Raw genomic sequence first — 72089 nt, forward strand, 5'->3', positions numbered from 1 at the left:
AGACAACGATGGACAGCTGCCTCTGATTGGAAACCACACTCAGCCAAAACAAAGAAATAGAAAAACTAGATTGCCCACCCCACATCACACCCTGACCTAACCAAACTAGTGGAAAATAAACATCTCTAAGGTCAGGGCGTGACAGTAAAAGCCGAAGTGTTTATTAGTTTACTCCAATTGCGGGATCGGTGGTAGGGTTTGCGGGGAATAATAATAAAGGTATATTCTTTTAAAAAGTATGTATGTCTATATAGGTATGTGTATGTATATATGTGTATATGTACGCATGCGTGTATGGATATATATATTTACCCAAAAAATATAAGGGGGATTGGAAATGATGCAGACAATTACATTGATGGAAGCAATATTCTATCCGCAATATTAAGCTGATCCACCCCTAAAAAAAACATTCAAAATTGAAAAAATTAAATTAAATAACATTTTAAAAAAGTACTCACTCAGGGGTGTGACTTACGTAAATTATTGGATATTTCTATATTTCATTTTCAATAATTTGCTAACATTTCTGAAAACGTTTTCATTTTGTCATTATGGGGTATTGTGTGTAGATGTTTGAGGATTTTAATTTTTTATCCATTTAGATTTTAGGCTGTAACACAACTAAATGTGGCATAAATCAAGAGGTATGAAAAGGAATGTTTTCAATGCTTCTAAAGTTTGTAATTTCGATTTACAACTAAAATTTGATCAACACATACAAAATGTCCATTAATTATAATCAACATAGTATTTCACATTTCCTGTTGCTGCAGAATAATTTTCCTGCTGTGAGAAACTGGTCAAATTAAGATTCTATACCTGGGTAGGCTCTCAGATTGCATCTCCATGAATGTTAGAACAACGTTCCAGTAATGTTTTTTCAGAACCAATTTCATTTAATCCAGACATGATTGCTGAAGAATGTTTGGGGAATGTTATAGGAACAATCACGTCATAACATCACACTCAATTTATTGGAGTATTGAGGGAATGTTCCCTTTTTGTTGTTATAGGTGTCTCGGATGACATATTCGTTAGCAGAATGTTCCAGTAATGTTTTCTAAGAACCAATTAATTGAATCCAGACATGATTGCTGAAGAATGTTTGGGGAACATTATAGGAATAATTGTTATAACTTCACACTATAACTTTGAGAGAATTGTGAGAATTGTGCATTGTGAAAATATTCCATGCTTGATATTATGGTTGTTAGCATAACAACATTAACAGAAAGTTCCCATAATGTTCTCAGAACCATTTCTAGTGATACTACATTTTGTTTTAAAAACATTACTGGTACATTGTGTTATTACGTTACCTGGAAACCTATTGAGAATATTTAATCGAAGACATATTCATTCGATTTTTTTAAATTAACATTCTTTGAATGTTTTTGGGATGTTATCATCCTAATGTTGGATAAAAGCATAACTAGAACTTAATGGGAATATTAGCTAATGTTCTGGGAATGTTCCCTGTTTGCTGGGTACAGTCTTAAGTATCTCCCCTGAGACTCCACTCCATGTGTTTGATAACCATCTCTTATGTTTCTCCTTCCGAATTTGAAAGGTAGGCAGGTGATATGCACATCCTACATTTCTCCACCAGTGCTAGGTTGGGTTAGGGTCTGTATAAAGAGAGATAATATATAAAGAAAAGTCTGCACACAGTTTCCTGCTACTGTGTTTTATTCGTGCACCTACGTATGTGGGTTCAGGAATGTGTGAGATGTAAAATTTGTCAACCAAATGAACCAATGGGAAGCATTTCAGCATTTACCCTGTACAGGCTATTATTTTTATTCCCATACCTCATTTTACAACAGTGTACTGTAGCCTATTGGAAGATTTCCAAAGCTCTTCCTCTGTGGTACTTTGAGAGAGACCCCCCCCCCCAAACATTTGTGCAAGGATTGCTCTTCATCCACGGTCGGTCAGGCTAAGTCATCTCCTGAATCAAATGTACACATATTTTCCTCTGACAGGGTAAAAAAAGTGCCCCTAGAAACCCTTGCTTAACTTTCCCGTATGTTAATTTAATTACCTGAACCACATAATGTCTTCAGCAGCACTTCCTTCACAGAGGATATGTTGGAAGGGCAACCCCCCAGGTTTCCAAAGCAACTAGTAAACAGAGGCATTGCGATGAAGGTCAGAATGCCTCTGCAGAGGATTCACACGTGAGTCTGGGCTTGCATGGTTGGACATTGCCTGTTATTTCTGCTCAAATAGTTTACTTCGATTTTGAGACCGCTCTACCAGTCTCACTGTACAACTGAGGAAATGAGGGCAGTGAAGAAACTAGTAGGAAATATTGAGCATGAATATGTTTGGGGATTTCTTTTCCTGGAGAGGAATGCCAGTCCAAAAACGAGATCCTCTTGATTTAACTGTGCACCAGGCACATCCACAAAAAGTGCTCTACCTGTGCAGAGAACATGCCCCTATGGCCTTCCAGTGTCCTTTTCCGTGGCAGTATAATTTCCCCAAAAACATTTTTGTTGTTGTTCTGAACCCACTTCCCATAAGTCGTCGTAAAGTTCATATCTATGCTTCAGAACCAAAACATTGTGCATCTTGATTGTTGACCAATGATCAGTCATCAGCTTTGGCGCACAAAGGCAGGTATGCAAATCCAGATTAGTGACCAAAAATAACTAGTTTTCTTCCAGTTTTGCTTGGCAAAGTAGGCCTATGTTTATTCAAAATATATACAGTGAGGGAAAAAAGTATTTGATCCCCTGCTGATTTTGTATGTTTGCCCACTGACAAAGAAATTATCAGTCTATAATTTAAATGGTAGGTTTATTTGAACAGTGAGAGACAGAATAACAACAAAAATATCCAGAAGAACGCTTGTCAAAAATGTTATAAATTGATTTGCATTTTAATGAGGGAAATAAGTATTTGACCCCCTCTCAATCAGAAAGATTTCTGGCTCCCAGGTGTCTTTTATACAGGTAACGAGCTGAGATTAGGAGAACACTCTTAAAGGGAGTGCTCCTAATCTCAGCTTGTTACCTGTATAAAAGACACCTGTCCACAGAAGCAATCAATCAATCAGATTCCGAACTCTCCACCATGGCCAAGACCAAAGAGCTCTCCAAGGATGTCAGGGACAAGATTGTAGACCTACACAAGGCAGGAATGGGCTACAAGACCATCGCCAAGCAGCTTGGTGAGAAGGTGACAACAGTTGGTGCGATTATTCGCAAATGGAAGAAACACAAAATACCTGTCAATCTCCCTCGGCTCTGGGCTCCATGCAAGATCTCACCTCGTGGAGTTGCAATGATCATGAGAACGGTGAGGAATCAGTCCAGAACTACACGGGAGGATCTTGTCAATGATCTCAAGGCAGCTGGGACCATAGTCACCAAGAAAACAATTGGTAACACACTATGCCGTGAAGGACTGAAATCCTGCAGCGCCCGCAAGGTCCCCCTGCTCAAGAACGCACATATACATGCCCGTCTGAAGTTTGCCAATGAACATCTGTCAGATGAGACCAAAATGGAGGTCTTTGGCATAAACTCAACTCGCCGTTTTTGGAGGAGGAGGAATGCTGCCGATGACCCCAAGAACACCATCCCCACAATCAAACATGGAGGTGGAAACATTATGCTTTGGGGTTGTTTTTCTGCTAAGGGGACAGGACAACTTCACCGCATCAAAGGGACCATGTACCGTCAAATCTTGTGTGAGAACCTCCTTCCCTCAGCCAGGGCATTGAAAATGGGTCATGGATGGGTATTCCAGCATGACAATGACCCAAAACACACGGCCAAGGCAACAAAGGAGTGGCTCAAGAAGAAACACATTAAGGTCCTGGAGTGGCCTAGCCAGTCTCCATAACTTAATCCCATAGAATATCTGTGGAGAGAGCTGAAGGTTCGAGTTTCCAAACGTCAGCCTCAAAACCTTAATGACTTGGAGAAAATCTGCAAAGAGGAGTGGGACAAAATCCCTCCTGAGATGTGTGCAAACCTGGTGGCCAACTACAAGAAACTTCTGACATCTGTGATTGCCAACAAGGGTTTTGCCACCAAGTACTAAGTCATGTTTTGCAGAGGGGTCAAATACTTATTTCCTTCATTAAAATGCAAATCCTTTTATTACATTTTTGACATGTGTTTTTCTGGATTTCTTTGTTGTTATTCTGTCTCTCACTGTTCAAATAAACCTACCATTAAAATTATAGACTTATCATTTCTTTGTCAGTGGGCAAACGTACAAAATCAGCAGGGGATCAAATACATTTTTCCCTCACTGTGTATGTGTGTGTATATATATATACATAAACACTACCGATCAAAAGTTTTAGAACACCTACTCATTAAAGGGTTTTTCTTTAATTTGACTAATTTCTACATTGTAGAATAATAGTGAAGACATCAAAACTACGAAATAACAAACATGGAATCATGTAGTAACCAAAAAACTGTTAAACAAATCAAAATATATGTTATGTTTAAGATTCTTCAAAGTAGCCACCCTTTGCGTTCATGACAGCTTTGCACACTCCTGGTATTATCTCTACTAGCTGCATGAGGTAGTCACCAGAATGCATTTCAATTAATCTGTTTGGGATAGGGGGCAGTATTTTCACGGCCAGATGAAAAAACGTACCCGATTTAAACTGGTTACTACTCTTGCCCAGAAACGAGAATATGCATATTATTAGTAAATTTGGATAGAAAACACAGAAGTTTCTAAAACTGTTTGAATGGTGTCTGTGACTATAACAGAACACATATGGCAGGCAAAAACCTGAGAAAATTCCAAGCAGGAAGCGGCCTATCGAAACTACAGTATCTGTGGGGTTACGTAGCACTTTCTAAGGCTTCCCTTGGCTCTCTAAAGCCTTCAGAAAGCAGATTGAGGCGTCTTCTGTCTCTGGGCAGAGTATAGTAGCTCAGTTTGTCAGTGGTCTGCCTGGTGACAAAGAGATTGGATATGCGCCTTCACGTCAGCAAGCTGTTTTTTCTTTTCCTCTTTGAATGAATACACTATTGTCCGGTTGGTATATTATCGAGAAAAATACCATGAAAATTGATTTTAAACAGCGTTAGACATGCTTCTAAGTACGGTAATGGAACATTTTGCATTTTTTTGTCTCGAAATGCGCTCGTGCGTTACCCTTTGGATAGGGACCTGAATGCACGAACAAAACGGAGGTATTTGGACATAACTATGGATTATTTGGAACAAAAACAACATTTCTTGTGTGAAGTAGCAGTCCTGGGAGTGCATTCTGACGAAGATCAGCAAAGGTAATACCATTTTTCTAATAGTAATTCTGAGTCTAGTGTGCCCCGAACTTGGTGGGTGTCAAAATAGCTAGCCGTGATGGCTGAGCTATGTACTCAGAATATTGCAAAATGTGCTTTCGCCGAAAAGCTATTTTAAAATCTGACATAGCGATTGCATAAAGGAGTTCTGTATCTATAATTCTTTAAAAAATTGTTATGTATTTTGTCAACGTTTATGATGAGGAATTTAGTAAATTCACCGGAAGTTTTGGGTGGGAATGCATGTTCTGAACATCACATGTCAATGTAAAAAGCTGTTTTTGGATATAAATATGAACTTGATTGAACAAAACATGCATGTATTGTATAACATAATGTCCTAGGAGTGTCATCTGATGAAGATCATCAGAGGTTAGTGCTTCATTTAGCTGTGTTTTGGGTTTTTGTGACATATATGCTTGCTTGGAAAATGGCTGTGTGATTATTTTTGTCTATGTACTCTCCTAACATAATCTAATGTTTTTCTTTCGCTGTAAAGCCTTTTTGAAATCGGACAATGTGGTTACATCAAGGAGAGTCTTGTCTTTAAAATGGTGTCTTTAAAATGGTGTAAAATAGTCATATGTTTGAAAAATTGAAGTTTTTGCATTTTTGAGGTATTTGTAATTCGCCCCACGCTATACCATTGGATATTGGTGAGGCGTTCCGCTAGCGGAACATCTAGATGTAAGAGGTTAAAGAATTAAAGATGCACTACCCCTTGATGCAACCGCTGTGTCAGATTTCAAAATAACTTTACGGAGAAAGCATATTGTTCAATATTCTCAGTACATAGCTCAACCATCAAAGCAAGCTATACAGCTACCCGCCAAGTTCTGGCATCAACAATACTCTGAATTAGTGTTATAAATCATTCCTTACCTTTGCTGATCTTTGGCGGAATGCACTCCAAGGACTCCTACTTCCACAAGAAATGTTCTTTTTGTACGAAATACTCCATATTTATGTCCAAATACCTCCGTTTTGTTTGTGCGTTCACTAGATCACTATCCAAAGGCATAATGCGTGAGCGTAAATCGAGACACGAAAAGTCAAAATGTTCCATTACCATTCGTAGAAATATGTCAAACGTTGTTTACAATCAATCTTTTGGGTATTTTTAATGTAAAAATGCGATAATATTCCAACCGGACAATAGAGCATTCATTCCAGAAGAAAAAGAAGGAACGGCGTGCTTGCGGGGTGACGCTTATAACCAAGCCCTTTGTCCATAGGCAGTCCACTCATTGACTGAGCTACTATTTTCTGCCCAGTAACAGGAGAAGGATGAAAAAAGTTTGTAAAGGCTGTTGACAGCCAATGGAAGCCTTAGGAAGTGCAACGTGACCTCACAGACACTGTAGTTTCGATAGGGATTCAAAAGAAGAACTACAATTCTCAGATTTCCCACTTCCTGGTTGGATTTTCCTCAGGGATTTGTCTGCCATATGAGTTCTGTTATACTCACAGACAACATTCAAACAGTTTTAGAAACTTCAGAGTGTTTTCTATCCAAATCTATTAATAATATGCATATTCTAGTTTCTGGGCCCGGAGTGGCAGTAGGGCGCCCGGCCGTGAAAATACTGCCCCCTATCCTCAATAGGTTTTAACTGATTTGTGCTTTAAAGGGGCTACATACATTTATGTACTTTTAACCTGTTATGGATAGGGGGCAGTATTTTCACGGCCGGATAAAAAAACGTACCCGATATAATCTGATTATTACTCCTGCCCAGAAACTAGAATATGCATATAATTATGAGCTTTGGATAGAAAACACTCCAAAGTTTCTAAAACTGTTTGAATGGTGTCTGGGCTATCTACTCAGAATATTGCAAAATGTGCTTTCACCGAAAAGCTATTTTAAAATCGGACACCTCGATTGCACAAAGGAGTTCTATATCTATAATTCTTAAAATAATTGTTATGTATTTTGTCAACGTTTATCATGAGTAATTTAGTAAATTCACCGGAAGTTTGCGGGGGGTATGCTAGTTCTGAACGTCACATGCTAATGTAAAAAGCTGGTTTTTGGATATAAATATGAACTTGATTGAACAAAACATGCATGTATTGTATAACATAATGTCCTAAGATTGTCATCTGATGAAGATCATCAAAGGTTAGTGCTGCATTTAGCTGTGTTTTGGGTTTATGTGACATTCTATGCTAGCTTGAAAAATGGGTGTCTGATTATTTCTGGCTGGGTACTCTGCTGACATAATCTAATGTTTTGCTTTCGCTGTAAAGCCTTTTTGAAATCGGACAGTGTGGTTAGATAAAGGAGAATCTTGTCTTTAAAATGGTGTAAAATAGTCATATGTTTGAAAAATGGATGTTTTGGGTTTTTTGAGGAATTTGTAATTCTCACCACGCCTATCATTGGATATTGGAGCAGGTGTTCCAGCCAGAGCCTGCAAAGCCACGATTCAGCTTTTTGCCGCCTTCTGAGAGCCCATGGGAGCCGTAGGAAGTGTCACGTAACAGCAGAGATCCCCTGTAATGGATAGAGATAATCAAGAAGGCCAAGAAATTGTCAGACAGGGCACTTCCTGCATGGAATCTTCTCAGGTTTTGGCCTGCCAAATGAGTTCTGTTATACTCACAGACACCATTCAAACAGTTTTAGAAACTTTGGAGTGTTTTCTATCCAAAGCTAATAATTATATGCATATTCTAGTTTCTGGGCAGGAGTAATAATCAGATTAAATCGGGTACGTTTTTTTATCCGGCCGTGAAAATACTGCCCCCTAGCCATAACAGGTTAAGTCCAGGCATCACACACTTATAGGGTTATTCTTTACCCTTAATCATATAATAATCAACTTTCAAAAGTTGAATCTTACAATTGTTCTGAAATATTGTATTAAAATATGCATTTAGGCTATATCTCATTAAATATTTGCATATCATACAAATCAATTTTTTCATGACACTGGATGAACTCAAGACTCAATATTTTGGTTTCATTTTGGTAAGACACTCCAGGACCAGACTTGTACAGAACAAATTGTGGATAAATACTTTTTTCATCCCTATATCTGTAAAATACAAAATATTTTTTGGGGGGCACATTTACTGTATCAGAAGAAAAGTCTAGAATACATATCAACAATTCCCTCCATACAAGTCTGGAGAATATATCTTATTATCACCAGACACAAGTTGGTGAATGTAGATGCTTGAACCTGAGAAAAATGAGTTGGCGTGTGGGAAGAGTCAGACTTTCGAGACATGGTAGTTAACGACAAGTACACTGAATTTAGACTACGAAACGCCTATTTTGGCCCAATTACCAAATCTTCAAAGCATGCTAGTGCATTGTAGAGGCACCTCAAATGTTATGCAATAGAATAGAATATTCTCTCTAAAATATGAACACAGGTACTGTACAATAAACATTTGTACTGACGCCTAAAATGAGTACAGGCACCATTTTTCATTCCACTTCAAGCACTGATAATTGGGACTGTGCATGAGACAAAGCAAATGAGTGCATATATCACTGAATACTTAAACAACACCTGTGACGCACAGCGCTGCAAAGCCAAGTGGGCCCTTCATGTGATGACATAGGATTTGACTCATCTTCAGCCCCAGAGGGATTTGAAGAGGCATGACAAAATGGTTACATGATGAGATATGGATAAGAGCAAAATCCTTTATGTTTGATAACTGCCAGCCTAGCACCAATTATGACATCACCAGCATACAAATACTACCCTTGATATGTGTTGGAAATTTGCATCAAGCTCATCACCGTGCACTTAACCACCATGTGAAGTTCCTCATAAGTTATTTAATCTGCTTAAAAAAACTCTTCATGCTTTTCCATGTCATGGGCGGAGGACAACACAACATATCATTGCGTGTTTACCTTGACATGATGGTTATTATATCAATCACTACAACTGTCTTATACTCTTCACTGTCACCATGGATACAGGAAATGTCTTACCGTCTCCATGCGGGCCCGTTTCACTAGGTACAATTGTAGGTCAGCGGTGTCTGGGCTACTTACCTTAACAGGGTCTGCTAGGGCGTAACTCATCTTATGTGCCCAACAAAGGAGCATATAAATTCTTTATCATAACAGATCCATCTGTTATTGTTAGTCATTATGAATGAACGTTTGGTCAATTTATGACAGTGTTATTCTCTCTTCTTGGGGTCGGCCGTTCCAATGTGGTCGGATCCCCTCAGAAACAGTAACAGTTGCAATCGCAGCCTTGCAATGAATATAATGAATTCTGAAAAATGGACTGGGCTGCGATCAAACAGTGGGAACATACAGCTCTTCCTCCGTCTTTTAGTCTCCCCAAACAGGTTCAACATTTTGAATTGGCATCTTATGAAACTTCAAATCTAAATAAGTTGAAACATCTGTTATAGGCCTATATCTGGATGTGAGTCTCCACATTTGACCTGTGATTGTAATATAAGGCTCTGGGGCACTCAAATGTCAAGGTTATGGTTGAATGTGTAACTATGTCCAAAAGATTTTTGGAAATTCTGGCAAAATCTGTCCCGAAGCCTACCGCTTTGCCATCTGGCTGCTTAGGGCCCTGAGAAAGCCCTTATTCGCTGTGGCAGCTGTCTGTGGCAGGAAGGAAGCTGTCTGTGGCAGCTTCCTTCCAATAAAGCCATCCACCTTCTCCCAGACCAGGAGCACTACTCCAGATGCATGGGTCTTCCAGGCTCCATAAAAAATTCCCAGGATATTCCCAGTACAGCAAAAAAGCATGTTGTATAGAGAATAAGAGATAACGGGGAGTGAATGTGTATAAATCCAGCCAATAAATCAACAGTTTTAATTTCAGTCGAATGTCTGTAATTCTCTTTGCAACTGACTGCCCAATCAAATCAAATTGTATTTGTCACAACAGCTGAGTACAACAGTTGTAGACCTTACAGTGAAATGCTTATTTACAAGCCCTTATTTAACCAAAAATGTTGTTTCAAGAAAATAAGAGTTAAAAAAATATTTACTAAATAAACTAGAGTAAAAAAACGAACACAAATCACAATAGCGAGGCTATATGCTAACAGCGAGTAGCAGCAGTGTAAATAGTCTGGGTAGCCATTTGATTAATTGTTCAGCAGTGTTATGGCTTGGGGGTAGAAGCTTATTCTGCCCTCGCAAAAGAGTCCCCTTCTTAAGCTTAGCAGATAGATAAACTCGGTGCAGCTACTGTAGTGTTGAAGGATGATTTATTTCCACCGCTTCATAGGTACAGTAATAGTGACTGAAATGAGTAAAACTGAAATATAGAAAGAAAAGAACAATGAGTATGACTTATTGTATGCTAGCTGATTACTAGACTAGCTGATTCTATATAATAACACAGCATGTATTTGTATACATGTTCATGAACATAGAAATATGCAGCATTATGCATTATATCGGATGTAAATGATTCCCCAAACCATGACAGATCAAATGCACTAAACAGATATCCATGTGGCTATCAAGAAGATTCATACATGTCATTAAAACGATCATCCGTACAAAATATCATCATGAATTGAATGCCAAATGTTTTATGGTTATTTTTACTTACAGACAATGTTTCTACAAAATGATAGCAAGAAGGATGGAGTTTGATAACATCTGCAGCTACATCACTGTGACTTTCACCATTTTGGAACATAAACAATTCTTCTTCTACAGGGTTTAGCATATTAAACAAACAACACACATCAACACAGGACAGGGGCCCCAAGTGGTCAACAATGGAATTTACACAATAGCCAAAAGGAACTCAAACCCAACTACAGGGGCCAGAACAAGCTGTTAGGGAGCCTTTTGGACCTAGACTTGGCAGTCCGGTACCGTTTGCCATGTGGTAGCAGAGAGAACAGTCATAATGACAAAGCAAAAACAGGTTTTTAGAAATGTTAGCAAATTTATATAAAATAAAAAACCGAAAACTCTTATTTATATAAGTATTCAGACCCTTCGCTATGAGACTCAGGTGCATCCTGTTTCCATTGAACATTATTGTGATGTTTCTAGAACTTCGTTGGAGTCCACCTGTGGTAAATTCAATTGATTGGACATGATGGAAAGGCACACACCTGTCTATATAAGGCCCCACAGTTGACAGTGCATGTCAGAGGAAAAACCACGCCATGAGGTCGAAGTAATTGTCCGTAGAGCTAAGAGACAGGATTGTGTAAAGGCACAGATCTAGGGAAGGGGTCAAAAACATTTGTGCATCATTGAAGATCCCCAAGAACACAGTGGCCTCCATTATTCTTAAATGGAATAAGTTTGTAACCACCAACACTCTTCCTAGAACTGGTCTCCCGGCCAAACTGAGCAATCAGGGGAGACGGGCCTTGGTCAGGGAGGTGACCAAGAACCTCTGACAGATCTCCAGAGTTCTTTAGTGAAGATGGGTGAACCTTCCAGAAGGACAACCATCTTTGCAGCACTCCACCAATCATGCATTTATGGTAGAGTGGTAGACGGAAGCCACTCCTCCTCACATGACAGCCCACTTAGAGTTTGCCAAAAGGCACCTAAAGGACTCTCAGACCATGAGAAACAAGATTCTCTGGTCTGATGATTTCCAAGACTGAACTATTTGGCCTGAATGCCAAGGTTCACATCTGGAATAAACCAGGCACCGCTCATCACCTGGCCAATTCCATCACTACGGTGAAGCACGGTGGTGGCAGCATCATGCTGAGGGGATGTTTTTCAGTACAGGGTCTGTGAGACTAGTCAGGATCAAGGGAAAGATGAACGGAGCAAAGTACAGAGAGATCCTTAATGAAAACCTGCTCAAGGGCACTCAGGACTTCACACTGGGGGCGACGGTTCACCTTTCAACATGACAATGATCATAACCACACAGCCAAGACAACGTAGGAGTGGCTTCGGGACAAGTCTCTGAATGTCCTTGAGTGGCCCAGCCAGAGCCCGGCCTTGAACCCGATCAAATACCTCTGGAGAGACCTGAAAATAGCTGTGCAGCGACACTCCCCATCCAACCTGACAGAGCATGAGATGATCTGCAGAGAAGAATGGAAGAAACTCCCCAAATACAGGTGGGACTAGCTTGTAACATCATACCTTAGAATAATTGAGGCTGTAATTGCTTCCAAAGGTGCTTCAACAAAGTACTGAGTAAAGGGTCTGAATACTTACGTAAATGTAATTTTTCAGTTTTTTTTATTTTATACATTTGCTAAAATTTATAAGAACCTGTTTTTGATTTGTCAATATGAGTTATTCTGTTAAGATTGTTGAGAGGTTAAATCTATTTAATCCAAGGTTGTAACTTAACAAAATGTGGAAAAAGTCAAGGGATCTGAATACTTTCCAAATGCACTGTACCATTAATGAAAAGTATAGATTTGCAAATCCATAATGGCTCTTATAATGATAAATCTTGCTTCTACTGTATAAAGTTCAGGTACTGGAAAACCTGCTGTTGAGTATACACACATTAATAAACGAGCAACAGGCCTTTAATAGTCGCGTCAGAGGGTCCCCAAATTAGATTGTGCACTCTTTTACCTCAGAAAGAACACTGCTAAGACGTCAAAAACTGGACTATTCTTTTAATATCAGACAAATATGTCACAGGTTGTTCTTTGCACAAGACATTTATAGAATCAATTGAATATAACAATGAATTTCAATGACGCACACAACCCTAACAAGTAGCTGTTTGGTGACAGTGACCTGTTGTTTGGCACATAAAGGCCAGGGTCATGGCCCATCACTCTTCTCGGATGATGTGCTTTTCTATTTTCACCCACGTCATTCAGTGCAGAACAAATGAATGAGAAGGGCAAAGGCTTTTAGCACCTCTGCTATATACAAGTGATGATGCAGGCTTTTGCAGAATGTAGTGGGTTTTGTAAAATTCCGTAGCGTACTGTTTGTAATTATTGTATCCCTGAATGTATCATCCTTACTGACTCAAATTGGCATGGCTATCCCTTATGGAAAAACCACATTAATTTCACCACGTGGACACATGAGAGCTCATGTGATCACATGTAATTATATATGAAGTTAATGTGATAATATGTGAAAACGCGTGAGGCAACATGTGATAATATGAATCTTCACATGACAACATTTGAACACGCAAAATCAATGTGAAATAAATGTGACAACATGGGGACAGTAAAATTTCAACGTGAGATATCATGAAACTACACGTGACGAAATTTGAGCACAAGTGTACAATTTAATTAAGAATATTTTACTTTAAAAGACATAATTGATGTTAATTCAATTTAAACAGTCATGGTCCACTGCATCTTTTGTCTAGTCCCCGGTTTGTGTCATGGTTCCCTGGAGGTTGTGTCATGGTCCCCTGGAGGTTTTTGTCTGGTAGCATAAAAAAAATGTTAAATCTACAACAAGTTACTTTATTTTTACAACTAAATTAAGGTGTTAATGCACAATATGATGCTGTATGCTCGGGTCTCAACCTCACTTGGGATTTGAACATACAAACTGTTGGTTTGTATCTGAAGTTTCTTCTGCACCACCAGGTCTGTGAACATCTTTGAGATTGGCTTTACATTTATTGCCAAGAATACGTTTCTGCACTTAGCCTAAAGTTGCAGTAAAATAAAAGTAAATACAGCATATACAACAACTTGAAGCTGCTACTTCTATAATATGACAGTATGCTGCTCTTTTCTGATTTCAATTGCTATGGTGGTGTAGCAGGCAGATTGGCACACTGTGAAAATGGAGGTTGTGAGTTCAAATCACAGTTGAGGAAATGTTGAAAAATTATTATTGTATAAATCAACATACAAAATGTAGTTTTGTATGTCAATGTTCAAAATGTATAACTAGAAAACACTGTTGGTAGTAAGGCATCAAATGTTAAGATTTTCTTATCCACATGTGAAAGTTATGTGATCGTATGTGAAAATCCAAATGTAAAACTTGTGAAGTCTTCAAAAAACACATGGGCTCTATTTTTGGCTGGTGTTAAGGTGGCGCTAGTGTCAAACGCACATTAGTTTGCAATTTTGTCATGTAAAAACTGGCGCACTGGCATTTTCCAGCCCTAACACCAGGTTCGGCAATTTACCTGTCTTATATCAGCAGATGGGAGTGGTGTAAATATTTGAGGTGTGTCCTTAAAAACATGTGCTAATTTCAGGAAGCACCACCTCCTGAGTGGCACAGCAATCTAAGGCACTGCATCGCAGTGCTAGAAGCATCACTACAGACCCGGGTTCGATCCCGGGCTGTGTCGCAGCCGGGCCGTGACCGGGAGACCCATGAGGCAGCCCAGCGTCATCCAGGTTAGGGGAGGGTTTGGCCAGCCGGGATGTCCTTGTCCCATCGTGCTCTAGCGACTCCTTGTGGCGGGCTCGGCGCATGAACGCTGACTTTGGTTGCCAGCTGTACAGTGACACATTGATGCAGCTGGCTTCTGGGTTAAGCAGGCATTGGGTCAAGAAGCAGTGCATCTTGGCAGGATGTGTTTTGCAGGACGCATGGCTCTTGACCTTCGCCTCTCCAAGGTCAGTACGGGAGTTGCAGCGATGGGACAGGACTGTAACTACCAATTGGATATCACGAAAAAGGGGTAAAAAATATAATACAAATAATAATTTCATGCAGCATTGATAGGGATAGTTTTAGCGGTAATGCAGTTACTGTAGTTATGGCATGAATTTTGACAGTGGAAACACAGCCTATCCAACTGTGACACACACTGCTCAAATGTGCATGGAAGGAGAGTAGCTTAACAAACTATAAAGGACTATCATTAGAATTGGAGTAGATTCCAAGGCAATACATAAAAGACCGTAAATACACAACTTGAAGCAACCACAAAATAGTATACTGTAGGCGTACCGTAGGCGACATTAGTATAACTAGTGTTGAGTAATGTGCTGTTAAAAGTGGTGTAGGTCTTATTTATTTAAAGAGCATTTTGAAGTTAGAAGCAATAGGATTTGAAGCAATAGCCTACCCACTGTGGTCAACTATTTTAGCACCATTTCACGCTGCTCTGAGACAAGCATGGGGACTGGTCTTGATAAATCAATGAGATTTTAATTTTCACTGAATCTCCGTTTGGGTATTAGTGGACTGTAATTATACAATCAGGGTGTGGAATAGTTATGCTTTTAGTACTGTAGCCTACTCTCGACCATCACGTTGTACAGCTCCATATTTTCTGTTCCATCCTAACGGAAACCCTGAGGGTTTTTTGTTTTTCTTAGAATAGAAACACCATAATATTAATCAAATTAATTACATTTCTTAAAATCAGCCCCATATACTATGTTCTTACAAAAAGGTTTTAAATTCTCTAGTACAGCCACTATTGAAGGCTATCAAATGCTTCTCAAAGATGCACTCTGGTGGTCAAAGTAGCACTAACTAGTATTAATGGTAATAATGGCTGACACTTAAATAACGTGCCATAGAATTCTGCGGCACCCTGCAAGCTGTGCTGCAGTACGCTGCAACTTTTAAAGGACGAACCACTGTATTTAGCCATGGAGCACATTCTGATTGGCCAGTTAGGGGCCATGCCTCGACACACCCACAACTTGTTTATTCATCAAATCCAAGCCCGTTTGCACCAATGTCAGCATCTGCGCTGATAATGATTTCACATGATTTCACATGTGAAAATTCACATCACATGTGAAGTGTTCCAAAAACTCATGGTTTCACGTGATTTCACATGTGCAAAACATTGTGGTATTTCCATAAGAATAATGGTTTTGCTGTTGGGAGACTCCAAAAATGCTAGCAAGCTTCCCAGTAATTTGCTCTGAAATTGTTTTCACTGTTTAACGGGCATTACTTGTCGAGATTGTTCTCAAAAACAATGTGTCTTACTTTAAATTCAAGGACTTTCTTTAACAGTGCACACTTTTCCAAGTTAAATCATAGACAATGATCGGAACTCCTTGTTGAATAGAGATGTGCTTCTGCTTCAGTGTTTTGTTAACAGTCCACTGGAGTTTTCATAACACAGCATCATTGATACTAGCAGACCATCACTGGCTCACTATCATACGTTCTTTGTGTACTCCCATGCATATGTGTATGTGCGATAGTTCAAACTCATTTATCATTTTAATGTGTTTAGACTTAAGCACATCAAAACAGATTCTCATTTCCATGTAAGGGCTGCCAAATGATGTAATCGACTATGGATAATAATTTCTCTAGAAATGAATATGTCTGGAATTGTGTAATGGAACATTAGATGCTGTGACTTAGAAGTATGATGACAAAGAAAGAAAATATAAATGTTACATACTATTGATCCAATTGATTTCATTTTCTATCTGCCCAAAGTTCTATGTACATTTGTGTTTGTTTTCCCTCTATAGATACTGTATGGAAAACAGCAGTCCATTTACTACATGGACAGATTTTATCTTTGGGACAAATGCTATGAAAAATTGGAAGATTAGTATTAAATGGATACTTCAGGATTTTGGCAATAAGTCCCTTTATCTACTTCCCCAGAGTCAGATAAACTTGGGAATAAATGTGTATGTCTCTGTGTCCAGTATGAAGTTAGATGTAGTTTCGCAAGCCAATACTAACTAGTGCAATGACTGGAATGCTATGGGTATCTGCTACCATGCTAACACCTCTAACATCCTTCATACTGGACACAGAGACATAAAAAGTGTATCCACGAGCTCGTTGGACCCTGTGGAAGTAGATAACGGCCTTCAATGCCAAAATCCCAAAGTATGAAAAATGAAAAACAACACTTTAAACTCACCTCCTAATAAGAGATAGATGTGGCTGCGCAAAGAAAGAGGAATCCTAACTGAATGAGATATCATTTATTTTGGCCCCAGTCTTGTGGTTTTCTCACTCTGCCTATCAGAGGATTAGTGATATAGGTCTCAGACACTGAAGTAACGTGCTAGCTGTATCCGTCTCATGGGAATGAAATCCTCAACTTTGAAGTCATGCTTTATTAAGAACATAATCCTATTTTGACGGCTCTCTTGGACAAAAGTTTAAAATGATAGCGAATCAGGAAATTAAAAAGTCTGCACATAGGTCCTGGTCTCGGGAAGGGGGCTAGAGTTGGGAGAACCAACACCTGCTTTTAAGTGGCAGGAAATGGACACTTGAATATAGTCTAATTAATCCATAAGAAAACCTGTAACGTTATTTTAAGGCCAATATTATATTAAGTAAGAAACTATGTGGTAACAATGGATAGTTTCTTGGTACAAATTCCACATAGTGACACTGGCATTAAGGAATCTCAAAGTGTAATTGCCATGTCATCAATAGGTCCTTATAATATGTCATGTCCTTCATTTAAAATGGTTGAACCAGAATTCAAAATAATGTCATGGGTCCAGATTTGATATGATTGTCATGGGTCTCAGGTATGTGTAATTTTAACTGACTTGACCAGAAGTTCCCATACACAGAGAGAGAGAAACATTTGACATTTGAGTCATTTAGCAGAGCAACTTACAGTAGTGAATGCATACATTTCATAAATTTTTCTCTGTACTGGTCCCCCATGGGAATCGAACCCACAACCCTGGCGTTGCAAACACCATGCTCTACCAACTGAGCTACGAGAGAGAGAGAGAGAGAGAGAGAGAGAGAGAGAGAGAGAGAGAGGGGAGAGAGAGAGAGAGAGAGAGAGAGAGAGAGAGAGAGAGAGAGAGAGAGAGAGAGAGAGAGAGAGAGAGAGAGAGAGAGAGAGAGAGAGAGAGGAGAGAGAGAGAGGAGAGAGAGAGAGAGAGAGAGAGAGAGAGAGAGAGGAGAGAGAGAGAGAGAGAGAGAGAGAGCGAGAGAGAAGAGAGAGAGGAGAGAGAGAGAGAGGAGAGAGAGAGAGAGAGAGAGAGAGAGCGAGCGAGGGAGAGAGAGAATGAATGATGGAATTAAAAGTTACAGATAGGCTACAACGACAAAGACCCAACAGGTTTGACTGCTTATATTCTGAATAGAGTGTGTTGTTGTTTGTAACTGTATAGGACGAGAAAGCTCATGCAGCCTCAATTAGCCTAGCTAGCCGGTTAGCTTAACTAGCTTCTGCCTGTTTGATGCTGTCAAGACCACTGGTGTAAAGTACTACTTAAGTAGTTTTTGTGGGTATTTGTACTTTACTATTTTTTACAAATTTTACTTTTACTTCACTACATTCCTAAAAATAAATATGTACTTTTAAGCCAAGTACTCGTAACATTTTAAATGCTTAGAGGGACAGGAAAATGGTTATAATAATCATCCCTACTGATGATCTGGTGGACTCACTAAACACATATGCTTCGTTTGTATGCCTGAGTGTTGGAGTGTGCCCCTAGCTATTAAAAAAACAAGAAAATGGTGCCGTCTTGTTTGCTTAATTAATATAAGGAATTTTTTATTATTTATACTTTTACTTTTGATAATTAAGTATATTTCAGCATTTATATTTTAGACTTTTACTTAAGTAGTATTTTACTGGGTTATTTTCAATTTTACTTGAGTACATTTTCTATGAAAATGTTGAAAAGTATGACAGTTGGGTACTTTTTCCACCACTATTCAAGACAGGTACTACGTAATCATATTGGATGATAAATAACCTAGCTATGGCAGCTATTACTCAACTATACCGCAAGTCGGCTTGGTTGGTTGCTGTCGCTCGTCTCTCCCCCCTCCTACCGGTTTTGCGTCACTCTCTCACTCTCAATAGCCTACACACACAGCACAGACCCTGCTAAAGCATCATCTCTCTATACCTCCTCTCCCTCCTGCTTTATCAGCTCTGGTTAATAAAGTAGCTTAAAAATATTTTTAAGCTTTTCTGCAACATACCTCACTCGGATCGGATCTATACGGAATGGGTCTAGTTGTCATCGGGTCCGTTCAGAATGGATCTCTATATTTCAAAATGGATGAGAACGCCCCAGGTCCATTCACGGGTCCAACTTTTAGAGAGAACCATTTCAAGGAATCTTCTATTGTTTTAAAATAACGCTTTGAATAGTACACAGTTTAAAATAATAATTTCTTTGCTGTGCAAGAGCACATCAAAGTACAAGATCAACAAATAGACAGTGCGTGATGGTGAATTACATTTTTACCCATACAATGTTGCTTTGCCAGGATTATCATTAAATGGTGACAAATGGCAAACGCCTGTGGCTTTTGTGCCAATGTGTGCTCTGGATCCATTTGGGGAAAAATATGTTGGAGCCTTCGGGCTTTCATCGCGCTGGGACTGCGTGATTGATGGTCCTTGGCTGGTTCACTGTCGAACCTGAGAGCACCACATGAGTGTTTGTGTTTATATTTCCGAAACCTGCCGCTCTTATCCCTCACACAGCTTCTTATGTCAGCTATCAGTGCCACAATCGCAAGTAACAAACGGAACACTCTGAACCTGCAGCCTGAAACTATGTGTGAAAGTGTGTGTGTATGTGTGTGGAAAGAAAGGAAGAGAGAGAGCATGTGTGGGGAGGTTATTGTAAAGATAACGAAGGAGCCGTAAAGTCTGAGGGATGTCACTCTAATTTTACTAAATAAACAAAGAAGTAAGTGTTGGTTTTCTAAGCCGCTCTCACTCCTATATTGTTCAATTTGCACACAAAAAAGAATCAGCCCACAGCGACAGTTTTGGCAATATACCCTTCTCAGCCTTGAAACCAACATTATGCTGGATCATGAGTTTGCTGCCTCCAAACCATCTTTTTTTCCAAGGAACAAAAATCATAGCAGTATCACTTTTCTTTTTTCCTCTTTCAAATCAGCACTTCTAAATGAGGCTCTCTCGCCCTGGGTGCTTGGCAGTAGATTAAGCTCGCACCAGCCTTGACATAGCTCTCTCTCCTGCCTCGCCATTCCCTGGAGACGCTCCGCACAAAGTTACTGTTGGGCCAGGGTCAGTCGCTGACGTCGCCCCGTTGTTGAGTCTCTCGGCACAGGGTGAGGACAGGGCCACTGGCAACTATATCAGCTTCACCTGATAGCACGGGGGGCAACTCAGATGCCAGTCTGTGTGTGTGATGGGGTATCTGCTCACATGTCCAGCTCTGCAGAGCAGAATCAGGGTAGCAAACTCTGGCGAAGTCATTACCCCTATTGCTCCTTGAAGCTCATTAAGCTCATTTGATTTGATTTGATTTGATTAAGAGCCCACTGCAAGTGTTCAAAAACTCTTGGAGTGAACAGGTTTCTTCCCAGCAACTTCAGAGTTGAAGTTGGAAAGATACATATGATTTGTTGATTATCCAACAAACCCTGACTCATAATACTTATCCTATATGTTAAGCATGATGGCGTATAATTGTCCAATTTGTGTTTTTAAATTGACCTTTCTGTAAATCCAATGCACATCTGTAATAATAACCAATGGAGGATGAGATGTTGGAGCCTGACACGTGTCCAAGTTGGGTCCAGTGAGTCTAAATAAGACAACGCAACCTCTAAGGCAAACGAAGAGAGTTGTCCTAACTGCAGGCAAGAGGGCCATTTTCATTAGTGTAGGCAACAGAGGGCTGTTTGGAAAAGAAAGTAAATTCATTTTGTTACATTTTTTGTTTGCCCGAAATTCCTTATTGAACATGTGAACTTTCATGTGCCTTAATTACAAACTTGTATGGGATCCGCAAATATGAATCATATTTTGATATTATGAGTCTAGTTTAGCCATGGAGAAAGCACTGCTATATAGGGAGAAAGATAGGATTCTTTCTGGCTAGCCATGTTTGACTGGGATAATGGTGTGGTTGGACATACCGAAAGATGAGTCCTGATTGGTCTGTCATGTCACAGGCTTCTGTCTATAACAGAATGGGGGTTTCCCTAGACAGTATAATTTTTGTAACCACAGATTTCTGGAAAGATATAGCTATGGACAACTGCAAAAGTGTTGCCTTCAGCTCTCAAAAACATTGCTGCCCTGAATTGCTGCACTCAGTGTTGCACTGGTGCTTTCGAAAAAGCTCACTGGGAGAAAGTTTAAGTAGAAAAATGACTTTCTGGAGGACAATGCCATGCTGATTCACGTGTTTACATGTGTGGGTGGGGTGGGGCTAAGGCTTAAGAGGTTGTGAATAATGCCGAATGGGCGTAAACAAAGAATAACTATTTTCAAGTGTGAAAGTTTAAGCAAAACATTTGTGTTTTTCCCCTACTTGTCTCCTTAGTGGGATAAATGTTCCATGTTTCCATCAACTACAGTGTTTTATATACCATTTCTAAGCTCTGAATGTACTTTTATGAAGTGTAAAGTTTTTTATAAGGTTTGTTTGAGCAGGGGACCCTGGGTAAGAAAAGTTTGAAGACCCCTGTACTAGATGGTAACAGGCATCTGCGTTGGCCTAGTGCAGTAGTTCCCAACCAGAGGTACAAGGATCCCTGGGTGTACTTGGACTATCCACAGGGGGTACTTGAGTTGACCCATGAGGCCATAAGTTCACTGGTAAAACGCACATGAGGGGTCCTACAGGGGTACTCCGGGCAGAGCAAAATTCAGATGGTGGTACAGTAAGCAAAAAAGGTTGGGAACCACTGGCCTAGCGGACTGTTGGAAGTTGCCATGGATATAAAACAACAAACCATCCAGTATATCCACCATTCTAATAAAGACTGGACAGTGCGTAATTCACTAGAGTTTAAATGCAATTGTGAGCTCACAGAAAATCATGGTGGCGTATATAGTGAGGAAGGTGTCATGTGACGGGAAAATGGCAGTATACCTGGCCTGTTCATCATGGAATGATGCCTGAGTGGTAGAGAAAATCTCTGTTTATATTTTTGAGTGCTCCAACATTGTTTATTATGAATATATACAGTACCAGTCAAAAGTTTGGACACCCCGACTCATTTCAGGGTTTTTCTATATTTGTACTATTTTCTACATTGTAGAATAACAGTGAAGACATCAACACTATGAAATAACACATATGGAATCATATAGTAACCAAAAAAGTGTTAAACAAATCAAAATATATATTTATATATATATATATATTATATATTTCAGATTCTTCAAAGTAGCCACCCTTTGCCTTGATGACAACTTGGCATTTTTGAATTTTTGGCACACTCTTGGCATTTTCTCAAACAGCTTCATGAGGAATGCTTTTCCAACAGTCTTGAAGGAGTTCCCACATATGCTGAGCACTTGTTGGCTGCTTTTCCTTCACTCTGCGGTCCAACTCATCCCAAACCATCTCAATTGGGTTGAGGTCGGGTGATTGTGGAGACCAGGTCATCTGATGCAGCACTCCATCACTCTCCTTGGTCAATAGCCCTTACACAGCTTGGAGGTGTGTTGGGTCATTGTCCTGTTAAAAAAGAAACGAGAGTCTCACTAAGCGCAAACAAGATGGGATGGTGTATTGCTGCAGAATGCTGTTGTAGCCATGCTGGTTAAGTGTGCCTTGAATTCTAAAACAAATCACTGACAGTGTCACTAGCAAAGCACCCCCCCTCCATCACACCTCCTCCTCCATACTTCACAGTGGGACCTACACATGCAGAGACCATCCATTCACCTACTCTGCGTCTCACAAAGACACGGCGGATGGAACCAAAAATCTCAAATTTGGACTAAACAGACCAAATGACAGATTTCCACCGGTCTAATGTCCATTGCTCGTGGTTCTTGGCCCAAGCAAGTCTCTTCTTCTCATTGGTGACATTTAGTAGTTGTTTCTATGCAGCAATTCGACCATGAAGGCCTGAAGGCCTCTGAACAGTTGATATTGAGATGTGTCTGTAACTTGAACTTTGTGAAGCATTTATTTGGGCTGCAATCTGAGGTGCACTTAACTCTAATGAACTTATCATCCTCAGAAGAGGTAATGCTGCACTTGACGAAACTTAAAAAATTCTTGAAATGTTCCATATTGACTGATCTTCATGTCTTAAAGTAATGATGGACTGTCATTTCTCTTTGTTTATTTGAGCTGTGCATGCCATAATATGGACTTGCTCTTTTACCAAATAGGGCTACCTTCTTTATACCAACCCTACCTTGTCACAACACAACAGATTGGCTCAAACGCATTAAGAAGGAAAGAAATTCCACAAATGTACTTTTAACAAGGCACACCTGTTAATTGAAATACATTCCAGGTGACTACCTCATGAAGCTGGTTGAGAGATTGCCAAGAGTGTGCAAAGCTGTAATCAAGGCAAAGGGTGGCTACTTTGAAGAATCTCAAATATAAAATATATTTGGATTTGTTTAACACTTTTTTGGTTACTACATGATTCTATATGTGTTATTTCTTAGTTTTAATGTCTTCACTAATACTCTACAATGTATAAAATAGCATGAAGAAAGAAAAACCCTTGAATGAGTAGGTGTGTCCAAACATTTGACTGGTACTGTATATAAACAAGTCCATTTGTGGAAATTTTTGGCATGCCTAAACTTAAACTTGTCCTAATATGTACAAATACGCACGTACAGTATATATATATAAAAATACACACACATATATTTTGTGCAAAAGTATCCATAGTGAGCTGCTGATGGAATCACAGAATAAATAATGTGAGACAACGTTGGTCCACAAGCAGTTTACAAGCAGACCTTCAAATAAATCAAGTGTTCCCTAAAAATCTTGGCCGGGGACAGTCCCAAGTAACCAACAAAGTGTAATAAATGTCATGTTGCAAAAGGTACAGACAAGAACCACGTGCCTCTGAGACCAGCGGGAGTGTCCTACTGGGCAAAAACTGGTTGAATGAACGTTGTTTCCACATCATTTCAACCAAAAAAATGTATGTGATGACGTTGAAACAACGTGGAAAACTGATTGGATTGAAAGCAGTCATCAGCATAAGGGAAATTCAAACCTACATTCTTTTATATTTCACTTTGAATTCCCATTAGTTGACAACTCAACCAAATGTAAATCAAAACTAGACATTGAACTGACTTCTGTGCCCAGTGGGGTGTTCCCAGTGGAGAGCAGCCTGGTGAAGGACATGGCCTGGCGATTAAGTGTTCTAAGAGAACAGTCCTGCGATAAGAGTTGTCTCCATTGGATACTGAGATTACATGGATACAGTGTACATCCAAACTCATACGAACACACACCTCAGGGGCTTCCTGCAGCTTGGATCATTGTTGCCAATGAAGAGGAAGTGTTCTGTTGTTGAAGGCTAAATGGAGAATATACACTGATAAGGTTCATACCACCCCGAAAGAGGACAGAACACATTGCAACTTTGTTGGTGATGATGTCAAACTGCGAATTGGCTAACTTTTCAGTGGATGAACAGTGCTAAGTAAGGAGATCATGACATTTAGTAATATTTTGTATTCCTCAATTGCATAACATGCTAAGTTATGTAGTCAAGTGTGATCAAACGCACATCCTTTAGTGGGGCCTAAAAAAGACTGTATGAAAGAAATAGAGCCAGCACACTTGTAAGCTCTACCACGCACCTTTATGAATAAACAAACAACGTTTCACCCCTGCAAGGATCTTCGTCAGGTCTTCGGCCAATCTCACAGATCAAGATGTGCAAGTTGAGGTATGTTGGGAACCTTCTGACATGATCATTTGTTTTTCTCTTTCTCCTCAATGCTTCCATCCAATCCAGGACACCAGAAGTAGCTTCATGCGATTTTCTTAATTAATGAAAACCATTCCACAGTGACCTGAGTGTAGCTGTTGCAACACTGGTTTCCTCAGTGAAAGAGGAATGATAACTATCCTCATTCACAGCAGACAACCGGACTGAACTGACAGCTAAGTTCTGGAAAGGTCAGGTTTTCAGTTTCTGAGCATCCCCTGAAGCTTTACCTTTAATAATGATGTCTATTACTCCAGATAACACCGGGTCAGGTAATGGTAGCCTGGAAAGCCAATCTGCGTTGCAGTGCAGTTTTGACTTGTGGTATTTGATGTCGTTAGTAGGTGCTGACAACAACAAAACCCACCTTTGAATTCTGCTTCTGCAAGTGACAGAATTCCAGTATGTGGTCCAAAGATGCTCATCAGCGGATGATGAGCTGTGAGAAGGGTGAACTTCCTCCCGTACAGATACTGGTGAAATGTATGCACTCCAAAAGCAATGCCTAGGGCTTCACTTATATCTGTGTGTAGTTACTTTATGCATTGTTCAATGTCCTCGATGTGAAAGCGATCGGCTTCTTTTCACCGGAAGGCATGATATGGGACACGATTGCTCCCACACCATATGGAGTAACATCACAAGCCAGTTGGATGGGCAATGATGGGTCTAAGTGTGTTAGTGCCTCAGATTTCAGGAGTGTTTTTTTGGCTTTCAAGAATTCCTCCTCGCATTGTTTTGTCCATTTACATGCTTTGTCCTGAAAAAGCAACTAATGCAGAGGCTTCAGCTTTGTAGCTATGCTCGGGATGAAGCGTCCATAGTAATTGGGCTCACGTTCTGTGGAGCTGGAGCATCCAAGACAGCCTTGACCTTGGATGGAGCCTTGTGAAGGCCCCGTCGTGTCGAGGATGTGTCTGAGGTATTCAACCAATGAGTGGAAGAATGCACATTTGTCTTTATGAACTCGCAGTCCATAGTCCTTCAGTCTCTGTAAGGTCACATCCAAGTTCTGGAGATGGTCCTTTTCAACCTTTCCAGTAATGAGGATGTCATCCATGTACGTGCTTTCAGAAACTTTGCTTAGCTGTCTGGCTTAATACTAAGCTTCCCTGTAATGTATTTCATGCTACACTGCTCTCCATTAAAGACTTCTCCATGTTTCTTTAAGATGGCGGGCCTGTTCCGCCACGTGTCATTGTATGTACTGATGGCCAGTCCAGTGTGATTTTCTCCAGCCATGAACATCCCAGTAGTGATGGATAGTCTCCTTTCATGACATAGAGTGGCAGCTTTTCAGTTTGTCCGTTTACTGAACTGTGACTTCAGTGATGCCTCTCACGGCAACAAATTCACCTGTGTAACACGATGTACTCTGGCTGAAGTGGAAGGTGTTTGTGTCTTTCTGTAGACTGTGTTTGACACACGAGATGCAGCTGCCCCTGTGTCATTCTCCATATGCACTGGTTGCCACTCTAGCAAGGATGAGACATAGTAGCTGTTCGTCCCCCCAGCAACAGTCAGTATATTGAGTGTGACTTTTCAGTCTTTCACGTTTTCTCTGAGCTCCTTTTGTTTCTGCAGGCTCGTTTGACGTGGCCCTTTTTAACACAGGCTCGGCAATCCATGTCCTTATATCAGCATGTAGACGCCTGATGTCCCACTTTGCCACTACGGAAGCATGTGCCTTGATTTCTGATTTCCATATCTTAGCAGCTAGTTCCATGGATACCCTGACTTCACTCCTTAGCCAAATACAAGTTTGTATTTGCACCACTTGGTCTCCCGAGTGGCGCTGTGGTCCAAGGGACTCCATCTCAGAGCGAAGAGGTGTCACTACTTTACCTGGTTCAAATCCAGGCTGTTTCACATCTGGCTGTGATTGTGAGTCCAATAGGGCAGTGCACAATTGGCCCAGCATCATCTGGGTTTGGCTGGGTAGGCTGTCATTGTAAATAAGAATTTGTTCTCAACTGACTTGCATGGTTAAATAAAAATGTTTTTAGAACATAATTAAACTCAGTGCTCTTATAGTTTCTTTAACACAGCAGCAACGATTGTCACTGAATCTCCCTCTTCCCGATTTATTTTGTGGAACCTAAACCATTCAACAATAATTAGTGGTTTTGGTGAAAAGTGTCCTTTCAGTATTTGGCCCCATAACACCCAAAAAAAATGTAGGCACCATTTTTTCTTTATCAATGTCATTTGCAAGAACACAATATTCAAAACATTCTGTAGAAGCGCCACTGCTCAATACTTTCATGAAACTGTCCAATGTTTCCAGACATTTTTCATTTCTCAATAGGGTCCTGATTGTCACTCACTACAATATTGTCCTCAACCACGGTAACATTTTCCTCAGTCACGTGATCTTCATTCACTTCACGCACTTATGTTTCATCCTCAAATTCAGTCATCTAGCGGTTTTTCATTTCAAACTCATCTTCACAGGTGAATAAATATCCTTTCCTTTACTCCTTTTCTGCCGTCCATGACGATGCTAACTCCCTCGCTTAACTAACTCGACGCTGCACTTGCTTTAGCTAGCAATACACCATGCTAACATTAGCCTAGACTGTACTACGGAAAATAAGTTTTAAACTTGAAAAAAAAATACTTCTTCAAGACAGAATAATAACAGTGGGTTCAGACTTGATTTCCGCCGATCTTTTGTTATGTCTCGTTGGTTTCATAACCAGGTCTTTGTAACAATTCAATAATGATGAGACGGGAAGCAGGGATGTGATCATCACAACATGACACAATTCCGATGATGCTCTGCGGCACAACCCCAACACACAACACATAGATTTTTTTTAATGGGACCATATTAAAAGTTACTTGGTATCTAACCATACTAATTTCACTCTACTGGCTCCATTTGTCTGTGCAGCATATGTAACATCCTGAAGATAACAGTTGACATTTTAAGGTTCACATCTTTTATTGTCTCCAGACAAAAGGAAATACGTCAGAGGCTGTGTTTTAGTTGGGTTCAAGAAGTGGTTTAGATATTTATGTCTGAAAAACGAAACCATTCTGAGGATTAAATTGACAAATACACTGGATATAAAAAGTCTATACACCCCTGTTAAAATGCCAGGTTTTTGTGATGTAAATGAATGAGACAAAGATAAATCATATCAGAACCTTTTCTACTGTTAATGTGACCAATAATGTGAACAATTCAATTGAAAAACAAACTGAAATCTTTGAGGGGGAAAATGAAAAATAAAAACCTTACACTAACCTGGTTGCATAAGTGTGCACACCCTCTTATAACTGGGGATGTGGCTGTGTTCAGAATTAACCAATCACATTCAAACTCATGTTAAATAGAAGTCATTACACACCTGCCATCATTTAAAGTGACTCTGATTAGTCACAAATAAAGTTCAGCTGTTCTAGTAGGATTTTCCTGACATTTTCTTAAAGACGAGGAGAAAAATGGTCAGGGTGGTTTCCAAGAGGCCTACAGCAACATTAAAGGAACTGCAGTAATTTCTGGCAAGTACTGGCTGTGTGCTACATGTGACAACAATCTCCCGTATTCTTCATATGAATGGGCTATGGGGTAGGGTGGCAAGACGGAAGCCTTTTCTTACAATGAAAAACATCCAAGCCCGGCTGAAGTTTGCAAAAACAAACATTAAGTCCACCAAAAGCACGTGGGAAAATGTGTTATGGTCTGATGAAACCAAGGTTGAACTTTTTGGCCATATTTCCAAAAGGTATGTTTGGCGCAAAAACAACACTGCACATCACCCAAAGAACACCATACCCACAGTGAAGCATGGTGGTGGCAGCATCATGCTTTGGGGCTGTTTTTCTTCAGCTGGAACCAGGGCCTTAGTCAGGGTGGAAGGAATTATGAACAGTTCCAAATACCAGGCAATTTTGGCACAAAACCTTCAGGCATCCGTTAGAAAGCTGAAGATGAAGAGGAAGTTCACCTTTCAGCACGACAATGACCCAAAGCACACATCCAAATCCACGAAAGCATGGCTTCACCAGAAGAAGATTAACATTTTGGAATGCCCCAGCTAGAGCCCAGACCTGAATCCAATTGAACATCTCTGGGGTGATCTGAAGAGGGCTGTGCACAGGAGATGTCCTCGCAATCTGACAGATTTGGAGCGCTTTTGCAAAGAAGAGGGTGCAAATATTGCCACATCAAGATGTGCCATGCTAATAGACTCCTACCCAAAAAGACTGAGTGCTGTAATAAAATCAAAAGGTGCTTCAACAAAGTATTAGTTTAAGGGTGTGCACACTTATGCAACCAGGTTATTGTGAGTTTTTTATTTTTTATTTTTCCCCCTCAAAGATTTCAGTTTGTTTTTCAATTGAATTCTTCACGTTATAGGTCACATTAAATGTGTAAAAAGTTCTGACTTTGTCTCATTATTTTACATCACAAAAACCTGGCATTTTAACAGGGGTGTGTAGACTTCTTAAATCCACTGTATATTTTGACTGCATATACAGTCTTATTGCGATGATGCAGTCTTATCCTGACCTCATCATCATTATGAAAACTCCCTCATAGTTTTGTTTACACTGCATGAAAAGTGCAAAAGCTATGACAGAAAATTCAGACATGCAAATTGGTGTTGTCGGGAGATCGCAAATGTAGTTGATCAGGTGTCGTTAATCCTGCAACACTGAGTTCCTGTTTTTTCGTGCACAACCTAACCATCATGAAAAATCATTGTGAGTTAGACGGCAAAACATTGTCAAAATCATTTAATTAAGCCTTTCGAGGGAGGGGGGTTCCATTAAGTTAACATGTGGAATTGTTTTTAGATGGTCATAACATGGATCATTTTGCTATTTGATTTAGAATTTTAGGACCTCTGTAGATATAAAGAAATATATATATATACAATTGTTTTTGATTAAACATTGAATTTGGTCTTACTGTTCTTAGCCCATAGAAACACATTGAACAACATATTCATACATGGAAAAACAGAAAGGAAGTTAGTTTTGAAGTGTTTGTCCTATATCTGAAAGATATTTTTTATACCCATATTTAACCCCCTTTTTTGGCACTAAAATAAAATAAGCCTAATGATGATTGAGGATTCTACATGTAACAGTCCGAAGATCAAATATATTCTGATAACATATACTGAGTGTACAAAACACATTCCTGATATTGAGTTGCACCCCATTTTGCCCTCAGAACAGCCTCAATTCGTTAGGGCATGGACTCTACAAGATGTCGAAAGCATTCCACAGGGATTCGGGCCCATTATTGACTCCAATGCTTCCCACAGTTGTGTCAAGCTGGATGTCCTTTGGATGGTGGACCTTTCTTGATACACATGGGAAACTGTTGAGCATGAAAAAATCCAGCAGTATTGCAGTTCTTGACACACACAACCGGTGGGCCTGGCACCTACTACCATGGCCCGTTCAAAGGCACTTAAATCTTTTGTCTTGCCCATTCACCCTCTGAATGGCATACATACACAATCCATGTCACAATTGTCTCAAGGCTTAAAAATCCTTCCTTAACCTGCCACCTCCCATTCATCTGCACTGATCGAAGTGGATTTAACAGGTGACATCAATAAAGGATCATAGCTTTCACCTGGATTCACCTGGTCAGTCTAGTTCATGGAAAGAACAGGTGTTCCTAATGTTTTGTGCACTCAGTGTATGTTAGAGTAGACCAAAGACAATATTCCATATTCAGTAATATGAGACTGCAGGCTGATTGTCCTGAATGGTTGCACATTATTCTCACCCAAAACTCTCCACAGTCTATGCAATGAAATAACGATGTGCTTTGATTGATACGAAATATAACTGGAAAACACAGGTTACACGTAGATCTATTAACGCAGCGATCAAATGGTTGACAGCCGTTTAGCAGCTGTCGTAAAAGTGTAACATTAGTTGATGATTGAAAGTAATAAACCTTATCTTGAAAGTATTGCTGCTGATTGGGAGACATGCTCTATGTCAGCTTCAGAAGAGCTGAGATTTACAAAAATGACTTGTCTGTCAATTAGCATCTTTTTGTGTACTCCTGTGTCAATTAGCATTAAAAAAAAACGTTGCTTTCAGTACAAGACAATGTCTAATCTCACTTCAAAGTTCACACCTCCTTATGTCCACATGCAGGCATGCACACGCCCCCCCCCCCCACACACACACACACACACACACACACACACACACACACACACACACACACACACACACACACACACACATTTGAAATACTTTACTTGAATCAACACATTATATTACAGTAATTTGAAGTATTCAAACAAGAAGGATTCAAACATTTCAAAAGTCACAAATGCATAAACACAACACACACATACACACTTTTTTATTACACAGTTCACAAAATACATTTCCTAAAACTTTGACCCTTTGAATGTTCTTACACCCAGTGTTATGTAAGTTACATTGTATTGTATTGTCTTGCCAGTGTTTGGGAAGTAGCAAGCGTGAGTGTGTGCTCCTGTGTATGTGTGGGTATTACAGTTTTTTCCAACTGCTTACACACAAAATCTTTTCATGTCACACGATTTTTGAAACCTCTCACTCAAAGTGCAAAACTACACACCAAATATCCAAAACCATAAGCTATTTCTCAGCCTTTGACTCAGTTGTCAATTGCATAAAACACTTTTTTCAAAACACTACACACAATTCTCTACCTAAAACACAAAAATCTAACAGGAAGTGACTTGCTTTCCTTTTCCAAACACAACCAATCAAAATGCTACACTTATTCACCAGGTCACACACACACACTCCTCACATGTGCAAACACTAATTGCTTAACTGATCACTAACCAATCACTGCTTTACTGTAGTATAGGCCTATAAATAGGTCAAAGGTCAGATTACCTGTTTTGAACAATGGATGCCAACAATGGACAGAGAGCAAGAGGAGTAGGAGGGAGAGGCAGGGGACAACAACGAGGACAAATTCAAAGACGAAGAGTTGGAAGAGGAAGAAGAGGACGAGGGCAAAGAAGAGAAGGAAGGAGAGCCATCTCTGATGAGATTAGGGCAACACTTGTTGATCATGTGATCAACCACGGTTTGACCATGAGGGAGGCAAAATCTCTCAATCTCCCAACTTGAGTCGATTTACAGTGGCGTCCATAATTCGAACCTTCAGAAATGAGAACAGGTATGCAACTATCTAATGACTATTTTAGCATTACAGTAATGTAATGTAAAATATGTATTACTGCATATTATTGCATAAACATTTGTAACTCTAAGCCATCCATTTGCTGCACTGCATTGAATGAATGAGGTTGGTTATCATGCTGTACTACCTTTTTTTGTACATTGTTTACAGTTCCTATGCTGAACACATACTGTGTTTGAATTCTGTACAGAGTGGAAAGGCAAAGACCTCATGGAGGACGAGGACGCTTGTTTACAGATGTACAAGAGACTGCAATTATAAATATGGTTTTGGCCAATAATGCAATTAGGATTCAAGAGATAAGAGGGCATATCTTGAATAATGACACCATATTTAACAACATCAATGCTGTAAGCCTGTCGACCATACAACGCATCCACCAACGGCACCGAGTGACGATGAAACAACTTTACAAGGTGCCATTTGAGAGAAACTCTGACAGAGTCAAGAATATGCGACATGACTTTGTAGAGGTATGTATGCAACACTACTTCCAGTACTTCAGACATACCATATTTACTCATCTGTATATCCTTTTGTCTGTTACAGAGAATATTGGAGCTGGATGCCCATGTAGCTCGGAGAAGAAAAAAAATGTATATAAAAAAAAAGTATGAAATGTATGCATTCACTACTGTAAGTCGCTCTGGATAAGAGCGTCTCCTAAATGACTAAAATGTAAATGTGATTCGCCATGAATTTATTTATGTGGATGAGGTTGGCTTCAACCTCACCAAAACCAGGCGCCGCGGAAGAAATGTAATAGGACAGAGGGCAATTACCAATGTCCCTGGACAGCGTGGGGGTAATATAACTGTGTGCTGCCATCAATCAAAACGGGGTCCTCCATCACAATGCCACACTGGGTCCGTACAACACCGGCCATATGCTCACTTTTCTGGATACAATTTACACAATGCTTGTCCCTGATCCAGATCAGGAGCCTGCTAGATTTGTGGTTTTATGGGACAATGTTAGTTTTCACCGGGCTGTTCTGGTCCTAAACTGGTTTGCCACCTATCCACAATTTGTAGTTTTGTACCTACCCACCATATTCACCTTTTCTAAATCCCATAGAGGAATTGTTCTCAGCCTGGCGCTGGAAAGTGTATGATCGCCAACCCTATGCCCGCATGCCGCTTCTCCAGGCAATGGAGGACACATGTGGGGACATAGAGGTTGCCTCTGTCCAAGGTTGGATACGCCATGCTAGGAGATACTTCCCTCGATGTTTGGCAAGAGAAAACGTATCTTGTGATGTGGACGAAGTATTGTGGCCAGACCCAGCCCGGAGAAGAGATGAAGCGTAGCTTAGCACTGGTGACTGCCCCCCCCCCCCCCCCCCTACCAATTCCTGGACTGCCGCCCCGGGACCCCACACACACAATTGTGTTCTTTACAGTATTCTAAAGAATATACTTTTGGTTTACATATGTTTATGGTTTTGTTGTATGCTACTGTATACAACAGTAATGTTTGGCCTAATAAATATTTTCTGTTTCTACATTGCATTGGTGTTTACAGTGTACTTGTTACCCCTCTCAGCAGATTACTTTCACTGTAGAACATTGTATTGAAATGTAGCTATAAGCCTATGAAAGACCAAAGAGCTTTAGATTTAGAACAACAGTATTTACATGGTATATCCAAAAATGTACTATTATGAAAGCAGTGTTTGCCATTTGATGCAAATGCTTCATTCTGACATGTGTTTATGGAATTTTGAATGCAGTGTTACATTTTGAAGGAGATGTGAGGCATTTTGCATTTTGTGTGTGCAGTTTTGGGAATTGTGTGTAGAGTTTTGAAAAAAATGAGACTGTTTTGAAAATGTGTGTAAGCAGTTGGAAAAAACTAAGGAAAGAGAGAATACAATGCATTGAACAAGAAGTGGAGGATGGTGGATCTGCACTGTTTGTGGTTGACCTTCACCACTAGCTGTGTCACAACAGCAAAGACTTGCACAACACACCGGTTTAAACGTCTTACATGAATGATCATCAAAAGGCTGTGGTCCACAACTTCTGCTCATCCAAAGGGAACACCCTTCTGTGGTTTTTGCTGGCCCTCTGATCCTCAGCTATTGAAGTATGATCATCTGCAAGCCATTTTGGTGTCCCCCTTGTCATTATGTGGGGTCGGCTCTATTTTTAAACAGTCTGCCTGACACACAGCTTTATGTCATCTTGACAAAGACCAATTTGGCTGTCTTAGAGTTTCTTTCCACTTTTGAGAAGAGGAATCTGAGTCCGTCTAATGTTATGCATTCGGTGAGTAGATATGTGTGTGGTAAGCCCTCCCCCTCCCCCCCACATTACATCACATTCCGTGGTTAGTGGATAGGAAATACAAGGCTGTCCTCATGGCTAGGCCATTTCCTTCCTAGCCATAATCCTGTTGTCTCGCTTGTTTCGGCTCTTGTCTTACCTCATCATTGTAAACTGAGCTGGCTGAGGTCTACTCACGAAAGACACCATATGCTGTGTGAGTAAGTAGTCATGCAAGCTTTTGCTCGCAAAATATCCTCTCCATAACATCTGCCTGTCCTTGGTTTTCATGTTGCTCTCATTGGTGTTTTGTGTGAATGGGTTTACCAATGTCTTAACTCGACACCGATAATAATAAATAAAATGAAACAATTCTGTGGAAAGCAAAGCTGTTCTGTTGAGTTTCTCTGAGACTAATTTCCTAAGTGTGTGTGTGTGAATTATACTGGACTGAACATGCGTAGAACACCTTTTTAGAAACTGCACAAAACCAGAAACAACACATTTCTGTTTTAGTGTACATCCTTTTAACTTTAATGGTGAAGTGAAACAAAAAAAATACTGCAAAATAAATTAGATTAAAAAAACTTTGCCACAAGCACATTTTTGATTTGTACAACAAAGCAATGCAACATATTGGTATTTGCATTTCAATATATACAGAATAAAAAATATATGTTTTATTCTAAGTCCACTTGTTTCAGTGTCAATTCTTTTGTATTGATAAAAGAAAATGAAAACAAATACAACCACTTTTTTTCTATTGATGTTGTATGCATTAATGCACACTGTAAGGTACATTAATGTGTTTCTTAAATTAGTCTATACTCCAAGACAACACTTTGTGGGTGAATGTTTTGGTAACATTTATTTTACAGCCCATTTTAAACTGGTACACTTTACATGGTATTAACAAAGAAACTATGTGCAATGGATACTTGCTTGTACTTGTAAACTATCAACATTGAAATAGATATCCATAATACTGGTAACTCACTGCTTTAACTAGTACCAAATGTTACATATTGAAGCTTGCGTCAATGAATCTCAAAGAAGATAAAGTATAATTACTATGTAAATAATTAGCTGGTAAAAAGCGGGCAGTAAAAGAAAGTGTTACCAAAGTTTCTAATTGCTTCATTTTAGACATTGGACCATGTACAATGTTGTATGAAGGCAAGCGAAATAAACCAACTCTCCAAACAAAAACTTTACTCGGTGTAAGATGGGACGTCCAATATTTGGTGAGATATTTTGAAATATGAAACTATTTTAACTAGAATTTCAGGAAACATATTTCAGACTTCCAAATTCAATGGAGACATTCATTTTATGCCAAAACATGACAAATTGGCCTACAGTAAGTGCTTTTACAATAATAATCTAATAATAATACAATAATAACACAATAATATGCCACTCTCCAACAAGATAGAATTGTGAAAAGTATAGGTTAGAGTGAAGCATTATGGGAAATGAAGTCATTGTGCAGGAGCAGAAGGAATGTTTGGGCACTGATGCTAGGCTACGCTAATGCTGCCATGTGATCTGTAACAGCCTCACAATGATGGTTGGCAATACTTACACAAACTCTTTGGTGGTCAAAAAATGCTGTAATAATACATCTATGTGTTCTCAAAATTATATCTACACGTCTTTTTTTCTCGTTATCTCTGTTTTAAACTCACGTGCTCTATAGATGTTTTGATTCATAAGTGCTTTTTAACCTCTCTTAGAATACCATTGATATTTGTGACTAGGCTGATCAGAATGTTGGTATAGTGCAAACTGAAAACGTTCGTAACGTTTTTCAACAAAAATGTAACAAAACAACAAACAATAATATTATTATCAATAGTAAATTATAATAATTATGCATAGAGAAATGTTTGGTTCCAGCATCTGGTCCAACGTGTTTCTTTCAAGTATCTCTCAACAACACATACTCACACACAAGCACGATCACACCATGAATGCAAACACGCACGCACACTCAAAAATGTCTTCCTCTATTTTAGTTTTGAAAAAGTAAACAGTTGAGAAAATGAAACAGGCAAAAAAAAAATATGAATCGTAATACTTGACAAGTTGCATAGTTTGTACAGTTGAAGTCGGAAGTTTACATACACTTAGGTTGGAGTCATTAAAACTCGTTTTTCAACCACTCCACAAATTTATTGTTAACAAACTATAGTTTTGGCAAGTCGGTTAGCACATCTACTGTGTGCATGACACAAGTAATTTTCTAACAATTGTTTACAGACATATTATTTCACTTATAATTCACTGTATCACAATTCCAGTGGGTCAGAAGTTTACATACACTAAGTTGACTGTGCCTTTAAACAGCTTGGAAAATTCCTGAAAATTATGTCATGGCTTTAGAAACTTCTAATAGGCTATTTGACATAATTTGAGTCAATTGGGGGTGTACCTGTGGATGTATTTCAAGGCCTACCTTCAAACTCAGTGCCTCTTTGCTTGACATCATGGGAAAATCAAAAGAAATTAGCCAAGACCTCAGAAAAAAATTGTAGACCTCCACAAGTCTGGTTCATTTTTGGGAGCAATTTCCAAATGTCTGAAGGTACCACGTTCATCTGTACAAACAATAGTACGCAAGTATAAACACCATGGGACCACGCAGCCGTCATACCACTCAGAAAGGAGACGCGTTCTGTCTCCTAGAGATGAATGTACTTTGGTGCGAGAAGTGCAAATCAATCCCAGAACAACAGCAAAGGACCTTGTGAAGATGCTGGAGGAAACAGGTACAAAAGTATCTATATCCACAGTAAAACGAGTCCTATATCGACATAAACTGAAAGGCCGCTCAGCAAGGAAGAAACCACTGCTCCAAAACCGCTGTAAAAAAGTCAGACTATGCAACTGCACATGGGGGCAAAGATTGTACTTTTTGGAGAAATGTCCACTGGTCTAATGAAACAAAAATAGAGCTGTTTGGCCATAATGACCATCGTTATGTTTGGAGCAAAAAGGGGTTGCAAGCCGAAGAACACCATCCCAACTGTGAAACACGGGGGTGGCAGCATCATGTTGTGAGGGTGCTTTTCTGCAGGAGGAACTGGTGCTCTTCACAAAATAGATGGCATCATGAGGATGGAAAATTATGTGGATATATTGAAGCAACATCTCAAGACATCAGTCAGGAAGTTAAAGCTTGGTGGCAAATGGGTCTTCCAAATGACAATGACCCCAAGCATACTTCCAAAGTTGTGGCAAAATGGCTTAAGGACAACAAAGTCAAGGTATTGGAGTGGCCATCACAAAGCCCTGACCTCAACCCTATAGAGAATTTGTGGGCAGAACTGAAAAAGCGTGTGCGAGCAAGGAGGCCTACAAACCTGACTCAGTTATACCAGCTCTGTCAGGGGGGTTGGACCAAAATTCCCCCAACTTATTGTGGGAAGCTTGTGGAAGGCTACCCGAAATGTTTGACCCAAGTTAAACAATTTAAAGGCAATGCTACCAAATACTAATTTAGTGTATGTAAACTTCTGACCCACTGGGAATGTAATGAAAGAAATAAAAGCTGAAATAAATAATTCTCTCTACTATTATTCTGACATTTCACATTCTTAAGATAAAGTGGTGATCCTAACTAAGACAGGGAATTTTTACTAGGATTAAATGTCAGGAATTGTGAAAACCTGAGTTTAAATGTATTTGGCTAAGGTGTATGTAAACTTCCGACTTCAGCTGTATATTTTTCAGGCACCTCATTCGCATGGTCTCTCATCTTGCAGTACATGAAAGGAGCAACTACACCGCATCTGGGTCACATAAATATCCTCTCACCTCACTCCCTTTGTTTTGTAACAAAAATATATTAGATATTATATGTATTTTTTTGAAAGTGCCACAGAGATTTCTCTGAGTTATAGATACCCCCTGGACTTGCCAACGATGGAGAACAAGCCAGTCATTGAGTCCAAATAGAAGTCGGTCCTGACAAGTGTCTTGCACGCAAGAGAGAGAGAGATAAAGGGCCTCTTCCGTTTAGTTCTGTCTCTCTGGGCATGAGACCAACTTCCCAGCCCCACCAGCTCTGCCAGGCTTTTACGAGCAGCCACACTCCTCTACGACCATGTTCTGGATGTCCTTTTTGACGATCTTTTGCTCCTCATTGTAGTAGAGCATAGACATGGCGCGTAGCCTCGTGGGCACGCAGCACGACTTAATGTTCTGGAAGGGCGCGTAGCCCCGTATGCGGTAGTGATTGATGACGGTGGAGTGGAAGGACAGCGAGGAGCCTGTGATGCTGGCCACGTGGCTGGGGCAGTCGCCCTCGCAGAAGTTGGCGTGGTAGCCCCCCGGTGCTATGATCCAGTCGCTCCAGCCAATGTCCTTGAAATTGACATAGAACTGGCGCTTGCAGCAAGCATGCACCTTGCCGTCGCACTCCAGACCCCTTTTGTGGCGTCGCCGTGGCTCGCCACCCTCGCCCTGCTGCACTACCGCCATGAGGAAGGGCCGGTGGGACTGCTCACGCTCCTGGTTGCCACTGGTCGACACCAGGATGGGTGTGGCGCCAGCTTTGGCGCACAGCGGGCAGGAGATCTTCACACTGAGCATGCTGCCGCCTCCCTTCAACAGGGCCTGGACGCTGGCTGACACGGGGAAAGTGTGCCAGCCACTGCGCCGTGTGTCCACTGCCTTCTCAGCCAGTAGCACAGACTCTTCATGGCCGTCTCCGCCATGGCACTGCTGCAACAGGCGTATAGTGACCTTGGCACGGCTGCGATTGGTCTTGGCCAGCCGGAGAAAGATCCATACATTAGCCTGCTCCACCAGAGACAGCTCACCGCCCTCCTTGGAAATGAGGAAGTTGACCGCACCCTGGGAATCGCCTAGAGAGGAAGAGAATAGAGAGAGGATCGGAGAATTAGATTAGTAAAGCATTGTAACGAAGTCTGAGCTCATTTCAGTGTAAGTAAATGATTTGCTGTCTGATTCTTGGACTGCACCGGCCACATCTGAGTCTGATGGGGTGTGATAGGGCCACATCAATCGGACTGAGTCACTTTAGGCATGGCACACGTATCATTAGAATTTCCTTACTTGACATTTATTTAATTAATTTATTTCACCTTTATTTTATTACTTAAAATAGGCCCTTATTTTTTAGCCTCTGTCTCTTTATTTAATGACTTATTTAATGACTTCAATGACATGACTTCACGCATAGTAAGGTTCTAGTCTGTTTCTCTTTTTCCAAATTTGCTTTATTCAGTTCATCATTGTCAATTCTGGGCACATCAGTTTGAAAATAATCTGTAATGTCCTTTGCTAACATTAAAGTGAAATGTGTTTACAGGAGAGACAGCAGAATGGTACATTTTCGGTACAACATGTAAATATGTTTTGCGACGTGTATACACTCACTCACTCACTGCACACACACACACACACACACACACACACACATTCACAAGCACACAGCAAGACACAACACAACAGTACTGTCCATCACATACGGTTCACCTCTTCCTAAAAATGTTTTGGGGAGGTTTAAATGCCACAACGTTGCATAATCTCTTTGTGTCACCTTTACTGGTGGCAGCCAGCATACTGTAAAGTACACAATAGTATTACAGAGAGATACAGCAAGATGTTGAAGGATTTCAGTTATTACCCATAATAACTACAGTTTCCACAGGTAGATGTGACTTCACTTGTGATGTGGCGAAATGTTTCTCGTGCCACTACGGGAGGCCTGCTGGTGAACCAAATCTATTAGCTCTGGCTCAAAACTGGCTTATGTCCAGGGACCTAAGCACAAGGACACCTCTGGAAAGCTTCTTCTAACAGATCATTTTGAATGTCTAAGCTAATCTCTTCCAATTACAGAGGACAATCTTTACAAAATGATGTCTTAACAATGCATAAAGCTCACTTTCTTGATATTATATTTGGCTCTGGGTTAGTGTTGAATGGCGGGAACCCGGTTACACTCCCATTTCCCAGGATAAATAACTGTGAGAAACTAGTCAATTATAATAATTTTATTTATATGAATGGCACGGCGTGAAATGGAACTGTTAAATTATATGTGATGTCTAAATGTAGCTTCTCTACGGCATGATAAATCTGAATGATGAATCAATGCTCAGGGTGGGGACAGACAGCCCATCTCAGTATGGAGCGCAGTTCACAATGCATGTAGACCTACAGTATCATCTCATCATGGTAACGTTTTATCTTGGGACAGGTAGGCCTACATTTGCTGCAGCATAGCCTTATAGAGTAATATAAAGACAGAATGCGCGTCTAATTTACCCATCTCCATCTGGCTTTCGGGGGTCACCTTGTTTTTTAATTGTAAAGATTATATATTTTTTATTGCACTTGCAGAGTTTTAAAACAGCTTACCACTCGAAGAATATTGTTGCTTTAAATCAGTGCATGCGTGAACACTCTCGCAGTTTTTCTCTTTCCATCAACTCCATTCAAATTGTATCCAAAATAGTTAATCCTGTTGTAGATTGAAATACTGTATAGCCTGATATATAGATGTCCTAGCCTACCTCTTTCAGGTAATACATTCAATGCAGTATTACCCTTATTTTTTAGCTAATTAACAATGGGTTATGTATAATAAGCTTAATAAGGCAAACAAAACGTATTACATTAACTTTTGAAGCGAGGAAGGAATGAAGCAACAATAGAGAGAGAAAGAGCAGGTAGGCTAATAACATTAGGGACAATATTATGAAAGGTATATATGTGTCAGCCTACTAATTATACCAATAGGCCCTATTCAATTTCAAAATGTAAATCAAATTTGCAAACCTATAGTGGTAACTTTGTAGTCTACATGTGCTGCACCAGAAGAGCATGTTCTCTTCTGCTTTATCATGGTTTGAACGATGTGCTTCATTCCAGTCCATATAATACAATACAGAAAAGTAATACAAAAATGTTAGCTTACTGGAGCTAGTTTCATTTATTTATCAAAGAGAGCATAGCTAGCCACATCTATCGGCTTTTATGTTTTTCTGTCGTATGTAATGTGCAGTAGACTATATCATATGTGCATTGGATAACTGCACAATCATTTAGCCTTTTTTGGGCTTGGCCTCATTAAATGTCATAAATGTAGGACTCATAAAATGTGTTTAATATATGGCTCATCAGGCTCAGGTAGCATCAGGTATGAATTTTGATGTGGATCAAAGCTTTAATCAAATCCAGACATATTTATATGCTTTATAATGCTTTTGAATGACACGTCCGGTTTTGCCGGGAAATACCGGGTTTCCAGGGAGAAAAGTGATTTATTTTCAAGGTTTTACTGCTATAACCTACAAAGCATTACATGGGCTTGCTCCTACCTATCTTTCCGATTTGGTCCTGCCGTACATACCTACACGTACGCTACGGTCACAAGACGCAGGCCTCCTAATTGTCCCTAGAATCTCTAAGCAAAAAGCTGGAGGCAGGGCTTTCTCCTATAGAGCTCAATTTTTATGGAATGGTCTGCCTACCGATGTGAGATGCAGACTCGGTCTCAACTTTTAAGTCTTTGTTGAAGACTCATCTCTTCAGTAGGTCCTATGATTGAGTGTAGTCTGGCCCAGGAGTGTGAAGGTGAACGGAAAGGCACTGGAACAACAAACCACCCTTGCTGTCTCTGCCTAGCAGGTTCCCCTCTCTCCACTGGGATTCTCTGCCTCTAACCCTATTACAGGGGCTGAGTCACTTGCTTACTGGTGCTCTTACTTGCCGTCCCTAGGAGGGGTGCGTCACTTGAGTGGGTTGAGTCACTGACGTTGTCTTCCTGTCCGGGTTGGCACCACCCTTGGATTGTGCCGTGGAGGAGATCTTTGTGGGCTATACTCGGCCTTGTCTCAGGATGGTAAGTTGGTGGTTGAAGGTATCCCTCTAGTGGTGTGGGGGCTGTGCTTTGGCAAAGTGGGTGGGGTTATATCCTGCCTGTTTGGCCCTGTCCGGGGGTATCATTGGATGGGGCCACAGTGTCTCCTGACCCCTCTTGTCTCAGCCTCCAGTATTTATGCTGCAGTAGTTTATGTGTCGGGGGCTGGGGTCAGTCTGTTATATCTGGAGTATTTCTCCTGTCTTATCCGGTGTCCTGTGTGAATTTAATTATGCTCTCTCCAGTTCTCTCTTTCTTTCCTTCTCTCTCTCGGAGGACCTGAGCCCTAGGACCATGCCTCAGGACTACCTGGCATGATGACTCCTTGTTGTCCCCAGTCCACCTGGCAGTGCTGCTGCTCCAGTTTCAACTGTTCTGCCTATGGAACCCTGACCTGTTCACTATGATTACTATTATTTGACCATGCTGGTCATTTATGAACATTTTGAACATCTTGGCTATGATCTGTTATAATCTCCACCTGGCACAGCCAGAAGAGGACTGGCCACCCCTCATAGCTTGGTTCCTCTCTAGGTTTCTTCCTAGGTTTTGGCCTTTCTAGGGAGTTTTTCCTAGCCACCGTGCTTCTACACCTGCATTGCTTGCTGTTTGGGGTTTTAGGCTGGGTTTCTGTACAGCACTTTGATATATCCGCTGATGTAAGAAGGGCTATATAAATACATTTGATTTGATGATTTTCGTGATGGAACATTTGTAAAATACCAGTAAAAAATTAAACCCTTCTCTGGGTGATCCAAGCAAGAGTATCTGTTCCTCTCTTTTTGTGTATAGACAGCGCATGTTGTTGCTGAGCTGAATGTTCTCAGAGTGGCTGTGATGTCATTATCAAAGGAATCGACACAGCAAATTGTCCAGTTTACCTAGTGTTGATTTGTCAGTGTAACGTTTCTAGTGCTGATTCAGGTGTTTGGTGTAAAATAACCCAAGTGCTGGTAATAATCCCCATCATAATCAAATTTACCAGCATGCTCTATTGCAGACTGATTTTTACAAGTGTTTGTTTCAATAGCTACAGTACCAATTCAAAAGTTTGGACACATCTACTCATTCCAAGATTTTTCTTTATTTGTACTATTTCTACATTGTAGAATAATAGTGAAGACATCAAAACTATGAAATAACACATATGGAATCATGTAGTAACCAAAAGCTGGTTGAGAGAATGCCAAGAGTGTGCAAAGATTGTCACGTCCTGACCAGTATATGGGGTTATTGGTTATTGTAGTTTGGTCAGGACGTGGCAGGGGGTATTTGTTTTATGTGGTTCGGGGTTTATTGGGATATGTATTTATGTAAGAGGGGTGTTTGTTTTATGTGTTCCGGGGTTTTTGGGTAATGTTCTTGTTTTGTATTTATATGGTTTTCTATGTTGTGTATTTCTTTGTTGACCTGGTATGGCTCTCAATCAGGAACAGCTGTACATCGTTATTTCTGATTGGGAGTCATACTTAGGTAGCCCTTTTTTCACCTGTGGTTTGTGGGAAGTTGTTGTTGCATAGCTATGAGTGTGTGTGTGTGTGTGTGTGTGTGTGTGTGTGTGTGTGTGTGTGTGTGTGTGTGTGTGTGTGTGTGTGTGTGTGTGTGTGTGTGTGTGTGTGTGTGTGTGTGTGTGTGGCCGGCAATACTGTTCGTTCGATTGTTTTCTTGTTTTTTTTCGTATGTGTTCAAATAAAGTTAAGATGAGCACTCAACCCGCTGCGCCTTGGTCCATTACGTACGACGACCGTTACAAAGATGTCATCAAGGCAAGGGGCGGCTACTTTGAAGAATCTCAAAGAAAAATATATTTTGATTTGTTTAACACTTGGTTGGTTACTACATGCTTCCATATGTGTTATTTCATTGTTTAAGATAAACCCTTGAATGAGTAGGTGTGTCCAAACTTTTGACTGGTACTGTTATTGCATGTACATCGAATGATTCATTAATCTTATGCTACTCAATTATAAAAAACATACATTTTTCTAAACTCTTCCAATATGTTACTTCCACTCATTGTACTCGTTACTGAATTAGTTGTTCCAGTTGAGATGGTTTAGGTAGTCAGTCTCATATCTTCATCTTTCCAACCAGGCAGTCGTTCTGAATGCAGGTTGCAGGTGAATAAAAATGCCAAATGTTGGATATCCCCACTGTGGCTGGATTCCAATAGGAATTATACATACATTTTCAAGACATCATAAAGTGACTTGCATGACTGATGTGGCTTGTAAACCATGCATTTCAGGCCACTGTATAAGGGTTAAACCAAGCCCTCAAAAAAGGCCTCATGAAATATGTGTTTTATTGTGTTAAAGAATTAAATTTTAATGATAACATATTCACTTAAGATCTCACTTGGTGAATGCCACAGGATTGTAAAGCTATGAATGTAACAACCATGTCTCTGTCTAACAAATACATTCATGGGTGGTAAACTCTACAATTCACTCAAAAGGCAAGACACTCCGGGAAATATGCAAATAAGGCTTTACATTAAGCAGTATGTTAATTTAACACTGAAAAGTGTGGGCCCGTATAGGCACTGGACCAGTGTTAAATGTAACATTCAGTGTTGATTTAACACTGGAGAATGTGCTGTGGCTCTTTGTGCCCAAACCCATCTGTCCAAACACAGCCACTGTATCACAAACACAGGCAAAAAATAATTGGCTTTACCAGTGGTGGCTCCGCCATTGTTCTTCCGTAATCCTGCACAGGGGCTAAAGAATGGGACTGTACAAACCCAAGGGGGCCCTAACCCAAAGAAAACCTGCCCTGAGAAGAGCGTTTGAGTGCATCGCTGCCCAACATGGTTCCTGAAATAATTTGTGAGAAAATAATTGGAATCAACTAAAGAGCGGTAGAATTACTCCTGAACAATCAACAAGAATTTAGCCAATGAAGGACAGTTTGCACAGCTGTCCTGCACACAAAAATGTAAAATTACGTTTTCAAATTTTTACCTCCCCATTGCGTGTCTTCAAAAAAGGAATAGGGAGTGGGGTGTGAGCCCAAATTACCTGACAGCTTAGGAGCATTAGTGGTGGGTTCCTCTTCTATCCAAATACTATCCTAATTAACGTAATCAATATGCTCACTCTTAATCCAGTTTAGCTTTGGAGGTCTAATGGCCTTTGATCTCTCCGTAGATGTTCCAGTCATATTGTATGGAGCCCTAATACTCTACCACTGAGGCATCACTTCAATAACAAGAATGATAACACTATAACACGCTCTTGAGGTGTTTATTCTTTACCAGTTTAAGGGAAATTGATATTAATTTATACCGGTTGATTGCCTAATTTGATAGAAATTAAACAAAATTGCCTAGAGATCCACTTGAACTAAATCCGATACAAAATGTATCAGATTTTTCTGCAACCTGTGACCTGCCAGTTGTATTGGAGGTAGTTGTATCAGCTTTAATACCTGCCAACTCTCAGTCCACTAGTTAGTAGACCTACATTCAGAGCAGACTAAACAGAGAACTCTTTGAAAAATGTGTCTTTTTCATATTTGCCTCTTTGCCTGCTGCAACTTTGAAAGAGTTCTGGTTTGATAAATCAAGCAAATAATATGATGGCTTACTGTATCCTGGACAGCATCATATATAACCACTTTTTTTTAAACTTATCTCAATAAGCAATAGTTTTAATGCATTTCTTGTAAAATATCATCATAATGATAACAGAATTGTAGCAGCATTTTTCTCTGAAAGTGCCGATCACCTTATTCTTCCCAAGTTGATTTCTCTTGAATGGTTCACTTGCCTGCTCTAACACAACCATATGTGGGTCTTAAGACATTCCAGGAATGTTCCCTGACAATGACAGCAATGTTGGAGAGCCATTGTGCAAAGAACCCAGTGTTCTATGAATGTCATTAGGATGTACGTTAGACGCTATCACCACCAAATTGAAGCAGTTACATTTTAAGAATGCTTGTAAAACGCTGTAGGGCTCATGGCAATTGTCTTTTAATAGACAAGCTATCTCATGTGTACCTGAAATCATTCCAATAGCATTCCCTAAGCACTATTGCAAGGTTAACAGAGTGCATCTGCATACAAATTGAACCCTTTGGAAAAAGTCCAACTAACATTTACGATACGTTCCATCTTAGCCGAGTCAATCAACTGACCACCGACTGACCACAGAAATTGCAAAGGTCAGTGGTGCCATCAGTCATGTAACCCCTTTGACTTGCTTCTTTGGACTCTCAGCCTCTCCATCTCACACTCCACTATCTCACTTGCAAAAACACTCTGTGCTGGCCTCTTTGGAAGGAGATGAACCAGCGGTGGGCTTGATTTATGACCCTGTACACACAATTAGACACCCAAGCCCAGGAAGATGTGCAGCAGTCGCTCTGAGTCACCGCAGTCCAGGCTTCACAGGCCAAGGCACTCCCAAGAACAATGAGCAAAGTCGGGAGAAATACAGCCTCCTCAGACTCCTAACCTTTGGAGACTGGGAGAGTGAGAGACTTTATGTCTATCTAGCTGCTCTTTAACGCCAGGTTGTAATTAATTAAATTAGGGTTGTAATCCCCCCAAAAATACATTATTTGGTGTATGCCAAGAAAATTCCATTCAAATTTCCGATGACAACAGTAATTAGAAAAGGACATGGAGAAGCACCCAATCATTTGCAATAATGCCACACATTTGACCTGAAGACTGTTCAGTCACAATATATGACTTAATGTGAAGATACAATAGATCTCACTAAGCTCAGACTAACCTGTAAACCTGATCCTATCCCTCTCTCCTGCTTACTCTGTAGCTGTTCAATATCTGTTGACAGATGTTAGTGGCTGAATCAAGCCAATAAATACTGTGGTATAGGTAGTGTGCAAGAAAAAACCTTGCCACACATGGGCTGTCACAGTGGAGAAGTGAGGTGAGGAGTGATTGGGCCAAAATGAATTACATGCCAGTCAATGAGACCTGCCTAAGGCTTCTAGTTGTCTCCCTCTCAGTGAGGCACCATGGCCTTCATGGGAATGTGGGTGCCCTCCTATCCTGCTTGAAAAGCTACACAACTCAACAGATCACCGGACTCCCTACCGGATTCCAAAGGCATCATCCACCAGTCGGTTTATTTTTATTTGACCAGCCCAGAGATATGTGAAAGTATTTACAAAGTTGCCACTTTTATCAAATTTTTCCCCTTGCTTTTTACTATTGCCTGAAACCACTGGCTGCCGTTTCTTTTCTGTTTGTCTGGGCTTTGTTAAAGGAGCCAGAATAGTCTCCATGAACCATAAAGGTTTCATCTGACTCGATGTCGGGACACTCTCTTGACGCCCTTTTGGAGTAGGCCTTGGCAGCATAATATTAATTTGGAGATATCAGAAAAGACATTTCGTTGGTGATGTCAAGAGCTTTGGCATCACATTCCAAAACATATTTAATTGCTCTGGCCACGGCACAAGAATGAATGGTAGTGGCAGCATTGAGGAAAAAAACAGCAAATGTCTTTTTTGTCTTTTGCTTTTAGCAGCACTGATGGTTCACTGCATATATACCAAATGGAGAGATGCGACAACATCAAACAGTAGTTAAACCTCTCAACCATGCAGGTTAACAAGCCAAAAAAGAGACTTGCCAATTTAGGCTACAGTACAATAATTTGCCATTGACTGCTATTTTGTACCACAATCTAAAAGTAATTAACTATTATTGGAAAGACATGGTTAGGAGGTGAGACTCTTTTGTAACTGATGTGGAATGTGACCTCTCAGCCTCAAGTCCTTGTGAGAGGAGTCCTTGAGCTTGATAACTGATAGCAGTGCTGAATACGTAAAATACATGACTGATGAGGGCATTTTAATGGAACTATTAGTTAACTTACACCAAATAGGCAGAAAATAACTGTTTCACATACAAATGTACATGTTGATCATATTCAGTCTCATGAGAAAGTGTGCTTATTTTCTTAAATCACTAACAAAACTTAGCAGTCACTATAGTTAGTCTATCTAGCCAAGTCAAGGTGTCCGGAGACAGCTGTGCGATTAAAGAGACACAGCTACCAGAAGATAAATGTGGATATAAATGTGGACATCGGAATTTCACTGATGATGTGTTTAATTAATTGCTATACTCCATGGGTAGGGGGGTTGAAGGGGAGAGTGGGCACAGACTGCGGAGGAAATTGGCAGTACCAGCACTCAACACTTTCTACACAGTGAGCAAGGCTCTTTCATGAGATACTGTCCCAACAGCCCAAAATAATTATTGGGGCCCATATTCTGTTGAATGAAGCAATTATATGCAGCACAATGTCCCTGCTGCATGGTTAATTTAACCCTAGTTATTTACAGTTTTTTGTATTTATTATTTAAGACCCCCAAGCAGAAGTGCCACTCTTCCCTTTGAATCTAAAGTTCATTCAAATGCCTATTTAGAGTAAAAGGGACTATTATGGGTTTTTTATTTAAGCCAACAAGTACAGCGAATGTGGAACTCAATAGTGATCCACACAGGAGTCCCACACAGGAGATTTCTTTAGTAGCCCTCTGATGTTGAAACAACTCTGAATACTGATAATGTGACTAAATGTCAGGCCACATCAAATTGTCATCACAAATTTAATTCAGCGAATAATTTATTACGCACTAAAAACAAATGGTTCTATATAGTGCCAAATAAGGGTTATTTGGCTTGTAACCCTTTTTGCTGCTGTAAATAGCATTTTTAAAGGTTCTATAAAGAACCATGCTCATAAGATTCTAAATGGAACCTTCATGGTGCTATAAAGATCCCTTTCCTAAGGTTATCGAAATTACCTTTTGAAGAAACATATAGTGTCCTTTTCTTTTTGGTTAGCCATATTATATTGTTAAAATACCATAGGTTTTATTATTCTGTTAGTTGACATGTTCAAATCAGTTGTGCTAGCTTTGTTATGGCTGGGGGTCCCCGAGGAGAAGTTTGAGAACCATTAAACTAGATATCAGTTCTCAATTGACGCAAAGCCATGCGTGAGTCTTTCAACAAATAGAGCTGTGAGAAAACCATGCCACAAAATATTAAAATGAGCCACCGCCCCTACATTTTTATTATAATTACTAAAAGAGCAAAGAACCCTTTTCTGAACTGCAAAGAACTATTGAAGGGCTCAAAGGGTTCTTTGAGGTATTATGGTTAAACATAGAACCATCACTCTTCCCAAAGAACCCTTGAGGAACCCTCTTTTCTTAAGGCGACTTACAGGCTATGATCATTATGACTGCATCCATCTTAATTACAATTATTGACTCTTCTATGTCAATTTGTTGTAAATCTTTTGGTGCCAAAGCGGTGGCAGTAGTGAAAAAAGTCAACAGTTGGAAGACTTGCAGAGTTATTTGAAAATAATACTACTGTTGATAAGATGCTTTTATTATTAATTGGGATATTTTCTATTGAACCATGTGGTCTATGCACTAGAAACTCATGAACACTATGGACACATATATAAAAAAGTTATACTATAAATGAATACATTTTGTAAAAGTTATTCAATTATAAATGACCAATGACCATAGATTCTGGTAACTTTGGTAAGTTAACAGTAGCTTTGCAAACCTAGGGAAAGCATAACCAAGAGATGTATCAATGACAAATGTAGGCATAAGCATAACCACAAAATGTGAGATATGTTTTCAATTACAAATGTCACATACACTACCGGTCAAAAGTTTTGGAACACCTACTCATTCAAGGGTTTTTCTTTATTTTTAATAGTGAAGACATCAAAACTATAAAATAGCACATATGGAATCATGTTGTAACCAAAAAGTGTTAAATGAAAATATAATTTCTATTTAAGATTCTTCAAATAGCCACCCTTTGCCTTGACGACAGCTTTGCATACCCTTGGCATTCTCTCAACCAGCTTCATGAGGTAGTCACGTGGAATGCATTTCAATTAACAGGTGTGCCTTGTTAAAAGTTCATTTGTGGAATTTCTTTCGTTCTTAATGTGTTTGAGACAATCAGTTGTGTTGTGACAAGGTGGGGGGGGGGGATACAGAAGATAGGCCTATTTGGTTAAAGACCATGTCCAAATTATGGCAATAACAGCTCAAAAAAGCAAAGAGAACGACAGTCCATCATTACTTTAAGACATGAAGGTCAGTCAATACGGAAAATGTCAAGAACTTTGAACGTTTCTTCAAATGCAGTTGCAAAAACCATCAAGCGCTATGATGAAACTGGCTCTCATGAGGACCGCCACTGGAATGGAAGACCCAGAGTTACCTCTGCTGCAGAGGATAAGTTAATTAGTGTTACCAGCCTCAGAAATTGCAGCCCAAATAAATGCTTCACAGAGTTCAAGTAACAGACACATCTCAACATCAACTGTTCAGCTGAGACTGTGTGAATCAAGCCTTCATGGCCGAATTGCTGCAAAGAAACCACTACCAAAGGACACAAATAACAAGAAGAGACTTGCTTGGGCCAAGAAACAAATTGGAGATTTTTGGTTCCAACCGCCGTGTCTTTGTGAGACCCGGTGTGTGTGAATGGATGTGTATGGATGTGCATGTGTATTTCCCACCGTAAGGAGGTGTTATGGTGTGGGGATGCTTTGCTGGTGACACAGTCAGTGATTTATTTAGAATTCAAGGCAGACTTAACTAGCATGGCTACCACAGCATTCTGCAGCGATACGCCATCCCATCTGGTTTGGGCTTAGTGGGACAATAATTTGTTTTTCAACAGAACAATGACCCAGCACACCTCCAGGCTGTGCAAGGGCTATTTTACCCAGAAAGAGAGTGATGGAGTGCTGCATCAGATGACCTGGCCTCCACAATCCAAAGATCTCAACCAAATTGAGATGGTTTGGGACGAGTCGAACCTCAGAGTGACGGAAAAGCAGCCAACAAGTGCTCAGCATACGTGGGAACTCCTTCAAGACTGTTGGAAAAGCATTCCAGGTGAAGCTGGTTAAGAGAATGCCAAGTGTGTACAAAGCTGTAGTCAAGGCAAAAGGTGGCTATTTGAAGAATCTCAAATATAAAATGTTTTTTGATTTGTTTAACACTTTTTTTTGTTACCACATAATTCCATGTCTTATTTCATAGTTTTGATGTCTTCACTATTATTCTACAATGTAGAAAAATAGTTAAAATAAAGAAAAACCCTTGAATGAGTAGGTGTTCTAAAACTTTTGACCGGTAATGTATATTTTAGTCTGCTTCCTGATCTATATGCTAAGGCTTTGGTATAATAATATTTGGTCTGTCATTGTCATATTGATGTAAATTTGAGGCGTGGTATTTATGGTGACACACGGTTACAAAAATATGTTGATGCTCACAACAGAAAGTTTGTGTGTTGACATTTTAGTTGCGCAAACTCACAATCCTATTGCCGATGGCTGTCTTACAATCGTATGTTTAATCAACATTTTTTGTAATTATAGTGTATACTCTCACTTAGGTTTTCCTAAACGGTTCCACTGTTCATTTATTTCAAGTGTTTGCTGTTGCGAACGTCAGGGAGGGAACCTGGCTCCAGTAATGAGCAGCATAGCATTTTCTAATGAAGTGAATAAAACTGTTTTATTTTTAAACTTGACTCTGTTTCCTCAACCTCAATACATGCATCAATCAATAAAAATAAAAAAAAGAGTATTTCCCCCAATTCTGACATAAAAAGTGTTGTTTTCAATGCCATGTTATAGCTACTTGACAACTCTTTCAAATTGTACTGTAAAATGCATATTCTAAAATGAATATTTAGAAAATTCCTAATGGACAGGTTGAAAAAGTTGGGTCTAACTACCCACATAGACGAAGAGCCTACGTTGAAAATATACATAGTTTTTCTAGAATTCTTTGCTTTTACCTCCTTGTTTTTTTTTTTGTTTTTTTTTACCACATAAAAGGAACAGCAACTTGACATCACACAATGAAGGACATTCTCATTTCCTTCATTGTGTGTCTGACCATTGGTTTTAAACATAAGTTGTGTGAGTGTGAGTAGGCCTACTGCAGCAGTTCGCAAAAATGTTGTCTGTCAAGTCCTTGTGAACTCACTGCAAATGCCAGTCATGACTTGGAGTACATATCCTTTATACTCTCATTGAAGCACTTCTCTCTCCCCCCTTGCTGCAACAGAGATTCAGGAGCACTCAAGATCACCTCACCAATTACACAGTACTGTATTTACGAACCGAATAGCCCTTTCCAAAATACTGTACTGTAAAATGTTCTGCACCTTCAATGGCAGTCATAATTTGCTATGGGAGGAAAAAGGAACATTGTTCTTGTGCCGACACAGTTCAGCTTTTTCTATATCCCATGTTCCCCTCCTGGGCTATCAAAGTCAGAGCAGACTCAGATCTCCCTACACATCATAGGTTTGACAGCACCTTTGAACACACCACTCTACACTCGACAGCAGGTTTTAAACCCGCCTGTGGAAGAAGAAAACAGGGTAGAGTCAGTAACTGGATAAGAGTTTTTTTTCTTTAACCTGAGGAGCTTTTTTTAAAAATAAATCTCTCTCTCGTTCTCTCTCTCTCTCTCTCTCTCTCTCTCTCTCTCTCGCTCTCTCTCTCACACTCTCACTCTATTCGTTGTCGCTGCCATTTCTGAGAAAAACACTCATTCGGTCTCCCGGCGACTGCTACTGCACTACTCTGAATAACTTCACACGGGAGCTAAGGGACACAAGCCTGGGAGTTTTCTAAGCAGATAATTGTGTATTCTTTAAAGCAGCAGGGGTTCATTAGGGACCTTAAGGGAAGGGTGGCAGGGGAAGGTGTGGGGGTGGGGGCAGCTCTCTGGGTAGAGTCAACAGGTTAAACTGATCTATCACACAGGTGGAATTAAACAGGTCGAGAGCCGGTCGTTTCAAAGAATTAGGTCTGCAAACTTGCCGAACTGGGTTACAGTCCTATAGCCTTTGTAGCGTTTAGCAAGGCCGCCTTTTTTTCCTCCTCCTTAGACAAGGACCTTTCTTGTTGCTCTGTCTATCGCTCTCTCTCTTTTTCTCTTTTCACACATATACATGCTCGATCACCCCCCCACACACACACCTGTGGCACTCACCGGCCTCTGCGAAGGTAAGGATCTCAGTCGTCTCGGCCATGTCGGCGGCATCAGGGCGCCCGTGGCTCCCATCCTCGATCTGGACGCTGCCGTCCTCAGCCACTCTTCCCACGTGCAGCTTGCGGATGGCATTGAGCAGAGCAGCGCGGGGCACCGGGTGCGTGACATTGGGCCGCACCTGCAGGTGCAGCATGTTGAGGATGTGCCTCTTCACTGCCTCCACCACCTCGGGTTTGCTGCCATCCTCCTCGTTGAGCCGCGCCAGGGCGCAGGACGGGCAGTCAGTGACCTCCGGCACCAGCTGGGACTGGGTCTGTGGTGGCGTCTGGCCACCACCTATCGCCACGGACAAAGAGCCGGCCCCGCCACAGCTATGGGCAAAGAGCAGCAACATCCCACTCAGCATGGGCAAAGGAGACATCCTGGACTAGACAGGTCTGCTGCCGGGACAACGGAGAGCAGCGCAGCGAGCACCAACTGGTAGGCGAAATGATGAGAGTGGGGGAAAACTATCAGTCCTTCTGCCAAAAGAGATTTTAAAAACTCCTCCAGACAAGGTAAGCTCTGGACAAATAAATTTAGTCAGCAGTGCTGTACGACTTGGTATATAAGTTTAAAAAGTGACCCTTAAAGTGAGAACAAAAAGGAATAATCCTTGTGTTTAAAAAGGAGAGATGGCTGAAGAAGGAGAGGTGTGGACAGAAGATGGTCTTGCCAGTGCTGGAGTGGAGATGATGTCTGATCCTTTGGAGGTTTTGTGTGGGAAGGTCAGTCGTCTTCAGAAGGTTACCCCAGGGAAGCGTAGTTCTCTGTAGAAGAGTGTGAGTGCTCACTGTGCACAAGTTGAATGGTTTTGTGAGAGTGGGCAGGGCTCTCTTTGCTGTCTCCCTCTCTCTTTCTCTCTCTCCCTCTGTACCTCTCCCTGTGTCTTACCGTAATTATACCTCCCTCCTCCCTCCTGATCCCACCCTTTACTAACTCACTACTGACTCATGTGTTTCACTAACTTTGTCTTTATTTATTTATTTGGGGTTGTGCTGTGTGTTTCACAGTGGAAGGCTTGCCAACCTTATTTATCACATTTGATTAACTACTTTTGAACATGTTTTTTATCCTTTGTTGCTCATTCCCCTCTCACTTCTGTTAAATTCAATCACATGGTTGTTGAATTATTTGTCTTACAGAATTGCAGACATTGGTTTGTAGTGATGTACAATAAGAAGTTCTAATATGGCTTGTATGCATGTGTTTAGAGTGTGTGACAAGTTGAAACTCTTTAACCCATTACAGTCTAAGCCCTGTCTAAGTCAGGGGTGGGGGGATTCTACTAAGCTATATGAAATTGTTTTAAGAAGGTCATACCAAGGATCAATTGGCTATTTGATATTGAATTGTAATACACCTTGATGTATCAAAAAAATATATAAAAAATTATTTGATGAAATGTTTATTTGGTCTTCTACTTGCCCATACAAATGCATTGAATAACAGATTCACTACATGGAACAACAGATAGTCCCTCAAAAAATAAAAAATAAAGTGTGTTCTGAAGTGTCTGTCCTATATCGGAGTGATATAAGAAAGATCAGGAAAAATATGTTACTTGTTTTTACATGTATAAAAAAAAAATAGAGTCGATTGATCCCATAAAATTCTAAATCAAATAGATAAATGATCCATAGTATGATCTTAAAACAATTCCAAATGTCAGCTTAGCACCCGCCTCTCTCCCAACGTCTTAGACGCTAGAGATTTAAGTTGAAACATTCAACTCATTTTGAAGATGGACATGCTTGCCTTGTCTGGTTGCAAGGGTTAGATAGCGTACCATATTAGGGCTTTGTTTAAAGGAATGTACATTTGTGGTCACTGGTAAGCCCCAGGCAAAACACTCAAACCCCACAATGCATCAATCCATGGTTTTTTAGATGGCTGTATGTTGTGTCATTGTTTTTCATGTATTTCTCGTCAGTTTGATGTGAATGGGATGATTGGGTTCAGTTTTTTTCCTTACAACTGTATTACATTCGCCTCATCTGCCGATTCACCAGGAAGTGACCACAGGGTCAACTTCCTGTTTTAATAAGTTGAGGTCAGACGTCTGGGATTCTCAGTGACACAGACAGACTCCGACTCTTCGGCGTGACATCATCAAAGGCAAAGCAGAAGGCTAGTGTGAGTCGTCCATGTTTCCAAAAATCTACTCCAAGTCATGCAAAGTCATCCAAAGTATATTATCAAATAAGACATTGGTCTTGATCAATGGAAATTTACTTGCAGTTGTAACAGCTCTGGAAAGTGACTGGCTACGATGACTCACCATCTTGTGTTATGATCAAATTAGCATCTGAATTGTTCATGTTAACTAAGGCTATGTGAAAACTCTGAATAAACCGTTTTTGGAGCACTTTGGGAGCTAACAGCATACTCCAAAATGTTTGTTTTTGTTTCTAATGGTCAAAGACTGTAATTACATATACTACATTCAATTTAATTGTAGTTCTAGACCTCGAAGCAGCTCTAAACTATGTGGAAAATTGTGTGCAGGTAAACATTTGTATTTGTTTAGTGTTACATTACAGTTGAACACTTTAATATCCTACTCTAGTGTGTATTTTTAATATCTATCTTCTAAACTAACTGAAGGATCCACTGTATATGTCCTAATGGCACTACTCCCTCTTGTGGACATATGATGTACCTTCAACCACATACTCATTCCTTCTCCTTTATGTTTACTCTCCCCCTCTCTATGTATCCATCTCTTTCTCCACCTCTCTCTATTTCTCCCTCTCCATCAACCTGTCTGTCCTCTTTCTCCCCTCGTTATTTACTTCCCTCACTTTTTCTCATTTCCCTCTCTCTCTCTCTCTCTCTCTCTCGCAGTTTGGCTGCTGTCCGCCACTGTCTCTCGTAAAGGTTAGGGGTCATTTCCTTCCACTCTGAGCTTTAGCAGCAGGACCTCTGCAACTTTATGAAACACGTAATAGGTGAATCCAGCACATCATTCCGCTCCTGACAAATTTACTACCTCAGAGTCTCGAGAAGAGACTTCCCCCTCCGCGGACAGTGATGGGCCAATAGAGCAGCTCAACGTAGCGATGGCCGTATCATGTCAGACGGAAAAAGACAGGAGGTCCTCAAGCCAGCCAGAGGCTACAGCTGCCTGTGTGTGACACCCTGTTGCTGAGAGGAGGGTCGGGGTGAGAAGGATGGTGGCCTGTGTGTGTGTGTGTGTGTGTGTGTGTGTGTGTGTGTGTGTGTGTGTGTGTGTGTGTGTGTGTGTGTGTGTGTGTGTGTGTGTGTGTGTGTGTGTGTGTGTGTGTGTGTGCGTGCGTGAGTGAGCACGGGGAGACAGCAGGTTATGTGGAGGTGAGGTATCTGTTATAGTTCCCATAACACCTTTTATTGTACTTTGTACAAGATGGAGTAGACACAGTACAGAGTTGAATGATGACGATTTTTATTATTAACATTATTATTATGATCAGCGTGTGTGTGATGGCACGGAGGGGCCTCGGCCATGTGTGATGGATTGGTTCGCTCCGTCTCCACGCCAGGGGAGATATAACCGGGAGAAGGATGCCGAGAGTCCAGCAACACTCAAGTTACGGCATTCCTCACCGTCGCGGCGGGGGCGTTGAGCAGACCCCATTAAAATCAAATCCCCAACGAACGGGGATGAGGTGGTGGTGACAGTGGCATGGGGGGGTTGGAGGTTTATTCACCCTGAGAAAGTGATGAGTAAGTCTTTCACCAGATGTGCTCCTCCAGTGCGGAGTAATTCTCCCTTCCTCCATCCAGACGCATGGGAGAGCCCGTGGCTAAGGTTTGACCGTTACTGGGCCTGGCCAGACACTGTCCAAGTATCCCCTATTTCTCCACTAGCCTGGTCCCAGACCTGTTTGTGCTGTATAGCCAACTGCCATTGTTGTTCGCATGACCACAACCTTAGGAGTTGGCTATACAGCACAAACAGATCTGGGACCAGGCAATCTCTCCATCCTGAGAGAAACATAAATGGGAAGAGGAAGCTGGACAGAGAAAGTGAGGGCATGTTGAGTGTGAATGTGGAGCAGAGGTTTGTTGAATCAAGATGAGTAGTGAGAGTAGGTTCAGGCTCAGTATAGGTCCCGTGGCTGTCCAATTTATGAATATACTGGATTTCAGTTTGTGTTAACAAATATGTGGAAGTAATTTGGACTTGAACTTGAACTCAAGTTCTGAATCTCCAGGGCCACCTCAATGTCCTTTATGAGCCTCGCTGTGGAAATGGACACTGACTATATTAAAACTTTAAGCCCACCTTGTGTACATTTGTGGAATAATAACAATTATTCCGTTTGCCAACTGTATTAGTTGTTCTTCTGAGGCGTCAGTATGTTTATCCCATGGGCCGTCCCGTTTAAACTAGTCGTGATTATATTTCGCAGTCCGGTTAGGATACACCTGACCTAAATAGACATTGTATTCTCAGACTCCCACTCTGTTGGAAAAGTGAAAGGCGCGTCTAATGTGTGTCTGACTGGCCGTTTTTCACAGAAGAAACCCCACCCAAATGGAGAAACATAATGAATGTTTTTCAGCTAAATATTTATTTATAAGCAGAGTTAAGTGTATAACTCGAACAGGGGTGCAGTTTAGTGGTTTGGGAGACGGGCTAGTTACCAACAATTCTGTAGACTGAAATTGCTTCTCGGTATTTATGCAACTGTCTTCAAAAATGTGAGCTATGTGAGTCACCCTGGACTGTTCGGTAAATCTCCTCGATGAACAAACACAAACACTTGTTTCGTTCATTAGTTGTAAAAATGTCATCATCTAAATCTCTTCTGTCCTAAGATGAGCTATTAACGCCTAATAAGGAAAGAGGTGGATGGGGTATATGGTCTGTCTGGGTGTAGTGCGGAATGTTAGTTACTAGTATAAACGGTCACACAAAGTCAGGCTGAACTAATACAAATACATACAGAGTGGAGAATGAGAGAGACAGAGCCTTTATTAACCATCTATCCAACCTGTTAAATCCCTGACCTTTTAGTGATGGTGACTACACCGAGATGACTTCACTTTACAGTAGACGCAGTGGAAGGATAAGATCTGCTGGAAAGGCCAGCGCAGCCCCAACACTAGCGCAGCCTCATTGTTTCCGAGTGGAGGATTGAGAGAGTGGAGCAGAGGAGAGGCAGCGGGTGGGGAGTAAGAGGGGATGGGTGGGGGAGGGGGAAGCAACGTTCTGTTGCACAGCTGTGTGTGGTGTGTGACGGTGCAGGGAACCCAGACAGCTTTAAAAACTGTTTCCGAAAGCCGGTGGCTTCATGACAAGCTTCTTCCACACACACACAATCAGGGGATTTCTACGCCCCATATGCAGTCTTATGTTAATAAACTGTTCTTTGTTTTGATATGCCTGTGTGGGTGCATGTGTGAGGGTGGACCAGGAGTGTGTGTGTGTGTTCTTACTTGAGTGTCCCTTAAGGTTAAGGCTACCCTTTGACTAAAATACATATTGGAAAAGAGAAAACATCATAACTGTATTTTCCATGCGTAAGTCAACCAATGGAAGCCCTACCCCCTCCCCCCAAACCTCACACACACACACAGTGTTTACCCCCTAAACTCAACTCACACTCTATAAAATCAGGCTCTTGCCCCCCTCAGCCAGACCAGACGCATCACAAGCCCCAGAATCATGACACCTCAAAGGTCCGGCTGATTCAAGGGGCCTATGGCTACTTGGAGGGGCCAGATTATATGTGAATCAGGGGCCCACCCATTACTCTCACTGCCTTTGTAGTGGCTGAGTCAGGATCCGGTTAGAACTGGGAAGAATACGGTAGCACCCTTCTCTCACTAAGAGTGGTAGACAAACGGTCAGGCCAGATGCTGACCATGCTGCGTGTTCAAGCCCATAAAGCAGCCTGTACAATATTAGTAACTTTGTTTCTTACTTGGATCGGCCTGTGACTTTAACTGTTGCTATGTTAAGTGCCTTGGAAAAGTCCCCCTGCCTCTTACTGGCAAACTTGACGTATGAGATTAAAATATTTGGCTAGTCATGTTGGCGAAGGACATGGAGTGTTTTGCCTTCCCTTTTTTTCCCTATTGTTTAATGTGGAGAATGTTCTCTTTTGAATTGCTTATACAGTACCAGTCAAAAGTTTGGGCACACCTACTCATTCAAGGGTTTTTCTTTATTTTACTATTTTCTACATTGTAGAATAATAGTGAAGACATCAAAACTATGAAACAACACATATGGAGTCATGTAGTAACTAAACAAAATGACTAAAGTCATACAAAAACATTTTTAAAGAAAAACCCTGGAATGAGTAGGTTTGTCCAAACTTTTGACTGGTACTGTATATGCAACTTCTGAACAGACTTGAGAGAGGTGAAGTTCAAGAGCCACACGTCCCCCCTGAAACACAACCCTGCCAAGCCGTACTGCTTCTTGAAAACCTGCTCGCTTAACCCAGAAGCCAACTGCACCAATATGTAGGAGTTAACACTGTACAACTGGCAACTGTGTCAGCGTGCATGCGCCCAGCCCGCCACAGGAGTTGCTAGAGCACGATGGGACAAGGATATTCCTGCCGGTCAAACCCTCCCCTAACCCGGACGACACTGGGCCAATTATGCTCCACCTCATGGGTCTCCCGATCACAGGATTGAACCCGTGTCTGTAGTGATGCCTCAAGCACTGTGATGTAGCGCCTTAGACCACTGCACCAGTCAGGAGGCCTGTTTGATGGTTATGCCGATGTAAGAACCAGCTCTGCTAGCGCGAGTAAAATGGTCAGAGTGAGCTGTTCTCTCATTTGTGTCTGGAAGCAGCTAGCAAGCTAGCCAACGTTAGCCAGTTAGCTTGGGTGCTTGACTGCTGTTGTTAGCACAGAATGCTCGGATCAACCCTACTCCTCGAACTGAGTGTCCATTGAGCTCTCTAAACGCTCTAAATTTACGAAAGGTCAATCTGACAATGCTCTGAGTTGACGAACACCCAGAGCATAGTCTGGCACTGCTTATTAAATTTACGAACACACCCGTAGTTTAAACCAGACTTCAGTCCAGAAGGAACGGGTGCTTCGGATCATGCGATTAGGGACAAGAAATGGGTGCCTTTGAAAGGAGTAAAAAGGGTGCCTTTGAAAGGAGTGATAACAGGGGTGGCTTTAAGTGTTGAGGAGGATCAGTTGAAATTGAAGATTCCCAGTGTCTGTGATGACTGCTGTTTGGAGAGCCTTTGCCCAACAAGGTCAAGTTAGGAAGTGTAAGTTATCCAGTGATTGCTTTTGTTCTGAAAATACTACAGTGTTTTAGGTGTCAAGTTTAATACATTTACATTTTTTACATTTAAGTCATTTAGCAGACACTCTTATCCAGAGCGACTTACAGTAGTGAATGCATACAATGCATACATTTCATTTCATGCATTTATTTATTTTTTGGCCTGGCCCCCCGTGGGAATCGAACCCACAACCCTGGCGTTGCACACACCATGCTGGCGTTGCAAACACCATGCTCTACCAACTGAGCCACAGGGAATGGGCATGTTGCAGCAGTGTGTAGGAGGGAGTTTCCTAGATGTGAGAAGTGTGTAGGAGGACGCACCCCTCCTAGGGACGCCCCCCTAGGGACAGCATGGAAGAGCACCAGTAAGCCAGTGACTCAACCCCTCTAATAGGGTTTGAGGCAGAGAATCCCAGTGGAGAGAGGGGAACCGGCCAGGCAGAGACAGCAAGGGTGGTTCGTTGCTCCAGTGCCTATCCGTTCACCTTCACACTCCTGGGCCAGACTACACTCAATCATAGGACCTACTGAAGAGATGAGTCTTCAATAAAGAGTTAAAGGTCGAGACCGAGTCTGCGTCTCTCACATGGATAGGCATACCATTCCATAAATATGGAGCTCTATAGGAGAAAGCCCTGCCTCCAGCTGTTTGCTTGGAAATTCTAGGGACAGTAAAGAGGCCTGCGTCTTGTGACCATAGCATATGTGTAGGTATGTACGGCAGAACCAAATCGGAAAGGTAGGTAGGAGCAAGCCGATGTAATGCATTGTAACTTAGCAGTAAAACCTTGAAATCAGCCCTTGCCTTAACAGGAAGCCAGTTTAGAGAGGCTAGCACTGGAGTAATATGATCAATTTTTTGGTTCTAGTCAAGATTCTAGCAGCTGTGTTTAGCACTAACTGAAGTTTATTTAGTGCCTTATCCGGGTAGCCGGAAGGTAGAGAATTGCAGTAGTCTGACAAAAGCATGGATACATGTTTCTGCATCATTTTTGGACAGAATGTTTCTGATTTTTGCAATGTTACGTAGATGGAAAAGAGCTGCCCTTGAAACAGTCTTGAAATGTTTGTCAAAAGAGAGATCATGGTCCAGAGTAATGGCGAGGTCCTTCACAGTTTTATTTGAGAAGATCTCTTTGTTTCCTGGGACCTAGAACAAGCATCTCTGTTTTGTCCGAGTTTGAAAGTAGAACATTTGTCGCCATCCACTTCCTTATGTCTGAAACACAGGCTTCCAGGGAGGGCAATTTTGGGGGTTCACCATGTTTCATCAAAATGTATAGCTGTGGGTCGTCCGCATAGCAGTGAAAGTTAACGTTATGTTTCCAAACAACATCACCAAGAGGTAAAATATATAGTGAAAACAATAGTGGTCCTAAAGCCTTGAGGAACACCGAAATGTACAGATGATTTGTCAGAGTACAAACCATCCACAGAGATAAACCGATATCTTTCTGACAGATAAGATCTAAACCAGGCCAGAACTTGTCCGTGTAGACCAATTTGGGTTTCCAATCTCTCCAAAAGAATGTGGTGATCAATGGTATCAAAAGCAGCACTAAGGTCTAGGAGCACAAGGACAGATGCAGAGCCTCGGTCTGACGCCATTAAAAGGTCACTTACCACCTTCACAAGTTCACAAGTGCTATGATGGGGTCTAAACCAGACTGAAGCGTTTCATATACATTGTTTGTCTTCAGGAAGGCAGTGAGTTTTTTTTTTTTAATTGAGAGAAATGGGAGATTCGATATAGGCTGATCGTTTTTATATTTTCTGGGTCAAGGTTTGGCTTTTTCAAGAGAGGCTTTATTACTGCCACTTTTAGTGAGTTTGGTACACATCGGGTGGATAGAGAGCCATTTATTATGTTCAACATAGGAGGGCCAAGCACAGGAAGCAGCTCTTTCAGTAGTTTAGTTGGAATAGGGTCCAGTATGCAGCTTGAAGGTTTAGAGGCCATGATTATTTTCATCAATGTGATATAGTATTAAAAAACTTGAGTGTCTCCCTTGATCCTAGGTCCTGGCAGAGTTGTGCAGACTCGGCCAACTGAGCTTTGGAGGAATACGCAGATTTAAAGAGGATTCCGTAATTTGCTTTCTAATGATCATGATCTTTTCGTCAAAGAAGTTCATGAATTTATCACTGCTGAAGTGAAAGCCACCCTCTCTTGGGGAATGCTGCTTTTTAGTTAGCTTTGCGACAGTATTAAAATACATTTTGGATTGTTCTTATTTTCCTCAATTAAGTTTGAAAAATATGATGATCAAGCAGCAGTGAGTGCTCTTCGATACTGCACGGTATTGTCTTTCCAAGCTAGTCGGAGAACTTCCAGTTTGGTGTAGCGCCATTTCCGTTCCAATTTTCTGGAAGCTTGCTTCAGAGTTTGGGTATTTTCTGTATACCAGGGAGCAAGTTTCTTTATGACAAATATTTTTTGTTTTTAGGGGTGCGCCTGCATCTAGGGTATTATGCAAGGTTAAATTGAGTTCCTCGGTTAGGTGGTTAACTGATTTTTGTACTCTGAAGTCCTTGGGTAGGTGGAGGGAGTCTGGAAGGTCATCTAGGAATCTTTGGTTTGTCTGAGAATTTATAGTACGGCTTTTGATGATCATTGGTTGGGGTCTGAGCAGATTATTTGTTGCGATTGCAAACGTAATAAAATGGTTTTCCGATTTTCCTGGATTATGAGGAAAAACATTAAGATCCACAACATTTATTCCACAGGACAAAACTAGGTCCAGAGTATGACTGTGGCAGTGAATAGGTCCGGAGACATGTTGGACAAAACCCACTGAGTTGATGATGGCTTCGAAAGCCTTTTGGAGTGGGTCTGTGGACTTTTCCATGTGAATATTAAAGTCACCAAACATTTGAATATTATCTGCCATGACTACAAGGTCCATTAGGAATTCAGGGAACTCAGTGAGGAACGCTGTATATGGCCCAGGAGGCCTGTAAACAGTAGCTATAAAAAGTGATTGAGTAGGCTGCATAGATTTCATGACTAGAATCTCAAAAGACGAAAACGTCAGATTTTTTGGTAAATTGAAATTTGCTATCGTAAATGTTAGCAACACCTGCGCCTTTGTGGGATGCGCGGGGGATATGGTTACTAGTGTACCCAGGAGGTGAGACCTCATTTAACACAGTAAATTCATCAGGCTTAAGCCATGTTCAGTCAGGCCAATCACATCAAGATTATGATCAGTGATTAGTTCATTGAATGTAATTTCCTTGGAAGTGAGGGATCTAACATTAAGTAGCCCTATTTTGAGATGTGAAGTATCACAATCTCTTTCAATAATGGCAGGAATCGAGGAGGTCTTTATTCCAGTGAGATTGCTAAGGCGAACACCGCCATGTTGAGTTTTGCCCAACTGAGATCGAGGGATGGACACGGTCTCAATGGGGATAGCTGAGCTGACTACGCTGACTGTGCTAGTGGCAGACTCCACTAAGCTGGAAGGCTGGCTAACAGCCTGCTGCCTGGCCTGCACCCTATCTCATTGTGGAGCTAGGGGAGTTAGAGCCCTGTCTATGTTCTTAGATAAGATGAGAGCACCCCCAAAAATGTTAATATTATCTGCCATGACTACGAGGTCCATTAGGAATTCAGGGAACTCAGTGAGGAGTGCTGTATATGGCCCTGGAGGCCTGTAAACAGTAGCTATAAAAAACTATTGAGTAGGCTGTATAGATTTCATAATTAGAACTTCAAAAGACAAAAAAGTTTTTCCGACTGGTGGAGGTCCTGCAGATCCATGTCCAGATAAAGCATCTGGGGTGAAAAAGTTGAATGAAAAAAGTTGAGTGAGGACAAAACTAAGAAATTGGTAAATACAGAGTTTTATTAAACTGTTATTAAAAGTCAATTGAAAAAAGTTTGACAGGTAGCCATGTAGCCTAATAAAAAACATGAGCTGGCACACACCCAGAGAAAATTATTCAGTGTAGAGGTGCTGACATAAGACGAATAAACTATAAGCTATAAAAATAGAGTCAAACACTATATATATAAACTCCATTAATGTATTGGATAAAACACCAAAGTTTCAGCATCACTATGCCTTCTTCACAGTTTATAAACTCAGCAAAAAAAGAAATGTCCCTTTTTCAGGACCCTGTCATTCAAAGATAATTCGTAAAAATCCAAATAACTTCACAGATCTTCATTGTATAGGGTTTAAACACTGTTTCCCTTGCTTGTTCAATGAACCATAAACAATTAATGAACATGCACCTGTGGAACGGTCGTTAAAACACAAACAGCTTACAGACGGTAGGCAATTAAGGTCACAGCTATGAAAACTTAGGACACTAAAGAGGCCTATCTACTGACTCTGAAAAACACCAAACGAAAGATGCCCAGGGTCACTGCTCATCTGCGTGAACGTGCCTTAGGCATGCTGCAAGGAGGCATGAGTACTGCAGATGTGGCCAGGGCAATAAATTGCAATGTCCGTACTGTGAGACGCCTAAGACAGTGCTACAGGGACACAGGACGAACAGCTGATCGTCCTCGCAGTGGCAGACCATGTGTAACAACACCTGCACAGGATCGGTAAATCCAAACATCACACCTGCGGGACAGGTCCAGGATGGCAATAACAACTGCCCGAGTTACTCCAGGAACGCAAATCCCTCCATCAGTGCTCAGGTTGTCCACAATAGGCTGAGAGAGGCTGGACTGAGGGCTTGTAGGCCTGTTATAAGGCAGGTCCTCACCAGACATCACCAGCAACAACATTGCCTATGGGCACAAACCCATCGTCGCTGGACCAGACAGGACTGGCAAAAAAGTGCTCTTCACTGACGAGTCGTGGTTTTGTCTCACCAGGGGTGATGGTTGGATTCGCGTTTATCGTCAAATAAATGAGCGTTACTCCGAGGCCTGTACTCTGGAGCGGGATCGATTTGGAGGTGGAGGGTCCATCATGGTCTGGGGCGGTGTGTCACAACATCATCGGACTGAGCTTGTTGTCATTGCAGGCAATCTCAACTCTGTGCGTTACAGGGAAGACATCCTCCTCCCTCATGTGGTAACCTTCCTGCAGGCTCATCCTGACATGACCCTCCAGCATGACAATGCCACCACTCACAGAACGAGCAGTATGGCTGATTTCCTGCAAGACAGGAATGTCAGTGTTCTGCCATGGCCAGCGAAGAGCCCCGATGTCAATCCCATTGAGCACGTCTGGGACCTGTTGGATCGGAGGGTGAGGGCTAGAGCCATTCCCCCCAGAAATGTCTGGGAACTTGCAGGTGCCTTGGTGGATGAGTGGGGTAATATCTCACAACAACAACTGGCAATCCATGAGGAGGAGATGCACTGCAGTACTTAATGGTGGCCACACCAGATACTGATGGTTACTTTTGATTTGACCCACTCTTTGTTCAGGGACACATTATTCCATTTCTGTTAGTCACGTCTGTGGAACTTGTACAGTTTATGTCTCAGTTGTTGAATCTTGTTATGTTCATACAAATATTTACACATGTTAAGTTTGCTGAAAATAAACGCAGTTGACAGTGAGAGGACGTTTCTTTTTTTGCTGAGTTTATATTTAGTGTGCGACTCTCATTATTTTGTAGAGCTTACAGGTAGTCAAGTAGCAACATACAGCACAGCAGTGCGGAGACAACATGTAGTGTGACAAAAGTGCAGTGTCACTAACAAGACAAGTCAGGATGGTGTCGGTTCAGTGGTTCTCAACCTCGGGTACTTTGGGTACGCGAGGCTGTATTTTTTGTTTTGGAGTGCATTAATGTCTCAGCAGTGCCACCAGGTGGTTATTTGTTAACAAGAACATATATCAACGTACTCAAAAATAAGAGCATGGTTACATTATAGTGTTGATCCCCGGTGTACAAAAAGGTCAAAGGTACACACATAAGGTATCTTCAGAGGTACACATAGGAATAATCTAGTATAATGGTACATTTTTCTACCCAATATATTAAATATAAAGCTGTGTTTGTAACCATGTGGGAGGTGGCAATCTACCAGTTGTGAAATCATAAAAAACAGTTGGATGCATTCACATCCTTTGAAATCTTTGATAAACGCCAATTGGCTAATGGTCAACAAGCTGCGTCATCCATTAACTAAAAGTGCAGCTTGTATTTTTTTAAAGTACAGCTTGTACATCATGCTTGTAAACACATTATAGAGTTACAAATCCACATTAATAGATTGTTTTTAGAAATAATGTTTGTTGTTACATTTAACCTGTTGGGTCTAGGGGGCAGCATTTGCACGTCTGGATAAAAAAAATGTACCCGATTTAATCTGGTTACTAATCCTACCCAGTAACTAGAATATGCATATACTTATTATATATGGATAGAAAACACTCTAAAGTTTCCAAAACTGTTTGAATGGTGTCTGTGAGTATAACAGAACTCATTTGGCAGGCAAAACCCTGAGACATTTTCTGACAGGAAGTGGATACCTGATGTGTTGTATTGACTTTAAACCTATCCCATTGAAAACCACGGGGGTTTAGGAATATTTTGGCACTTCCTATTGCTTCCACTAGATGTCACCAGCCTTTACAAAGTGTTTTGAGTCTTCTGGAGGGAGATCTGACCGAACAAGAGCCATGGAACGGTGATGTCCCATTAGACACCTGGCGCGCTAGTTCATGTTGGGTACCCTCGTTCCAATACGTTATAAAAGAGTATGCATTCGTCCACCTTGAATATTATTCATGTTCTGGTTAAAAAAGGCCCTAATGATTTATGCTATACAACGTTTGACATGTTTGAACGAACGGAAATATATTTTTTCCCCTCGTTCATGACGAGAAGTCCGGCTGGCTTACATCATGTGCTAACGAGACGGAGATTTTTGGACATAAATGATGAGCTTTTTTGAACAAAACTACATTCGTTATGGACCTGTGATACCTGGAAGTGACATCTGATGAAGAGAATCAAAGGTAATGGATTATTTACATAGTATTTTCGATTTTAGATCTCCCCAACATGACGTCTAGTCTGTATCGCAACGCGTATTTTTCTGGGCGCAGTGCTCAGATTATTGCAAAGTGTGATTTCCCAGTAAGGTTATTTTTAAATCTGGCAAGTTGATTGCGTTCAAGAGATGTAAATCTATAATTCTTTAAATGACAATATAATATTTTACCAATGTTTTCTAATTTTAATTATTTAATTTCTGACGCTGACTTGACTGCCGGTTATTGGAGGGAAACGATTTCCTCAACATCAATGCCATAGTAAAACGCAGTTTTTGTATATAAATATGAACTTGATAGAACTAAAAATGCATGCATTGTCTAACATAATGTCCTAGGAGTGTCATCTGATGGAGATTGTAAAAGGTTAGTGCATCATTTTAGCTGGTTTTATGGTTTTGGTGACCCTGTCTTTGACTTGACAAAACATTACACACAACTCTTGTAAATGTACTGTCCTAACATACTCTAAATTTATGCTTTCGCCGTAAAACCTTTTTGAAATCGTAAAACGTGGTTAGATTAAGGAGATGTTTATCTTTCAAATGGTGTAACATAGTTGTATTTTTGAAAAATTTGAATTTTGACATTTATTTGGATTCAAATTTGCCGCTCTTGAAATGCACCTGCTGTTGATGGAGTGCACCACGGGTGGCACGCTAGCGTCCCACCTAGCCCCAAGAGGTTAACTTAGTATGTATGTGACATCAGAGGTCAGCATGATGGAGAAGTCAGAGCTCAGGGATGATAGATGTGTTTCCCACTAGTAATTAGCAGATGGTAGGCCGTTCAACTGGATTTTCCCCTGTGATATGTGGTAAATTCCCGCTTCCCACTTGCATACTAAAACAGCACTAGGTACAATGATTACTGCACTTTGACATGTAAGTAGGGGCAATGTGCTGCCGGGGGCTCGTTAGCTTATTTGGGGGCATGGTTTAAAATATATTGTATTTGTGCCAACCGTCAGTGGAAATGTTGTACCAGTTTAAGTGGTTTTTATCGTTATGTTGATGAAGATTGAGCTTCATTTGACAGAGTCAATTCTGCAAATGTTATAAGACTGTGTGCTAATTAAAAGGTTACAATGCATTTTCCGGTAGCTTGATGGGAAGCTGGTTCAAAGGAAGTTACATTTTAATTGTTAAGAACTTATTGACAACTAGTTAAAAGTGGTTTATTGTTAGATTCTCAGCAATTGACTGTAGCTAATCTATCACACTCACTGACATGGTGGTCCGGTAGGAAAGTGAGTATTATAATGTAATTAATGATGTTGAAACAAAGCTTCCTGAAGCAGTGAGCATTTCCAGCCAATTGTGTCTAAAATTGGTTCATTACTTGAGGCTTTGATCAACACATTGCACACTAGTGGCACCAGCTGATCAAAAGAACTTAGAACAGCCAAATTGTTATAGATGACACGTGTTCGCTGGGTAGCCTTTTTGTCTTTCTCCAAAACCTATACCAAACCAGTCAGGTGGTTGTTTGACAAAGACAGGTTCGGACATCACAGATCACATGCTTCTAATAAAGTGATACAAGCATCAGCACACTGCTTCAAAGTATTTATTTATCTAGGCAAGTCAGTTAAGAACAAATTGTTATTTACAATGACCCCTGCCAAACCCAGACGACGCTGGACCAATTGTGCACCGCCCTATGGGACTCCCAATCACAGGCGGATGTGATGCAGCCGGGATTCAAACCAGGTACTACAGTGACGCCTTTTGCGCTGAGATGCAGTGTCTTAGACCACTGCTCCACTTCGCTTAGCAATTTTGAAGCATACTTCAGAGCTCCTGTATCAAACATAATTTCACTAATAATAATTACCTGGTCACTAGCTATAAAATAAATATTGTATAGTGCTTTGGTATCACATGCACTTAGATCACGTCCAACTTTTAGGTGCATACACTGGTGTGTGAGGCCATTCAAGGTACCTACTGTACATTCAATAGAAAAATTGGGAAATAGGAAAATTGCCTTGCCAACTGTTAGCCCTCTCTATTTTCTTTATAATAATAAAAACACCACCCCATTCCACGATATAACCCTATCTAATCCTACTCCAGACCAACTGTCTGAGAGGACAGAACACTACCACTCAACACCCCCTGCAACTGTTCTACAGTAAATCCTAGTAATCCCAAGTACTTCTCAGTCGCTGCCACCACAACCTCTATTTTCTGTGACTTCTGATCCATTTCCGCAGTACATTTGACAACCATGGCTATGAATGCTAAAAAGCCCACCTTACTGAAGCACATATTCTTCCCATTTATCTTGCTCTCTGCCTACTCACAGGAATCCACTCAGTATCCCTCACTCTGTATCCATCTTCACTGCTTCGGCATATGACACTTTCTGTACTAGTCTAACCCTGGTAAAATCAACCTGCCTTTCTCTCACTGGAGACCTCTGATCTTCAGCCCCATGGGTACCCACACATCTAACATACACAACTTTCTCCAACGATACTACACATACAGTTGAAGTCGAAGTGGGAATTTAACATACACTTAGGTTAGGCTCATTTTTCAACCACTCCACAAATTTCTTGTTTACAAACTATAGTTTTGGCAAGTCGGTTAGGACATTTACTTTGTGCATGACACAAGTAATTTTTCTAACAATTGCTGACAGACAGATTATTTCACTTATAATTCACTGTATCACAATTCCAGTGGGTCAGAAGTTTACATACATTAAGTTGACTGTGCCTTGAAACAGCTTGGAAAATTCCAGAAAATTGAAATTATGTCATGGCTTAAGAAGCTTCTGATAGGCTAATTGACATCATTTGAATCAATTGGCAGTTTACCTGTGGATGTATTTCAAGGCCTACCTTCAAAATCAGTGCCCCTTTGCTTGACATCATGGGAAAATCAAAAGAAATCAGCCAAGACCTCAGAAAAACAATTGTAGACCTCCACAGGTCTGGTTCATCACTGGGAGCAATTTCCAAATGCCTGAAGGTGTCACGTCCTGACCATAGTAAGATGTTATTTTCTATGGTAGAGTAGGTCATTGTATGACAGGGTGTTTTGTGTTTTTCTATGTTTAAGTTCTAGTTGTTATATTTCTATGTTGTTGTTTTGGGGTTGATCTCCAATTGGAGGCAGCTGGTCCTCGTTGCCTCTAATTGGAGATCATGTTTAAGTAGGGTTTTTTTCTTCCTGGGTTTTGTGTGTGATTATATTTTGAGTAGTGTTTGTTTCTCTCTGCGTCACGGTTTGTTGTTTTGTAAATTCAGTTATTTATGTTTTGCAAAGTTTCAAGGATTTAATAAAATGTGGAACTACAACCACACTGCACTTTGGTCCTATCCTTTCGACTGCCGTGACAGAAGGTACCACGTTCATCTGTACAAACAACAGTACACAAAAAGAAACACCATTGGACCACGCATCCATCATACTGCTCAGGAAGAAGACGCGTTCTGTCTCCTAGAGATTAATGTACTTTGGTGCGAAAAGTGGAAATCAATCCCAGAACAACAGCAAAGGACCTTGTGAAGATGCTGGAGGAAACAGGTACAAAATTATCTATTTCCACAGTAAAACGAGTCCTATATCGACATAACCTGAAAGGCCGCTCAGCAAGGAAGAAGCCATTGCTCCATAACTGCCATAAAAAAGCCACACTACAGTTTGCAACTGCACATGGGGACAAAGATCATATTGTTTGGAGAAATGTCCTCTGGTCTGATGAAACAAAAATATAACTATTCGGCCATAATGACCACCATTGTTATGTTTGGAAGATAAAGGGGGAGAATTGCAAGCCGAAAAACAACATTTCAACCGTGAAGCACGGGAGTGGCTGCATCGTGTTGTGCGGGTACTTTGCTGCGGGAGGGACTGGAACACTTCACAAAATAGATGGCATCAGGAAGGAGAGGAAGGAAAATTATGTAGATATATTGAAGCAACATCTCAAGACATCAGTTAGGAAGTTAAAGCTTGTTTGCAAATGGGTCTTCCAAATGGACAATGACCCCAAGCATACTTCCAAAGTTGTGTCAAAATGGCTTAAGGACAACAAAGTGAAGGTATAGGAGTGGCCATCACAAAGCATGGCCACGAAGTCATGGGTGAACAGGGAGTACAGGAGAGGGCTGAGAACACACCCTTGTGGGGCACCAATGTTGAGGATCAGTGGGGTGGAGATGTTGTTATCTACCCTCACCACCTGGGGGCGGCCCGTCAGGAAGTCCAGGACCCAGTTGCACACGGCGGGGTCGAGACCCAGGGTCTCGAGCTTAATGATGAGTTTGGAGGGTACTATGGTGTTAAATGCTGAGCTGTAGTCGATGAACAGCATTCTTACATAGGTATTCCTCTTGTCCAGATTGGTTAGGGCAGTGTGCAGTGTGATTGCGATTGCGTCGTCTCTGGACCTATTGGGGCGGTAAGCAAATTGGAGTGGGTCTAGGGTGTCAGGTAGGGTGGAGGTTATATGGTCCTTGACTAGTCTCTCAAAGCACTTCATGATGACGGAAGTGAGTGCTACGGGGCGGTAGTCATTTAGCTCAGTTACAGGAACAATGGTGGTCCTCTTGAAGCATGTGGGAA

At 40.9% G+C, this 72089-nt stretch overlaps 1 protein-coding gene across 1 annotated transcript; it reads right to left on the minus strand.

The window, feature by feature from the left end:
- Positions 1–34801: 34801 nt before the first annotated feature.
- LOC106578588 (inhibin beta A chain) lies at positions 34802–54151 on the minus strand. Its single transcript, XM_014157574.3, has 2 exons — positions 53237–54151; positions 34802–39155 (listed from the first exon to the last, which is right to left on the minus strand). Exons 1-2 carry the CDS (start codon positions 53655–53657, stop codon positions 38365–38367), a joined length of 1212 nt encoding a protein of 403 aa, XP_014013049.1. The 5' UTR covers positions 53658–54151; the 3' UTR covers positions 34802–38364.
- Between the last annotated feature and the right edge of the window lie 17938 nt (positions 54152–72089).

This window comes from Salmo salar, chromosome 19 (assembly GCF_965601325.2).
Source record: "Salmo salar chromosome 19, fSalSal1, whole genome shotgun sequence".
NCBI classification, from domain to species: domain Eukaryota; kingdom Metazoa; phylum Chordata; class Actinopteri; order Salmoniformes; family Salmonidae; genus Salmo; species Salmo salar.

What these genes read in the sequence shown, in the direction of transcription:
- LOC106578588 (XM_014157574.3), bottom strand. Translation starts at nt 53,657, where the DNA reads ATGTCTCCTTTGCCCATGCTGAGTGGGATGTTGCTGCTCTTTGCCCAT. An exon ending in CCTTACCTTCGCAGAGGCCG is followed by an intron (nt 39,156 to 53,236) that starts GTGAGTGCCACA and finishes CTTCCTCTCTAG; the next exon opens with GCGATTCCCAGGGTGCGGTC.